General features: G+C 42.7%; 4 protein-coding genes and 1 non-coding gene across 7 annotated transcripts; 3 read left to right on the forward strand and 2 right to left on the reverse strand.

Annotated features, from left to right (window-relative positions):
- Window positions 1-7,258: 7,258 nt before the first annotated feature.
- LOC123088138 (pentatricopeptide repeat-containing protein At1g76280) lies at window positions 7,259-15,596 on the reverse strand. Its single transcript, XM_044510303.1, has 13 exons — window positions 15,120-15,596; window positions 14,556-14,749; window positions 14,352-14,459; window positions 13,109-13,285; window positions 12,284-12,704; window positions 12,020-12,186; window positions 10,979-11,074; window positions 10,511-10,690; window positions 9,950-10,177; window positions 8,841-8,984; window positions 8,512-8,700; window positions 8,266-8,385; window positions 7,259-8,185 (listed from the first exon to the last, which is right to left on the reverse strand). The coding sequence occupies exons 1-13, from the start codon at window positions 15,310-15,312 to the stop codon at window positions 7,778-7,780; spliced, it is 2,625 nt and encodes an 874-aa protein (XP_044366238.1). The 5' UTR covers window positions 15,313-15,596; the 3' UTR covers window positions 7,259-7,777.
- Window positions 15,597-19,443: 3,847 nt separating this feature from the next.
- On the forward strand, window positions 19,444-22,290 carry LOC123088139 (uncharacterized protein SYNPCC7002_A1590). The gene is made up of 6 exons (XM_044510304.1): window positions 19,444-19,735; window positions 19,843-20,033; window positions 20,145-20,190; window positions 20,833-20,915; window positions 21,009-21,125; window positions 22,022-22,290. The coding sequence occupies exons 1-6, from the start codon at window positions 19,543-19,545 to the stop codon at window positions 22,091-22,093; spliced, it is 702 nt and encodes a 233-aa protein (XP_044366239.1). The 5' UTR covers window positions 19,444-19,542; the 3' UTR covers window positions 22,094-22,290.
- Window positions 22,291-23,015: 725 nt separating this feature from the next.
- On the forward strand, window positions 23,016-44,117 carry LOC123088140 (protein SHOOT GRAVITROPISM 6). 3 transcript variants are annotated; one of them, XM_044510306.1, is made up of 51 exons: window positions 23,243-23,300; window positions 23,383-23,473; window positions 23,566-23,620; window positions 23,749-23,880; window positions 24,771-24,842; window positions 25,545-25,635; window positions 25,718-25,813; window positions 25,942-26,020; window positions 26,113-26,176; window positions 27,142-27,245; window positions 27,333-27,438; window positions 27,777-27,863; window positions 28,886-28,963; window positions 29,085-29,152; window positions 29,230-29,329; window positions 29,456-29,608; window positions 29,694-29,783; window positions 29,917-29,982; window positions 30,143-30,241; window positions 30,339-30,413; window positions 30,959-31,018; window positions 31,410-31,499; window positions 31,723-31,844; window positions 32,045-32,174; window positions 32,247-32,326; window positions 32,728-32,863; window positions 33,270-33,351; window positions 34,629-34,774; window positions 34,872-34,952; window positions 35,059-35,159; window positions 35,309-35,544; window positions 35,635-35,744; window positions 36,046-36,174; window positions 36,256-36,327; window positions 36,408-36,541; window positions 37,308-37,380; window positions 37,477-37,608; window positions 38,680-38,852; window positions 38,960-39,082; window positions 39,176-39,236; window positions 39,310-39,405; window positions 40,940-41,040; window positions 41,616-41,721; window positions 41,811-41,924; window positions 42,019-42,093; window positions 42,528-42,626; window positions 42,809-42,880; window positions 42,967-43,052; window positions 43,136-43,229; window positions 43,384-43,491; window positions 43,577-44,117. In XM_044510306.1, exons 1-51 carry the CDS (start codon window positions 23,258-23,260, stop codon window positions 43,814-43,816), a joined length of 5,211 nt encoding a protein of 1,736 aa, XP_044366241.1. In that variant the 5' UTR covers window positions 23,243-23,257; the 3' UTR covers window positions 43,817-44,117. The 3 variants fall into 3 exon arrangements, with proteins under 3 accessions (XP_044366240.1, XP_044366241.1, XP_044366243.1); XM_044510305.1 differs by having other exon boundaries at window positions 23,016-23,473; XM_044510308.1 differs by lacking the exons at window positions 23,243-23,300; window positions 23,383-23,473 and having other exon boundaries at window positions 25,379-25,635.
- A 12,846-nt stretch (window positions 44,118-56,963) lies between these two features.
- LOC123083124 (receptor kinase-like protein Xa21) lies at window positions 56,964-60,321 on the forward strand. Its single transcript, XM_044505253.1, has 2 exons — window positions 56,964-59,698; window positions 59,903-60,321. The coding sequence occupies exons 1-2, from the start codon at window positions 56,971-56,973 to the stop codon at window positions 60,268-60,270; spliced, it is 3,096 nt and encodes a 1,031-aa protein (XP_044361188.1). The 5' UTR covers window positions 56,964-56,970; the 3' UTR covers window positions 60,271-60,321.
- A 715-nt stretch (window positions 60,322-61,036) lies between these two features.
- Window positions 61,037-61,107, reverse strand: TRNAG-GCC (transfer RNA glycine (anticodon GCC)). The gene has a single exon. It is a non-coding gene; the product is annotated as a tRNA-Gly (tRNA).
- Between the last annotated feature and the right edge of the window lie 10,060 nt (window positions 61,108-71,167).

Below are 71,167 nucleotides of genomic sequence, written 5' to 3' on the forward strand. Positions count from 1 at the left end.
AACGTGAGCGCGCCGAGACGGATCTCGCGGCCCTCCACCAAAACTCCGCACGAAACCATGATCAAAGGGGATCGGAAAAATCGCAACTTCTCCAATCAGGCGCTAAGACTGCTGCCCCACGGTGGGCGCCAACTGTCGTGGTTCTAACTCTGACAGTGATGTAGGGGGGTGAATATGGAGAGGCTAGATCTTGGCTATTGGGAAGTTGTTACACGCGAGGTTTACGAGTTCAGGCCCTTCTCAGAGGAAGTAATAGCCCTACGTCTCGGAGCCCGGAGGCGGTCGACTGGATTATGCGTGTATGGATTACAGGGGTGCGAACCCTTCACACTGAGGAGGGGGTGGCTTATATAGAGTTCGCCGGACCCCTCCTGCCCTCAGTAATGCAGGGTTTAAGGTACATTTAAGTTGGGCGTTACTGGTAACGCCCCTAATAAAGTGCTATAATGATCATAAAGACTACTTAACAGCCGACCGTTTGCCTGTGGAGTGACTTTAGGTCTCCTGGCAGTCGAGTGGTTGGCTTCATAGTCGAGTGATAGCTTCTTGGTCGAGTGTCTTGAACCCGTCGAGTGGGATACCTTCAAGTCGATTGAAAGGTGACTTCTTCTAGGGGTGTCCTAGGGTAGGACTCTTTGGTCAGGTTCGTGTCCCTACCCTAGGTACATGTCTTCATCACTCATCCCACACACGTACACCTGTTCCATTCCACAGTTGTAAGAGTTCTTCAACTAATGGCCTTAGGTACACATCAATGTCGTTGCCGGATTGCTTAGGGCCTTGGATGAGCACTGGCATCATAATGAACTTCCGCTTCATGCACAACCAAGGAGGAAGGTTATACAAACATAGAGTCACAGGCCAGGTGCTATGGTTGCTGCTCTGCTCCCCAAAAGGATTAATGCCATCTGCGCTTAGACCAAACCATATGCTCCTTGCGTCATCTGCAAACTCCTTCCCGTACTTTCTTTCGATTTTTCTCCACTGCGACCCGTCAGTGGGTACTCTCAACTTTCTGTCTTTTTTACGGTCTTCTCTGTGCCATCGCATCGCCTTGGCATGCTCTTTGTTTTGGAACAAACGTTTCAACCGTGGTATTATAGGAGCATACCACATCACCTTGGCAGGAATCTTCTTCCTGGGGCGCTCGTCCTCGACATCACCAGGGTCATCGCGGCTGATCTTATAGCGCAATGCACCACATACCGGGCAAGCGTTCAAATCCTCGTACTCACCGCGGTAGAGGATGCAATCATTAGGGCATACATGTATCTTCTGCACCTCTAACCCTAGAGGCCAGACAACCTTCTTTGCTTCGTACATACTCTCGGGCAATTCGTTGTCCTTTGGAAGCATATCCTTTATCATTACCAGCAACTTTCCAAATCCCTTATCAGATACACCATTCTCTGCCTTCCATTGCAGCAATTCCAGTATGGTGCCCAGCTTTTTCTTGTCACCTACGCAATTGGGGTACAACAATTTTTTGTGATCCTCTAACATGCGCTGCAACTTCTTCTTCTCCAAATCACTTGCGCAGTTTCTCTTTGCATCAGCAATGGCCCAACCTAGATCATCAACGGGCTCATCTGATGCCTCTTCTTCAGCTTCTTCCCGCATTGCCGGCTCAGCTTCTTCCCGCATTACCGGCTCAGCTTCTTCCCCCATTGTTGTATCATCGTATTCAGGGAACCCATGGCCAAGATAGTTGTCGTCGTCCTCTTCTTCTTCATTGTCTTCCATCATAACCCCTCTTTCTCCGTGCTTGGTCCAAACATTATAGTGGGGCACGAAACCGGACTTAAACAGGTGGACGTGAATGATTCTTGACTTAGAGTAATTTTGATCATTCTTACAGCCAGCACATGGACAAGGCATAAAACCATCCGCCCGCTTGTTTGCCTCAGCCGCAAGCAGAAAAGTATGCACGCCCTCAACAAACTGGGGAGAGCATCGGTCATCGTACATCCATTGTCGGCTCATCTTCATTACACAACACCGAATAGACCAAATTAATACAAGTTCATACATAAAGTTCATACAACACTTAAATGCAACAAACAAATAACTCTCTAGCTAAAGCATTTAAATGCAACAACAAATGCGATCAAGATCGCAACTAAGGCAACAATGGATCCAACAGCATAATGATACCAAGCCTCACTATCGATGGCATATTTTCTAATCTTTCTAATCTTCAAGCGCATTTTCTCCATCTTGATCTTGTGATCATCGACGACATCGGCAACATGCAACTCCAATTCCATCTTCTCCCCCTCAATTCTTTTCAATTTTTCTTTCAAGTACTCGTTTTCTCTTTCAACTAAATTTAATCTCTCGACAATAGGGTCGGTTGGAATTTCTGGTTCACATACCTCCTAGAAAAAATTTCTATGTCAACTTGATGGGCATAATTTGTCATAAACACGAAATGCAACTAGTTTTAAAAGAGAATATATATACCACATCCGAATCATAACAAGGACGAGGACCGACGGGGACGGATATCAAAACCATGGCACTATATGTATAACAAACAACATACGGGTAAGATAATTATACGAGTAACTATATATCCAAATCACACAAACATCAATTTTTATATAAAATTTCATGAACAAGAGGCTCACCATAAGGTGGTGCCGGCGACGGGACGGTGCGGGCGATCGACGGTGGTTATGACGGAGATTTAGAAGGCACTAAGTAAACCACACCTACATATGCAAACTAAGTGTTATTTTTGACCTCAAATTGCATATAAATCAAATACTAGCACATATATATATATATCCTCCCAAATTACTAAACTCACAAATTAATCACTATATAAAGCATTAGAAGAGCTAATCTAGCAATGAGAGATGAAAGGACAAAGTTGCTAACCTTTGTGATCATTTGAATGGATGGGGGCCTTCAAATCTTGACAAATTTTGGGCAAAATGTGTGATGAGCTCGAGAGTAAGAGGGGAAGAACAGAGAGAGGAGAGGGGAAAGGGGAAGAACAGAGCGAGCCCGTGCTCTCGGGTGGACGAAGGGTTTATGTAGGACGACCTTTAGCACCGGTTCGTGCCAAGAACCGGTACTAAAGGGGCTGGAGGGGTCCCAGTCTGACAACATCCTGCCACCACTCTCATTAGTATCGGTTCGTGGCACGAACCGGTGCTAAAGGTTCGCCACGAACCGGTACTAATGAAAGCGGCCCGGCTAGCCGTTGGAACCGGCACTAATGTATACATTAGTGCCGGCTCAAATACAAACCGGCACTAATGTGCTTCACGTTTGACCCTTTTTCTACTAGTGGAAGAAGTTGTTGGCATGTGCATGTACTACTTGTATACTTTAGATAATCGATGAGTTTCGTGGTGATCCCTTCTTTATTATACTACTACTAAGGCCTCCTTTGGTTTAGAGGAATTTCATAGGAATTCTAGAGGATAGGATTCTTATAGGATTTTTTCGTTTAGAGCTCTTTGGTTCATAGGAATGGATTCCTATTCCTACATAGGATTGGTTTCTATCCTCCACATTTCATAGAAAAATAAAAAAGAGCCTAGACTCAATGAAAAAATTCCTTTGGTGTCAACCAAATGATATCTTGTTTCCTATTCCTACTCATAGGATTTGAGATACATGTCATCTCATTTCCTACAAGATTCTTATTCCTATGATAATCCTATCCTATGAACCAAAAGAGGCCTAAAATAGATATTGTACTGTGTTGTGTTTTGCTTTGTGTATTGATCGCATCCTTTCGTATGAGAATGTAGGGCACAAAGGGAATCAAATACTTAAATGTTTATGTTGCGTCTCCCGCAAAAAAATGTTTATGTTGCGTCCCCCGCAAAAGAAAAATGTTTATGTTGCGAAACTGGTTTTATGGCCAATCTAACGATACTATTCCACCTAGCCCACCTAACTGCTTCATGTCCGGGGTGAAGACTTTTGTTTTGACCTTGATTTGTTGGGCGCAGCAGCGGCGAACTTGCGTTGTTATTTTGTTGAAGACGTTGTTTTCCTACCGATGTGCTGGCCTTCAACGGTTGATCTCGATAATTAGGATGAAAATACTTGTCTTGGCCCTTCTTTGGCTGGATGTGACGGCGGTGTCGTGAGGACGTTTATTTCTTTTGAAAGCGTTGCTGCAAAAGAAATTAACTTAGTTATAGATGTTAATTTCATCTTGTTTGTCGTTGTTATCTATTGTATGTACTTTATATCAGACTTTATTAAATATGATTGTGTGCATTGCAATGGTGCAGATGCCAGGGATTTCAATCTCCTTTTCAAAGAAAAGAAATTAACTACTCCCTCCGTCCCATAATATTAGATCGTTTTATAAACTGTTTTATAGCTTACAGAACAATCTTATATTTTGAGACGGGGGGAGTGGCTTTACTACAGAGAAGTTTGTTTAACCCTTCTAAAGCGTCATCTGTTTTGGAACTGAGTGAGCGTATGATATGCATGTAGCAGCCGGCAGACGTATGCATGCCAAATGACATGTAGTACTAGTTAATTAGTAGTAGTAGTAGTATAAGGTTAGATTGCGCGACATCAATCATTCAACACAGACCGACTATACGAGGTACTGATAGTAGTTTATTGTCGAAGGGCCATAGGCCGTTCTTGGTACGGATAGTAGTTTAGTTAGTTCATCTATGGATTCTGCTTCTTCCTGGACGGGGCATGCTGTGCGCATGCATGGCTGCATGTTTGAGCTGCATTTAACACGCGAGTTCGATGCCAGAGGCTTAATTAACTAGTCTTGCGATTATTATTGTTTGATTAGTAAAACGTTTCAGGCTAGGCTTTACGTACCGGATGACGCAAGGAAGGAAGAAGGAAACAACTCAGGGAAATACTCCAGCTTAGCTCTAGGTCAGACAAACACACGCACAGAGGAAGCCGGCAGGCAGGCAGGCAGGCAGGCAGGCAGGTGTGTTTGATTAGGTTTTATCCTTTACAACGAAATGATGTTTCGTTGGTAGGCAGCTACACACACCACAACCTGATTTGCCTCAAGAATTTGCTCCCGAGAACCTCACTCCGGAATTACTTGTTGTCAAACGAAAGATCTACTAATAGAGTGTAACTTACGCTTCGCTGCTCGACTTTTTTATGTGTTCAACTAACTGCTTTTTTAAAAAAGGTGGCAAAACATTCTCATCAATTAATTGAGAAGAAGAGAGTTGTCAAGTTAATTTACGAAAAATCAGGCAAAAATCGATACAAATAACCCAAAGCGAACTACTCACAAAGAATGAAACACCGTAATCGTCCAAAGGACACTTCAAACACACAACAACCACAATCCTCGACACTTGCACAACTCAACGGAACTCCTGACAAGCACACTTACAATGACAAGAACTGGGCACCCTCCATCATAAAATCATGGACGCCTTTCCGATGGCGCTACTCTTCTTACTTTTGTTCCTTTTTTCATTTCTCCTTGCTTGGTTTCTTCTTAAAGGGGCAACCACTTGTCTTGCCAGCTGGGGGTTGATCAGCCACCCATTTGTCAACGAAATCATAAAACTCATTGAATTTCTTGGTGTAGCTATCGTCAACCAAGACGCTCGTAGGAGCAGGCACCAACACACTGGTCGCATCGACGTCCTCGACCAGAGGGACCACCGACACGACATCATCGACTATAGGAACCATGTCACAATGGACTCAGGCACCTCCACTTGCTCACATGACGGAGGCGAAACATGTCCCTCACACGACTTCACCGATGAGTCCACCTCCAACTGCTCCAAAGACAAGGGCGAAGCAGGACTCGGGCATAGCTTCCGTAGCTCGGGCATGATCTGAAGCACCGGAGCCTCGAGCACAACGTTCTACTCACCCTCAGTGGTAGGCATCACAGGGGACAAGGTCGACTGTGACGATGAATTGTTCTCAGCACGAGGGGAGAAACATGCATATAAGCATATAGCTCTCGCCCTTCTTCCATAGAGCCAACACCCTTCACATGAGAAGGGCACAACGTTGGAGTAGTTTGCGACAAAGCCGGCACAAGGGATAGTCTGCTTAGAACAGTTTCCGCCCACTCCAGAAAGCTCCCAACCCGCGCCAGCCAATCCTGCAGCAGAGTTGTCTGACCAGCTAGAGCGGACTGCAACATCATATAGGGCGGAGTTGCCGAGCCAACAGAAGCCGAGACGATAGACGCCCAAGACCCATGGCGAAGAAGTGCAGGTTGTACAAAGATTCCAGGAACTGTTTTCACAAACAGAAGAAGAATGACGGGGTTGGGGATGGCACCGGGATGTCGGAGGAATAGGGGCGGTACGCTGCATGGAGAATGGAGGAGAAGCATCGGTGTGCTGCTCCAGGGTGCTACTCCAGGTCCACCTCCCTGGCGTCAATGGGTGCCATATCGTGACCTCGAGGCAGCGGTTCACCGTGGACACAATTTGCATGGGGATTGGCCATGGCGGCGAGACGGCAGAGTTATGTGGGCGTGGTGCGGGAATTTTTTTTTGGGAGGTTGTGGGGATTATTTCAATTTTAATTAGATTCAGTGCATCATTATCATTAGGACAGGTGGCTATTATTTTAATTAATCAGATTTGTCATTATCATTACCATTAAAACTAGGAAAGCATAAATCCACCCTTGATAAGGAATTACCAACGTGTCCTCGAGCCATAATCTGACCAATCAGTGCTAACCATTGGATGAACCTAACATTGTGTAGAACAATGTACCATACAAAATCTCTAAATCTATGTTTGTGCAACTAACAACATACTCCCTCCCCTTAACACAGTATAAGACTTTTTTTTTGAAAAGCTATGATAACCACGTTCAATAGATAAATACCCCAAAAGATCATTTCCTTGGTGTAGAAACAAAGAGATTGTTTATCAACTTGGTTCTAAAACGATGGGTGTTATTTTATTTATTTATTTATTTTGCGAAAACGATGGGTGTTAATTACTGACTACCTTGATGAAAAAGAGCCAGCAAGTATAAATGAAGAGCAGACCTCAAGGTGTTCTAAAACAGAGGACACGGGCGGCCAGTGCGGGGGAGCGAGACGGCAGGGACGACCCCAGGCTCCCCCCCCCCCCCCCCCCCCACAAAGGAACATAGGGAGCACATTTGTACTGTAGCATACCCAACAATTCTACTTCTTTCACAAGAAATGACTTACGGCTCGGCATGAATGATTTGTTCACTCTGAATAGCAGCGGCATGGATTTACAAAATGGGAAGAAAACGAAACAAAAACACAGATGATCAATGGCGGCACGCATCATCACGTTTAGTTTATTCACTGAGAGCAAGCAGAGTAAAAAAGTTAGTAAGACAGTTCTCTTATCCAGTACTTGTACAGACTTAATGCATGGACATCCCTTAAAAAACACCCTTTTTTTCGCCTCAAACAAGAGAGAAGTACTTTAGAGCTTCAGAGTTTTAAATGCCCTTCGCTACCATGTCATTCTGTGATGCCTTACAATCCCACAAGTCACTGTATACATACATTCATACAAACATACATATGGTTCTGAGGAGAAAATTAATAATGAAACAAATAATGTATTGAGTGGAGGTGAGCCATGTGGTTTTAATCTTCGTCACCATCAACTCTCATTCAAAACCAGTGATCCTTGACAGCTGCTATTGGCTTCAAGAGCATGTCAAAACCCGGCGAAGGATGGGGGGGGGGGGGGGGGGGGTGCTGGATTGCATCACCAGCAATTGGCCGGCCTCAAGAGCGTGCCAAAGCCACGCAACAGACCGGTGATTACCGGCACAGATTTCATGACACGGGTCTCTTGTTAGCATCGTAAGAGGATGCCAGTCTCCTCGCCCAAAGATTGTCCTCGGGAGACCAGGATATGGTGGAACCCATCGTCACGCACCACCTCAGGTTCAGTAAGGCTGCGGCGCTGCATTCTTCAGTTGCTTTGAATGTCCTAATGATCTTCAATTCAGCATCTGGATCTTCGCTGAGGATTAGATCCTCTAAAGCTGCTCCTTTCTCCTTGAGAATGCTCGCGTCCAAGGATATCATTCTCATACTGAGGACTTGCAATGCCTCGAGTGCGGTGTTGTACAGTTCTTGGTCCACGTAGGCACAAAATGTGTACCAAAGTGTTGATTCATCGGGTCGAATCATTGCTCTGTGAATACACTCAACAATGTATTCAACAACATGAATATTACCCTGTCAAGAATGACCAAACATGAGTTCCACTTGGGCATCATTTCGGGGTGACGAGTTGAAAAATTATATCATAGACATACTTTTGCATTCGCTTCTGAGAGTATTGTGTTGAAAATCTCAATGTCAGGTTGAATTCCTTCAGTTATGCACAAGTCCAGCAGATCCAGTGCCCCCTCAAAATCCTCTTTTGCTAATACAACCTTCCATGGAAAAACATGACATCAGACTCAAGCAAATGGGGCCCAGAAATTCAAATTAACTAAAGGAAAGAATTAGCAGTGCATTACACGGTGAGTAGTAACGGCACTGCAATTAACTAGCCTTACCTTCAGGAGAGATGTGAAAGTCACAACCGTAGGACAGCAGCCATCTCGGAACATCAAGGACAACAAAGCGCCAGCTGATTTGACACACGGCAACAATTTGCAGCACTCTATCATGATGCTATAAATGGCAGTATTGGTTGGGAGACCCCATGATCTCATGATCTTGAAGGTTCTTATTGCCTTAGGTGTCTGCAAACCAGAAAGAGGTTTGTCGAATTCAACAACTTTCAAGAATTCAACAAAGCATAAAAAATTGCTTGCAAGAAAAACTGAACCCAGTTCGTCATTTAATATAACAAAATAAATGGTAAAAGGACGTAGATCCTTACTTCCTTTGCTTTAACCAAAGCATGCAGCACAATGCCGTAGAGATCACTCTTCTGATAAGGATCCATGTTCCATAAAACATTCTCAGCAACATTCAAGTACCTCAGCATTTCATCTATCATTCCCTCGGCTCCAAAGGCTCGTATCTGAAATAATATGATGTAAATTAAAATACCAAGACTTTCGATGCATGCTATCATTGTAAGAAGTATCGAAGATCATAATGAGACGTGACAAGTGATCTTAGCAATCTAAACAAGAACTTTGACAATTATCATGGTGATATTTCAAGCCAGTGAGGTCTTGGGCGTGACTGACCAAATGGTATGCTAGTTTGAGCATATTATACAAACCATGGTTCATATTCCCATTAGATCATTATTAACACACAAGCAATGTTGTGAATCCCATTCATTGCGAAGTGCTTCCTACTCTCCTAGACTAGGGTAGCGCACTCATATTAGCAAGTGAAGTCCAACCTCACATCACATGCAAATGACTGAGACATCCTATTCAGATAGATTAAAACTTGGCTTCCCTTTTTTAAGCATTATAAATCTAACGGATTAGGCACTGTAACTCAGATAAGATACTGGGAATGCTGGTGCGACAGGATAACATATGCTGACGTGTGCTAGTTTGAACAGATCTTACAGGCCATGGTACAGACTTAATGAAGCAACTCCTTTCATGGACAGTAATCGTCAACAAACAACAAAGAACAACAAATTTCGACCAGCCTAGAGCAATGTGACAAAGCCATAAAACGTCATTGTTTCTAAACAGAATGGTTACACACCTAAGTGTTGCATCCTTAACCCCTACTGGCGCCAGGTGCCAACTCTCTTGATAGACCAATTTTTCATATGAAAAGGGAAAGGAAACAAGAAAATGTGAACTCCCTGTTTCCCAATGACCATAAGCAGAGGTCCTGTAGCCAGCATATTAAAAAATTCATTACCACCCACAGAAGTCATTTACTAGGAGTTCTACAAAAAACGGGCATGTTTTTCTTGCAACAATATTTCAAGTGATACACCTCTTCACACTGAACTGTAGACGGAAAAAAGATGGAAGTCTATATATATACGAAGTAGTGAAGTAAACATACCAAGTTCTTCATAGACACAAAACTATGTCGAATCTCATGGTTTAACATGTCCATCTCAATTATGCTTATCCTTTTGGAAACATCAGCATGTGATAGCATATTTCCTTCTTCATAAGGAACATTGACATTGCCAAACAGAGAAAACATAATTTCATAGGTCCAGATATGTGGCTTCAAATCCAAGCGCCTCATTTTCGCTAGTATGCGGAGAGCTCTTTCTGGTTCATTCTACAAAAATAATAAGAGGGGATTTAGTCCTAATTTCTATACAATCAGGAAACTCAGGTGCACTGACAACTAAAGAAAAACTATTGTTGGCAGTTCAAATTTCTATACAATCAGCAAACTCAGGTGCACTGACAACTAAAGAAAAATTATTATCGTTGGTATGACAAAGAGCACCAACGATTTTGAGACAGGAAAAGACTAAGATTATTGATAAACCATACATTAGCCTACAAGTACCCTTAGCGTGAATGGCCAAGCTGAAATTAAGATGACAGGAGGTAGGGACACAAATATGGCATGATAGACAATCTCTTTCCAAAGGCAATACATTACCATAATGTCACAACCAGAAAGCAAAGCATTAAAAGCATGTATATGCTCCGGTTGTATATCTGAAATTCTTCCCAAGAAATGCTCAGCCAGATCCAACTGTAAGCTTTTGCTATGATCAACGGAAAGCGCAACGAGTGTACTGTCGTAAGGCCTGATACCTCTTCTATCCATCACTTCGATCTGGAATGCACGAGAATATAAATATAGTAGCATTAGTAGATTCAATGGAGAGTAATTAAATAGTGATTAGCAGTCGCAATAGAACAGGTACAGTTCAGGTTTACATAGGAGTTTTTATGCAGAGTAAGTAAACAGTAATTAACATTACAATTACAATAGCTTCTAAAAAATTCAGACAGTAGAGCATAACTATATTCAGGGTTTTACAAAATAATTAGTGTGCACAATCATATTTAACAAGATATCCTTTCATGTAACTGGATATGTCATAAACTTTTGATAGCATACCACTTTGATGGCATGTGCAACTCCTTTCCCGGCTATCACACACTTGATAAAACCATCATATGTAAATCTTGATGGCCGCAGTCCAATCTTGTGCATCTGAGAAGAAAGAATAACATTGAGCATAAACATCAAACTTCACTGGTGTGAAACATGAAATTTCCGCACTTCCCACCACTTTTCCACTAATAGAAGCAGAAAATCAGTAAATAATTAAAATACTAGAATAGTTGCTGATAAGCAACTCCACATGTCAGTTACTAACTTTAAATGAATTTAATTCTTCAACCGAGTTCATGCTCTGTTTTTGAAGAGCGGCGTTTTGATTCTCGGGTGTTTCTACACCCAGGTGAACAGAAAAGTCAAAAAAATAGGAAACAAATTTCAAAGATGAGAAACTCTTGTAGGTGCTTGCAAATTTTTACGCTGAGATGACATCCGAGGAGCTCGGTACAAAAAACCGAGCTCCAAAATGTCCAAAGCTGCAACAAAATTCGAGCTCCAGCATTTTTTGTTACCGACCGCCTCGGATGTCATCTCAGCACGGAAATTTGCAAGCACCTAGAAGAGTTTCTCATACATTTTTTATAACAATTTCAGAATTTTTAAAATTTTTGGTTGGAATTCTTTTTGAATTTACTGTTCACACTGGGTGCATGCAAGTTCGGGGTCAGCTTTGGATTTCCACTGTTTTTGTGACTATCTTAAGAAGAAAGTAAACCGAAAGCAAAAGATTACAGAAAGAAAGTATCAGTCCAATTGATATGACCGATGAAACAGGTACAAAGATGAAATCAATCATATAAGCCACTGGAAAGTTACCACAGTGATGTTCAACCAAGATTGATATGACCTAGATGAAACAGGTACAACAGATGAAATAAATCACACAGGCCACTGGAAAAGTTACCACACCACAGTGATGTTCAACCATCTAGAAGATTGATATATTAAGAGAACTGCTTAGAGGTAAAGAGTTTAGCAAACAGAAAAACGACAAGCCATAGTATATATTAAGACAACAAAAGACCACATACTAGTTACCTCTAGAAATAATTGCTCAGACAACTGGCAGTTGTCAAGGTACACGCATGCATGTATGATATCATTGAAAGCCCATCGCAAAACATTCTTCACTGCAGTGGGTGCAGAACTCAATGTCTTTGGCATCCTCCCATTGTCTGGTTCAGAATTGTCACCAAGATTGTCACCTGGAACAAGACTGAAAGTAAATAAGTTCTATAACTATCATTAAACTAAGTTTACAAGTATACTGCAGGGCTTATGTAGTTGGAATGCAGAACAGACCATCAGAAATAAATGACACATAACCCTTCAATTGCTCATGTTTTGATGATTGAGTTTCCACCCGTAACAGCTCCGGCTGAGCATCAATCAAGCATTCTCCAGTTCCCATCTTCCCTTGAGATGATGATGTCAGATCATAGTCCGATACAAGTTTGAGATCTTCTACTTCATGCAAAGCAGGTACAGGAATGTCTAATCTTGTTGATTGGCATCTCCTTTTAGAAGATACCCTCAAATGGTCAGTGCGTTCTCCGGCAAGGACTACCATATGCTGCAAGATACGATATGCAGATTGAAGGTCACCTAGTGTAGAGAAAGCCTTCACAAATTTCCTCTGAGTCACAATGCTTGGACTGTAATACCTAGTGCAGTCCTTCCATAAATCATGAACTGCAGACAAATTTCTCTGCAAAACTACAACCTGAAAAGATATATCAATCAAGTAAGCAAGCTGACATATCCCAAGAAACGTGTGAAAATGTGACATACAACATTACATGAAAAGGAATGTCTCAATAGACGCCCTAAAAATGAAATACAGAAAAGGAAAAAGCATGTGACTATTTCATAACAGAAGTAAAAGAAACTAAAACCAACATGCAAAAAAGGACAGAAATTAAGTGATGGACCAGAAGGGAATACAAATTATAAATGTACGCAAGCAGATGTTGATTCAGAAAATAAGGACCAAATAGTCCACATAGTCTGCCCATAGTTGCAGCCACAACAGGTAAGTTCTGGTACACTAGTACTTCCTTCTCCAGATATGAAACTGAACTTCTGAAGATCATAAACAGGCAATATTGAACAGCTGTTCATACAAACCTCCAGAAGCTCACAGAATGTTATTTCAGACTTCCCAAGAAGATGGTTTTCCATTATCTCTAGACAGCTCTCAGCATCATTCAGATTTGTGCTACAGGCACTCAAAAAGATGTTGAAAATCGGCAAAGCAGCGTATGAGCATTCTTTTTCCCCTAGAAGAGTGAGCAATTTAAGTGCCTACATCAGAAAGATGGTTGTCAACAACTTGAAGACTGCAAGGAGCTAACATGATGTCCTGCAAAAACTGATATGCTATAAGGCATTATTCAATACGCAGGTAAACGAGCAGAAGTGCAAGAAGAACTGCAGAGAGCACCAAAGATTAACAAAACAACATATTTTTTCATCAAAATGGTTCATTAAAGAGTATAACAGCTTACGTGCAGAAGGTACAACTTACCGTCTGATTCCCTCTCCTACAACTATACTACTCTCTCCGTCCCAAAAAAAGTGTCTCAACTTTGTACGACTTTGGTACAAAGTTGTACTAAAGTTGAGACTTGTTTTGAGAGGGAGGGAGTATATACAAACAATGAAAGGTCCACTTTGGCCCTGCTTTCCGTCTTAAATCTTCAAAGCCGTCTAAAAGTGGGCCCTCAACTTCTAAGTTATACCATCTACCTGACCCCCTTGCGGCATTTTGGAGCACTTTTAGATGACATGGATGCACTGTCAGATCGGTTAAGACCACCAGCTGGTCATATGAAAACAACGATTCCGGACCGACTCAGTGAGCGCGAAGGTTTACTTCTAGATGGTTTTGAAGTTTCAGAGTGGAAAGCAAATGACCGCCAAAGTTCAAGGTCTGTAAGTGAAGTTTTTTCTCTACAACCAATGGCTGCAGAGCCTATCATGAGCGAGCATGAAAATATTTGTGGGAATGCCCATGCACAGACTTCACCTGAAAGAAATAACCGGTGCATCATTTTGCCATTTTGGTTAAGGCATGAAATAGTATAACCTTTCATCAAGTACCCTTAAAAAAGGCCTTGCCTAGTATTGAAGCTTCATTTTGTACAAAAGGATGAATACATCGGTATTGCATTTTGACTAGCTGGGAGCACTAAGAAATGGAAAGTTGGACAGCTTACACAGAGGAAACAGTGAATTGGATGGTTCAAGTGTATATTACTACTACTGATGCTCTATTTGAAGCAGTTTCAAAAGGGTATTTATATGATTGAACTCCCACACAAGTTACAAAGGCAAAAACTTCATTCGTTATATAAGAAATATCGCGTACCTCCTTCGAATTCCCTCCTTGGCTGAGTGCTCGAGTGACAGATCTGTAATGGCTTTTACTAATATCTATGGACTTCACGTTCATGAGCTCCAGTGTCTCCATAACAAACTATGCATATTGGCAAACATCCAAAATGAGTACTAATCAAAATGACTATATCAAACTCCATGCTCTAGGTAAAATATGCATCTACAGTAGATTTACCAACGGATCAGGTGCTTCTGCACAGTACTCCAGTATATAAGAAAAATCTTCTGAAGTTAACGCTTCTTTGGTTTGTTGAAGATTCGAGAGCATAATGGATGCTCGCTGCCGATCACCTTTACGAAGAGCATTTACGATATCGGTTTGCATGAATCTCGAAGCCATACTAGTCTTCCACGTAAAATCATGATGCTCTGAAGTCACCCAAAACATTGGTTAGTGGTTACACACTGACACAAGGAACTACCTGCCTTACAGTACGCAATTGCGCGTATAGTTCAAAATGGAGCGTTTCATAATCAATTTCAGCAAGCGTGGAGTGTCGAATTGATGTGCCGATATATTTTCAAGTGGAGGTAAACCAGAGTCTACTATCAGCTCACTGGCTTGAATTTGATCTGGTTTCAAATACAGGGGTTCGGCCAACTATTCTGTTGAGAGTAACAGCTTGCATTAGTACTAGTATAGGGTCAACTAGGACCAACCTCACGCAATGAACCTAGCAATATGTTGATAGATTTGATTACCAGTCTAGCACGCATCAAGCAAATCATGGATCCTTACCGAGAGAAGTGGAAATCATCCGAGCCCTGACGCCAGCCCAGAGGAGAGGCAGGCAGCGGTGGCGACTGGGAGGGAAGAACGGTTCGTCCCACGGAGGAAGGCATTGCTGGTTCTGGGAGCGAGACACGGACGGGGCTGCCGGCGGCGGGACGTGGGGCGCGGCGCGGCGGCCCGCCTGCCGGAGAGGCGACATGGGGACGTGATTCCGAGGCTCGATGCAGGGAGTGCTGAGGCCTGGACGTGGAGGAGGCGGAGGAGGGATAGGGCGCCGCACACGGAGACGTCGCCGGCGAGGCCGCGCCGGCGCGCACGGGCGTCACGGTGCACGGCCCCGCCCCAGCGCGGCGGACCCGACGACGGGAGAGGACGGTGAGGCGGAGCAGTGGGCTCGGAGGCCGTGCGCGGAGAAGATGAGCGGGAATGGTGGAGGACGTGCGGCGCTCCGGCGGCGCTGGGGGGATCGTGAGAGATGGGAGGAGCGAGAGAGTAGGCCTCGGTATGGGCAGCCCGGTCTGACGGCCCAAGCCCAAAGCCCGACAGTGGGGCGGGCTCGGCTCCAGATTTTGGCCTGAAAGACCGATCAAACCCAAAATACATTTTTTTTAACACAGAACTTTATTCATTTGAAATAAAGTACTCCCTCCGTCTCAAAAATAAGTGCCTGAACTTTGTACTCCCTCCGTAAATAAATATAAAAGCATTTAGTGATCGGTCACTAAATGCTCTTATATTTCTTTACACAGAAAGTACTAACTTAAGTACAAATTTATACTAAACTTGGGACACTTATTTTGGGACAGAGGGAGTACATTGTTTATGAGGTGAGTACAATACCAGTCAAAGGCTTTTCAAACTAGTCGAAAGTCAAAGAAAATCTAGCTAACTTAATAAGTTCATGGGCAACCTTATTCATTTCTCTATTGCAATGCTCAAGACTAGTAATGAATAAACCACAAGCCAAAAACACAATCGTCAAACACAGTACTCATCATACTCGTTGATCGTCCTCCATTGTTCATAGTTTGAATAACCTTTAAATTATCTGAATTGATAAGAAGGGCAACCAGCCTTTTAAGCAATGATAAGACCATATCTAAGCGCCAAAGCTTCAGCCTTTAGGACAACCATGCACCAATCAATGTTCAATTTCCTCATGCAATGAATTTGTCTTTATCGTCCCTCGAAATAGCACCGGTCGTGCCCCTAAGCATGTCATGATCAAAGGATGCATCTTCCTAAATATCACTATTTTGATCACTTGCAACCCGCCATGTATAACCATGATTCAGATAATTAACCCCCCTCCCACCCACCCATCGTAAATACTTTGCCAGGTAAAAGGGGAACCCTTCTTTAACTTTACATTCAGTAAATTACCATCAGGTAAATACTTAGCTCTCAACATGATGGCACATAAGGACTCGAGATTTTCGAGAAGACGACAAGCTTGTTTTGTCAACATTGTCAGGTTGAAACAATGAATATCACAAAAACCCGCCCCACTGATTTTTAGATAGACACATTTTTCACCAAGCCATCCGCTTATGATTGTCCTCGTCTCCCCACCGAAAATGTGACATCTCATTAGTGATTCCTTGTAAATATTTTAGGAATTTTAAAGACGAACATCACATATGTGGGGATCGCTTGTACAATAGATTTTTAGGAGAATTTCCTTCCCTCCTGCAGATAATAGTTTTTCTTTTCATCCACTTATCTTCATGATAATATGATCTATCAGATACTAACAATAGGGTTTGAATGTAATACATGTATGATGATGCGTTTTATATATCCTAATATAATCACAAAAAATTCAACAATAAAATGTTATTATCTATTTTGGGGCTAGGTTGAGGCTTTTAAAATCTCGGCCCAAGGAATGCCCAAGCCAACAGGAGAGGGGGCGGTGGGGATAAAGTGCTCGTGGTAGATCTTCAAGGCGATCTCCAAACCTTCCCAGAAATCTGACCGTATGGAAGATGCACATTCTTCAAGAGTAACAAGCCTTTGGTGAACTATATATGATCAGTTTCTTCAATGATGCTCAAACACTTATATGTTTAGGCTTTGTTGTCTTTCCTCACTTAAGATTCACTCAAATTCTTTGAGAGGAGGGGTTGCTCAGACAATACTTTTCTCGGTTCTCATGGAGCAACCACCAACTTATGAGGGTAGGGGGCTATTGACAGCGGGGGTCGCAACCTGAGGGGCTGAATGAGTTTTGGACGGGACACACACACCCAATGTGTTGTTGTCAACTGTCACAATGATTGGAAATTTTTGAACTATCAAATTCTCCAACATATGTTAATCTTACAGCATGTTACCTAACTCCTGGACGAAGAAATCAGACACAGATATACAAAAGAATCACCCTCAACGCGTAATCTTGAAGACTTTGCCCGAAAGGAGATTTCAAGTCTTAAACTCTGAAGAGCTAGGTTCGATTGACCACAACTGAAGACTTATTGTAGTAACACGTGGACCCCTTAACAGTACGTTTTGCCCTATTGGCTCAAAGAAGAACAAAAGGAACTAGTAAAGAGCTATATCTTCATGCTTCAGTTCTTTAGCTAGTTCTTCAATAAGTGCACTAAACACTTCAATGTTTCCTTGACATTTTTAGGGGTCATACACCATCGGTTAAACCAAATTCCCAGGGACTTACGTGTGTATAATCACAAACATATTTCCGTCTTTAACCATTTGGTCATAAATCAACCAAAACATACGAGATGCACCCACACTTCTTCTTCATGCTCCGCATCGGTGGGGTGTCGTCCGTCCCGCTTGGTATATTGGTGTTCGGCGTGCGGGGGTCTCCTGACGTCTCATCATGAATCTCAGCGACATGCAACTCATGAGGTCGTGGGACGTTTGGAAGAGGAAGCCAACCTCCTTGAGTAGAGAATGTTATGTGCGATGAAAGTTTAGAATCTGCTAAACTAGTTTATAGTGCCCCCCACTAAAACTTGTTTTTTCTCCTGTTCTACAAAAGGTTGAGTTTTACTCGCCCTAAAATTTGTCACGCTGACCAAACACAGTTTTAGGTGATTATACTATTGAACAGTTTCTTGCATGCACTATTAAACATGTTTAGCAAAACAGATGTAGTCAAATATTAGTGACCCGATAGTTGTTACCAGTTCGTCTTAATGGGGTATGTTACAGTTTTCGTCAATTTTCTGTTAATTTATTAGGCAATTCATTTCTTAACTAGTAGGCAGGCAAAAGTTTTGCCTTGTTTTCTGAAAATATCTTTGGCCCTGTTTGGATCCATAGGGTAGAATTAGTTTGAGCTAGTTTGGGCTCAAATAGCCCTAAAGTATCCAAACATGAGGGCTAGTATGAGCTAGTTGCATCAAATCCTCCTCAAAAAACTATCCCACCCAAGAGGTGCTAATTGGAGCTTTTTCGATAAAGGGCGCTTTTATTATCTCAAAAGGTGCTAATTGGAGCTAGTTCTCCTAATGCATTTATTGACAATCTAACCCTATCATCCATACACTTCTTTGGCTAGAGTTAGAGGGTGTTTATTTTCAGAGACTTTTTAATGTAGGGACTAGAAAAAATCCCTCTTAGAGACTTTTAAACCAAACAGGAGGGACTACTAGGGACTAAAAGTTGCTTTTTGAGACTAAATGAGGAAGACTCCCAAGGAGAGTCTTTTTTAGACATTTCCAACAATGCCCCTTTTATGCACCCATTGCCCCGCCGTCCCATGACATTGTTTGGTTGTTATTTTTCTATATACTAGGGGTAACATGGTCTTTTACATGTCATTTAATAACCTTCAGTGAGGGACTAGAGACTTTTTAGTACCTGAAAACAAACAGGGAGGGACTAGAGACTTTTTAGTATGATCCAAACAAGGCCTTAGTTTAGGGTTAATCATGAGGTAGAAACTAACTCTAACCTCTAGCTAAGTTAAAGTATCCAAACAGGGCCTTTGTCCTTTTGCCGGATAATAATCAGATAATAATGTGATTTAGACAGGAAGTAGAGACGGCGAAGCAAGGCCGTGTGTGTGTGTGTGTGTGTGTGAGGCTTGGAGCTTCCGCGAGCCGAGCACCTCGGAGTCGGAGACTGCCGCATGTGGACACAGGAGGTACGTACGTGCTGGAAGATGAGTCAATATTCATTTCATCATCAACATCAACAGGGAAGAAAAAAAAGAAGGAAACGATGGTTACAGTTTCCGCGGCCCCACATTCCAGCAGAAGAGATTCCTCTCGTGGCCCACCCGATGGTAGGGCCGACCCGACCCAGACCCTACCCATCCCCAGCTGCATCTTATCCGTCCAATGCGAACGAGGAAGAAGATCCATCCAACACAAAATTCCCCGCCTCTCCCCACACCACACACGGCAAAGGCCCGGTGGTGCCCGCGGGGAAGCAGCCGAGCCGACCGACGCCCCCAATGGCCGCGTCCCTCCGCTCGCCGCCGCCCGTGCCCGCCGCCTCCGCCTTCCGCCGCTGCCGCGCCGCCGCCGTCGTCTGCGCCTCCTCATCCTCCTCGTCCTCCTCCTCGGCCGTGTCGTCCGCTCCCAAGGCGCGCTTCGTCGCCCGCCGCTCCGAGTCCACCTCCGTCCAGCAGCTCGCCCGCCCCCTCGGTAACGCCCACCCTCAGCCCCGACCAGGAGCCTCACCTCCCCCAGCGATCTCCTGGCTGACACGTCACTGTCTGTCTGTCTGTCTGTATGTCTGCATATGTATGCAGCGGAGTACATGGGCCTGCCGGCGAGCCAGTACTCGGTGCTGGACGCGGAGCGCATCGAGCGCGTCGACGAGTCCACCTTCCGCTGCTACGTCTACCGCTTCCGCTTCTTCGCGCTCGAGGTCTGCCCCGTCCTCCTCGTCCGCGTCGACGAGGAGCCCAACGGCTGCTGCATCCGCCTCCTCTCCTGCAAGGCAAGCATCCAGCATCCTGCAGTTACTAGCTAGCTACTCAGTGCTTCACTAATGGCGGAGGATGATGTGTCTGCAACTAGCGAGTGCTGAAAAATGTTTTTGGTTGTGCAGCTGGAGGGGTCGCCCCTTGTGGAGGCGCAGAATGACAAATTCTCGGGTGAGGTTGTCCGCCTCTTCATGTCTGTATCGTCTTCCATTGTTGGGCCAGATACCTGGCACATAGCTTAGCGTGCTAGACTAGACTGCCTGATACTAATTCAGTCACTGTCTCAATGGTACTGCACGTAATTTTGAATTACGACGATGGGATCAATTCCTCAAAGAAGCTTTGGAATTCATTTAATTATGATGATGCCAGATAGCATGGATTACACAAATCACGTGGATTGTGAGATGCAATTGCATTGTACTGGACGAGTAAACTACAAAGGGGTGACCAAAAGAAGCCCATCAATCATAGTGATGCATCCGACATTTTGGTTTCCTCTGCTTGCCACGGTTCATCCTTATTATTTGCTGTGGTCACTATTTTCTTGGGTTGTTTGCTCTTTGCATTTATCTAACTAAATAATTGGTACATTCAAAAAAAGGAAACTCAACAGTTTGTGTGCGCAATCCACACGGTAAAAAATAATTGGAGGGACTTTCTTCCGTCAGACTTAGTGGCACAACAGAGTTGCATGATTCATTCGATGTTAATTAATACACATGATTTCGTAGTTGTATTTAGCATTTCGAAAAATTAAATATTTAATTGTTGTCCCAGGAAATCATTGACATGATTTTCTGTCGGATGCAGCTTCCATGGTAAATAGGGTTTTCTGCAACAGCAGTTCAGAGGGTTCGACGCTTCAACAGCTTACATCGGATGCTACAATCGAGGTAATTCAGTCTCTGGCTCTCAGCTGGCTTCATCTAAACATCACTGGAAGTTCTTGGGCTGAACCATAACCATATCTGTATGATAATTTTCAGGTTGCAATTGACATTCCCTTTCCATTTCAAGCACTACCAGTTGAAGCTATCGAATCAAGTGGCAGGCAAGTGCTTGAGCAGTTACTCCGAGTCATGCTTCCACGATTTCTGAAGCAGGTCAGTAAAATACTGCTTTGCCTTTTCCCTATGACAACCTTTTGTTTAGTCCATTTTTTATCAGCTCAGCTTGCAATTTTAATTTCTTCGATGCACTGTGTTTGAGGGAAAAAAAAATCTTCAATGTACTGACTCGTTTTTTCCCATTGCAACCTCATATAATTTTGTTATGGAGTAAACTCAAGGATGTGTTCTACTTCTATGCAAGTAATAAAGTAGCGCGCCAAGTTCAGAAGATTTTTTTTCTCTGGAAATCAAAGTCTCCTTCATTTCATTACTCATATATGAAGTCATGAACTAGATCTATGTTGATTAGTTATATTTCAAAAACACACAGAATACTCGCGCACAGTTGCATAAATAGAAAAAAAGTACAAGGATTCATGCTCACAGCCTGGCGATACAGCGTGGCTTACCGTAGCGTCAGAGAGCGGTAATGTTCGAGCCTGTGCCAACTAACTTGGAGCACGGCTCTGAGGCCTCACGCTCCCACCGCACCCCAGTAACTCGCTCCAGCTGGGTGCTGCATACAAGGGCAGAACATCAGGTTGGTTAGTTACCATTGAGCAGGCATCCGCATGCTTATTGGTTATCACTTATCAACGCTTGTTTCTTGATGAAACCGTGGCCACTGTTATCACATTTTGTTCTGCTACATTCATCGATATCTGAACTGTCACGCATGGTCTAGTTTACTTTACTTGCGTTTTGTTCAATCATCACTCTCATGTTTAAACTAGATGACCCCTAAAAGTTCATATATGAATTAGTTTATGCTGATTAATGCCAGCTGGAAGTGTCTCGAGTCGAACCATTCGTTGCCTGCAACACCTCTTGTATTTGTGTTGATACTTGGCCCAGCACTACCTGCTGATTTTTGTTGCTGTTTCTTTCAGCTTGATAAAGACTACCGAGCTTGGGCCTCGGGCGATTCTTCACGGAAACCGCTTGGCACTGGGGAAATATGAAGCTGACCATAGGCGTAATGATAGTTTTTCTTGTTTAATCTAGTTAATGTGCTCGTACATGATCCACTTCCTCATGATAGTCTATCCTTGGGAACTCTCGTGGTTGTATATTGTCATCCCACAGTCATTTGATCGACCCATGCGTTTTCAAAAGGAGGTTCAAACCCCTAGCCTCTGCATCATTGTGATGCACACAACTTGTGATCCATGCGCTTCTTTCTGGTATGTGTCTTTTGTTTTTCGCAGCCACAGGCCGCAGTGCCTTGCTGTAATTTGCTGCAAGATCATGAGCATCTGACCAGTCTTTCTTCATATGTACGGTGCCAATGTGTGGATGCAAGCACAGAGCGGTGCGGGGGGCTGTGATGTCGGCAGCAACACGTGCGTGTCGCCGGACCGGTTTTCACAGTGCGAATATTTCACGCGGAGGAGATGTTAGACGGGCTATCTGGTTGCAATTTTCAGGTTCAGAGTTACGGAGCAAGTAGCTGGCAGGTCGATGTGCACCGGACGACCAGCAGGTGGGCAGTTCAGTGGAAGGAATGATGAGAGATCAGATAAATTTTGGCCCTAATCGCCCAAATCGTCAGCTAAACTATTTGCTGATGCTCGAAGCAAAGAAAGAGCCAGCACAACAAGGTTGTCCTGGTGATAAACTATGTGCGCCCAACTTGCAACTCGTCACTCGTCAGCGACGTTCGAATTTCCAAAAAAAAATCCAACCTCCTGACGTAGGAGCAGAGTCCCGATCCCACTTCACAACGAGTAGATTTGTCATCTCAAAGTTACCACAGATGCTGATGGAGACGGTGGAATTTTAGCTGAAAGATGCTACCGTAGGGTGAAGATTCAGATGAAACTGTTGAGGCCAGAGCGGCCGAGAGGAAGACGACGGACGGGCGCAGCATGATAGACCGGCACGTTCCGTTGCCGATGGATGGGTCGAGATCAAACGGCCCCGTCCAAATCCAACTGTGGTTCAATCCCTCCGCTTCTCCTCGTCAGTTTCCCTCGGCCCCCTTCGGCGGCACCCGGATGGAGACGGAGACGGAGTGACCTCACCACCCCCCATCGTGTCACGCCACCCGGGACTCGAACCTCTCTGAGCTGTCCCCGCCCGCCTCCCCTCTCCCCTCCTCGCCGCGCCGCGCCGCGGATCTCCTCATGGCGTCCTCCTCCTCCGCCGCGGCGTCCGCGGCCGCGCTCGGTGAGCCCACGCCCCCCTCCCCCGCCACGTCCGTCTCCGATTCCGCCGCAGCACCCTCTCTCTGACTCTCCTCATTCCGCAGAGGCCGTGCAGGTCCTCGTCGCCTCGCTCGCCGACGACTCCCCGCGCGCCCGCGACTCCGCCCTCGCCGCGCTCCGCGAGATCGCGCCGCTGTAAGTGACCCAGCGATTTCCGCCGCCTATTGGCTCTGGCTGGCGGATGATTAGTTACTAACCCGTCGCTCGTTGCTTGTTGCCGGGTGCAGGAACCCGCTGCTCGTCCTCGACTGCTGCGCCACCGTCTCCCGGGGCGGCCACCGGGTAAGCTCCCCTCCCCTCCCCCGCGCCTCTGCGCCTAAAAGCATCCTCTTCATTTTGGGCGCGCGTTTCCGTTTCGCTTCGGCTTTGGGTGTGAATTGCTTCTGTCTGGTTGATGTGGACTGCTGCAGCGCTTTGGCAACATGGCCGGGGTTTTCCTCGTCATGGCCTCCGCCGTCAGGGCTCTCGACCGCCGGGATGCCGAGCGCGAGTTCCTCCGGAAAATCGCCAAGATTGCCACCGCAGAGATTGTTAGCTCAAAGGTATTGTCGAACGATTTCAGTCCGCGTCCTTGTTTTTTTTCCTTCCAGCTCAATATGGAACTGTGAGATGAGAATGAGGCAGTACTTTTTTGCGGCTTCACACGCCTTCATTTCTGGCACCCCGTTACATAACTGGAGAGGATTTTGTGGCGTTGGCTGAACAGTTGACATAAATGTTCTTGCCATACATAGGGATGTCACAAGTTTTACACACTAGGCATCCTATTCTGCTGTGACTGTCACACTGGGTTACAATTATTTTCATGAACTGACCCTGCTTGAGTATAAGATGCCATGGAACATTTTGACCATCACATACTTCACTTATCGCACCATCAAGTTAAAAGGTTTCCCACTGCCTCCTCAGAAGCTGGAGTGATTTGTTCATTGCCGTTCAATGAGTTGTTGCATACTTCAACTGCATGTTACAGTCTGAATTCTTTGAAACTTAATATTTATGTATTTTTCAAGTTTCAGTGCTCGGTACTTTATTATCACTCCTACATCTATTGTGTGCGTACCATTCTTCTGTAACACCTATTGGTTCTTAATTTCAGATTGATGTAATAGGTGTAGCTAGCTTTCTTAACTCAAGTAATTTTGGCATCCACCAAGCATCTCAACTCCAGGCATTTATTTATTTGCAGAAACGGCCCTGATTTTCTGCAGCCAAGAATCATGGCCCGTTTTTCAAGTTTATTCTTCTCTTTTTGCCATGGCTTTGAACATTCATAATGCTATCTGTTTACAATAGGTGCTATTCTAGTGCTCTGCAATGGCAAGGATGCATCATGTTTCTTTTTACAGCTTTTGATTTGTTTTCTAGTTTTTCTGTTTTGTCTGCCTTTGTTTATCTGTTGGTTGATCTAGTGGTGTTCTTTGGTGAACAGGACTTCAATGTTGATTGGCAAAGAGCGGCAGCTACTCTTCTTGTTGCCATTGGGTCACATGACCCAGATTTGGTATACCTTTTGCACAACCATTATACTTTCTGTTCGTGGATAAACTTGTTATAGATGTCAACTACTAGGAGTAAGGCTACTTCAATAAGGTCGAATTTGTTAGGTATGAAAAAATGGGGTCATGGTCACTGCGTAACTAAAAGGGCCAAACCCCAAAAGTGCATCTGAGAAAACAATAGTGGATACTGTCATGATGCAACACTTTTTCAGTGCCATCTCTTGCATTTTTACATCCTCTGGTTGCTACTGAGTAAATTTCCCCTAAAAAAATTCATTTCTCTTGGAGAGTTATTGATTGAAGGATTCTGTAACTGCAAGCATGACTTAATTATTGTTTCGGAGTTTGCATTCTAGCACCAATTATTTTGGGTGCACACTCAAGTCTGTTGCAAGTTTCAATACCAAACTTTTGTATTTGGCAATTCTTCACTAATCTTTATTTTCCGAAGATACCCAGCTGAGTTTCATGTTAATTCAGGAATAGTGTTCTATTAATGCTGTGGGTTAACATTAGCTTTGGTAAACTTATATGTCAGAAGTCATTTGCTCTTCCCAAAGTCTACATTGCTGGATACCCACTTCTCTCTTGGATGACTGCCTAAGGAGAACTTGTATTTTGAAGGATATGACCATCATCAGTCGACTGTTCGTTTTGTGCCTTTCTGCTAGTATTCTCATAAGTACCAACCTAACACGTTGTAGATGATGGAGGAGATATTTCTTTACTTCTCTGGCCCAACTTCTGCTTTGCCAGCCATGTTACAGATACTTGCAGACTTTGCATCTGCTGAAGGTTAAACACATTCTTTTTATTTTAATTTCCACCTGAATTGGTTGGACTGCTGAATTTGCAACTTGTTCTTGCTTATTTGAAGCCCTGCAGTTCACTCCACGATTGAAGGATGTACTTTTGCGCGTTTTACCTATCCTAGGAAGTGTACGAGATGGCCAACGACCTGTATTTGCTAATGGTACTTCCTTTTGCAATTTCCTTCAGTTATCAGTCTATGCTCTCATTTGTACTAATATATTTCCAGAAATTTCTGAAAATATATACGTTCTTGCTTCTGAATTAATTGATACCATGTTTCCTTTGCAGCATTAAAGTGTTGGTGCCAGGCTGCATGGGTGTATATAGGAGACGCCTCTTCAGGGCTTCCTTTTGATGATGATGTTATGTAAGTTTCAATTTGACATAGATCATTTTCTGTTTATTTTTATTAGATGTAATGGAAGCTGGTTTGCCATCTGCGCAATATTCCATTGTCAGGTCCTTCATGAATTCAGTATTTGAATTACTTCTAAAAGTATGGACGGGCTCCCGTGATCTGAAGGTACACAGTTGATTGTTTGTTGATAATTACACCCGTTTCAATAGTAATAGTGTATCGACTGATAGGAGCGTGTTCATCAGTAGAAAAGTTACCTAAGTACAAAAATAACTTTGGTACATGTTACTGGAAATGCCTACCTGCCAATAAAACTGATACTCCCTCTGTAAACTAATATAAGAGCGTTTAGATCACTACTTTAGTATTCTAAACGCTCTTATATTAGTACGGAGGGAGTACATACTAACATTTTCTGTAATGGCTCAATATATTCTGATCCACCATTATCAAGGCTATTGGGCTAATAATGGTGCATTTTGTAAGCACCACAATGCACTGAGATCGAATGGTCACACCGAATAGCGTGTCAAGTCATGCTATGACAGTTTTGGTAACACGTGCTTATGTATCAAGCGAGAACTTCCCTTGCAGAGAGATTATCTTTTTGGGAAGTGTGAAAAAGCAAGTCCCGTTGCACTGATGGAAAAAGAGTTATTTACAAGCCCATAGAAGGGTCACACCTGACTTTACTTCACCCCAGCCTCTAATACCTAGGTGCCGCCAGAAGTAGTGCAGCATGCATGGGGTGACCTGCCGATCAAATCCACGTGAGTGCCGGGAGGGGGGGGGGTGTCTTATCATCAATTACTTCTAGGGGGACAGTCAACAAATTGTGCCCATAGGCGCAGATCAGATGGTTGCTGTGCATTCCTGTCAATCAAATGGTTAGCATTGCGAGTTAATTTTCTCCTATATCATTGTCATCAAGTTTTTTTGGAGTCCCTTGCACAATGGACCTTTTCCTCTCTCTAGAACATTGCAAATTTGCTACAGTGTTGGGGGATCTTAGTGGCTTACAGAAATAAAATCTGTAGTAACGAAGTAATACACATTTTATTAGCACACTTAATGTTTTCAATCAAATTAATTGCTAAGTGGCACCCATGTGTGGTCAATATTTCCATCAGGTCCGTTTGTCTTCTGTGGAGGCTTTGGGAGAAATGGTTGGCCTGGTCACTAGGTCACAGTTAAAATCAGCTCTGCCAAGGATTATACCAACAATGTTGGACCTGTATGTTTTTATTATTCTCATATATTTACTGAAGACTTCACACAATTCTCTCAGATATTTATTTGTTTTGAACTTCTACCTATGTAGATGTAAGAAAGATCAAGAAGTGGCTTTTACCGCGGCTCACAGTCTTCATAACCTTCTTAATGCATCATTACTGTCAGAAAGTGGCCCCCCTTTACTTGAGTTTGAGGTAAATTAAGAATATTCTTAAAACGTTATATTTTATTCAATTAATTAATACATCGACATTCTGTAAGTTTCTTATTGGAATTATGGTTAGTTGATAACTAATACGTGTCCTGCAAAATTTGTCCGACATTTCATTGCAGCATCTCATGTTTTTTTCTGCATGAACCATGATCGATGAGGAAACCCAGCATGATAATTTGGCAACTTCTCTAGGACATTATGTGATGAATTGACATCATATATACATAAAAAATGCATGCATTATTGCTGTTTTAACACCTTATATATATGTGATGTCAAAGCATGATAACTCGCAATTTGTTACTTCTTGTGTTGCAGGAGCTAGCTGTTGTCTTGATTACTCTTCTTCCTTTAGTATCTGTCAACATCAGCAAAGATGAACGCTATATTTCAAAGGGATTGAAGGTGCCTCCTATCTCAAAATCTTTTATTTGTGATCATTTTGGTTGCATTGAGAGATCTGTTAATTCTGCACACTCTAGTGGATTATTCCAGATCCATACCGCCACATTGCGCTCGGTAAATAGAAGTGATGACGGAACCACTGAGGGAGTCGACTGGACTCTGGAGAGTGATCTAAAGACATGTTATGCTAGCAGCATATAACATGGTTTTGTGGTTGAACCTTAGATTGGAGCCTGATAGGCAGTTGTGGAATCAGAATTTTCAGCTTAAGCTTATATCTTGGCTGATATGTCTCTTAAGGAAAGAACCTAAGAAAATGTTTCCATCTTTGAAATTGTGAATACAGAGCAACATCATCGTGGGAAAATGTCTTCAGGGGTGTAAATGATGTGAAAAGTAACTCACATAGAGATATATTTTGAATTCTTGTTAGATTAGAACTTGTTAGTCCCTGTTTATAGTTTCTATTATTTCAGCATTATTGTAGGACATTTGTGCAGTTTTTCTTTTGACATATGTACATATATTTATTCAGTAGTGTTGTCCCTAGTGTTAATAAGACTAGAGTCTAGGTCACTGGATCTAGACGAGGTCTGATACTGCAAACTTGAGTTTTAACAAAAATGTTGTTCTTATTCCTTATTAAGCCACTATGCCACACTAAAACAAACATGCACCAGTTTATATGGGCACCATATTATCCTCATTTGAGCACAAACTGTGATTGGTGCCATCTGCATCGTGTATCTTTCATCAAACAATTCACAAAGGTGTCTGAATATTGGAGTTTATGATACCTAGTATTTTCCTGCAAGTTCCTCGTGCTGTTTATTACCTCTGAAGCAAAGTTGTTTTTCAGTGTTCATTGCTTTATACTCCCTCTGTCCCATAATATAAGACGTTTTTGCAAGCTAACATAGCTAGCAAAAACGTCTTATTTTGTGGTATGGAGGGAGTAGTTTATACTAGATGAATGGTTAAGAATAGTTACTACACATGTGCTTATATTTACATGCTTGTAGACATACAATGAACTCCAGCACTGTTTCTTGGTAACTGGATTAGCATATCCTGAGGATCTGTGCATGTTCCTCCTGAGTGTAAGTACGAAGTTACACTTTTCCTACTTCCTACACATTCCAAAAAACTCAAAGTTTCATTGTGAATATTCACATAATTGGCTTATATAGTCCACTGTTGTTGCCTTCTATTGCCTTATAGAAATGTAGGTCAAAAGATGAAGCATCAATTGTTGGGGCACTTGGAACAATAAAACATCTATTGCCCAGGTTCTATTCCCTTCGCCCGCCACCCCCTTCTCTGCTTTTGGAATTATTTGTGACAAGTTCTGTAACCTATCATACAGGTTGTTGGAATCATGGCATACTAAGCAAACATTGTTGGTTGAAATAGTCAAATCACTTCTAGAGGAGCAGAGCTTGGGTATTCGAATGGCACTAGCTGAGGTATTCCATATTAACTTTTTTCAGACTTTGTTAATTTTTTTTGCCTGTATAGATAATACTGATATCTGTTTTTTTTGGTATACATCCAGTTATTCATTGTCTTAATACCAGTTCAATCATGTACAGCTAATTGTCGTTATGGCTTCACATTGCTACTTGAGTGGGCATTCTGCTGAGCTCGCGGTTGAGTTTTTGGTGGGGCATAGTGCTATAACCGATGATGATCTAAATGATATCAACACTCTGAAAAATGAGTACTTCCAGGACAAAAGATTTGAGGTTTAACTAATTTCAGACTATGCACAGTTTACTAACTGGATGCCAATTTCTTGAGGATGATTTATCTTATATTTTCACTTATCAGATGAAAATAAGTCTTGCTGGTCTATCTGAACTAAGAGCTGTATGTGAAAAGGGTCTACTTTTACTAGCAATTACCATTCCTGAAATGGAGGTACAGTGGAAACTTGATGTTCTTTAATCTTTTACATTGTGCCCATCTAATTAGGAAATCAGCTTGTGGAGCTAGGATAACAAATATCTTTATGGTGTTGTGAGTAATGCATTTTACATTTTATTATTTCCAGCTTGTTCTATGGCCATTTCTCTTGCAGCTGATTATCCCAAAGAAGTATACAGGTGCAGTAGCTACGGTGAGCGCTCTTAAGTTATTCTCTACACCCTTGATATTTGTCAAAGCAACGGACCTTAGTTGGTTATATTTGTTACGTGTTTTAACCGAAGTTTGGTCCTTTAATCAGTTTCGTAATATTAGTATATTGTGTACTGATTACAATGGAGATATATCTGCAGGTCTGCAAATGCATAACTGAATTGTGTAGGCATAAATTGTCGCAGACAAATGCACTATATACTGAGTTTAATGCCTCAAACGAAATGCCCAGTCCCGAGGTAGTTTGTTTACGTTTACTTGATACCAGATGTCCAGATGACATTTTAGTTTATCATCCATAGTTACTTATTTCTCATAGCTGTATCGGTTATGCAGGATCTGTTTGCTCGTTTGCTGGTGCTTCTGCATAATCCACTTTCTAGGGGGCAACTCGCTACCCAGATCCTGACGGTTTGTCTTCAAACTAATTAAATCTTCATTGTTGGTTCTTGTATCTGATTGATGTCCATCCATTTATTCCATGTATGGTCTAGCTTTCACAGACATGTGAATACTTCTCCTCTTAGTGATCCTGTGTCGTATTGAGGTTCTTCTATCCTTTGATGGTGAATTATCATATGCTTTATGTTGCAATGGATTAGTTATACATGGAAAATTAGTTCTTGACACACTAGTTCTCTTTCTTGTCGACTGGGATAACTTTTATCGTCCCTGACCAATAGGCTGCCTGATACTGTTTGCTTCCATTCAGTATCTGGATTATATAGTCCGCAGCAGTGGATACCTTATTTTCATCGCAACTCTAGTACTGTACTGTTGCCTTGTAAGTCTTTAACTTTGTTTGCCCTCATATAATGTAATTCAAGTTGTCACTCATTAAGAAGTGCGCTCTCTGGGGCCTCTGGTTATAATTCTTTTGATGTATTTAATATAGAAAAACCTCAAAGATTGTTCACTGCGGTCATCATTGTCCACATTACTTTTGCTTTTTGTAGGTGCTGTGCTACTTGGGTCAACTTTTCCCAAGAAACCTTTCTTTATTTTGGGAAGATGAGGTATAGCCCCTTCATCTAGTGTTCTTAGCAGTTGAAGAGTGCATTCCCATTCCAGTTTTTTGTTAGTTAATCATGTTTGCATTTGTTTGGTTCTTAATGGAGAAGTAATTTTGTAGGAGTAGGAGTAAGTCATATTATCCACTCATCTTTCCGCAGTATCGATGTTTTTCTTAATTTGTATGTTAATCGACATTTTAAGAACGGCCATTGCCCATCCTGGCTGTGTCTTGGATTAGTGTGATGCTTGCCCCTTGAATGGTTTCTTTGTACAATTCACTGAGCTATGTAACTTTTTTGGCGATTTACTTAACAGCAATAGGACTAATAGTCAAATTTCATCTTGTCATGTTGTTAAAGTGGCTTACAAAATGCATATTTTGGCAAGTATTAGGTCCCTAAGATGAAAGCTTACATCAGTGATCCTGAAGATCTTAAGCAAGATAGCACCTACCAGGAAATATGGGATAACATGATAATCAATGTAAGTATATTGCTCTTGTCGTCTGAAGATTATAATCATGTCATAAAGCAAGTGGAATTATGGTGATTATTGTCACTGTCGGCAAATTTGTGCTAACTAGTTGTGTGAAAAACAGATGCTGGTAACAGATTAATTGCTTGTTTGTACCTTGTAGACTTTTTCTTTTGCAAGGCTTCAAATCATGCTTGCTTCTCTCAAAAGCTTATTTTGCTATGTCTTCCAGTTTTTAGCTGAATCCTTGGATGTTGTGAATGATAATGTGTGGGTCATATCCTTGGGCGATGCATTTGCTAGACAATATGATCTCTATGCTACATCTGATGGGCATTCAGCTTTGTTGCACAGGTAAGTTTATGTTAACTCTGCTGTACCTTCCATTGATCTGTAGTTATTGGCATTTCTCGGGATGTGGTCACTAATGCTTTTACTAGGTACATTCCTATTGAGATGGACTAGATGTTTTTGGCTCGGATGCACAAAATATATTGTGAACATGCCCATGCACTTAATGTACTGGAAGTGATTTTCTAATATTTTATCTGCAGATGTTTAGGAATGCTTCTTCAGAAGGTTGATGATAGGATTTATGTCCGTGAAAAGATTGATTTGATGTGTAGACATTCAAGTATGTCTATCCCTGTTAATCGCCTTGGACTTGCCCAAGGCATTGGTTTGGTAAGTTGGAATTAATGAAATCTTTTCATTTAGGACTTCCTTTTGGAGCTTTTGTACTGAATACACTTACAGGTTGCAGCTTCTCATTTGGACACAGTTTTGGAGAAGCTGAAGAACATATTAGAAAATGCAGGGCAAAGTGCTCTCCAGAGGTATTTATGTCCTTTTTGGTAGGAGCACCCTATTTTATATTGCTAATCTTACTGTGAATCATGCCGAGATAGCAACCCATAAGCTAAGTTGGAAGTAATTAGATTATGCTTTAGTTCACATATACACCTATATGGCCAGTTTTGTGCCCTTAGCAACCGATTTGTTTCCCCTTCTAAATTAACCACCTATAACGATTTACCGATATTTTTGGTAGGTACTTCATTTTGGTTTACTTGAACAATAGTTTTCTTCCATTTCCTCTTTTTATCATAATTTATTTGATGAAAGAGAAATTGAGATAATGAATGGCACTGTTGTTTTAGTGTCTTAGTTCATGTTTCCAGCCCATGTATGTAGTTGGCCCATTCTATTAATAAATATGTGGTGTTGAATTCTGCAGGTTCCTCTCATTTTTCTCGTTTAGAGAAAAAGTGGAGGATGTTGATGATACGTACGCAGCTCTGGCTTTGATGTATGGTTATGCTGCAAGATATGCCCCATCAACAGTAATTGAAGCCAGAATCAACGCACTTGTGGTATGTATCCAATTTATGAACTGAGCTGTCTTTATTTCTGCTATATAAAGATGACCAGTCTGATAAATGATACCTTTTTGGCTAAGTGCAACACATTTTCATAATATTACGCAATTTCGTACATCCACACTTACTCTGACAGTGCTCAGATACCATGGTTTTGTGTGTGTGTGTGTGTGGGGGGGGGGGGGGGGAGGGGGGGGGTGTAATTGTCCAAGTACTTGCCCCAAACGGGCTCATGTGGACATAGGTGCACCAGATGCACTTCCCTGATCCTGCATCAGATTATGTTTGAGGACACATTAATCACATCACAATAGATATTTTCTTTATTTCTTAGTCTGTGGCCAGCAAATCTGATATGCATTTTGATCTCCTGCCTTTACTCTACTTACCCTGTACTCAGGGGACCGATATGCTTGGAAGATTCCTTCATGTTCAACATCCTACTGCAAAGCAAGCTGTCATTACTGCAATTGACCTTTTAGGTACTTTCCTTTATAAGAAGGCTGCATGTCTTCTCTTGTTTTTGTAGTCATGCCTAGAATTTACTTCTGAAATGTACTCCGTTCCTCTGCTTTAGCACAATTGATATTTGCTATTTTCTTGCAGCAGTTGACTTGTTAGCCTCAACACCTGATTTTGTGTTTTACATTCGTTTATGCATATCATGTTTGTATTTCGTATCTATTTTAGGAAGACTTGTGGTAAGCTGCCGTGTCACAGATTCTGAAAAATCTTAGTTACCAACTGACCTTGGTGAAATCGGCTGAGATCCCATCGAGCTAGCATAATTCATATAAATGCCAGATTTCACTTAATTCTTGTACTTAAAACACTATCGCACGGTATTGCTGAACAAAGCAAAAACAATTATGACTTGAGAATGAGCTTAAAACCTCACCCAGACAGAATGTATTGGCAGTACAGCTGTTTCCTTATGGAAATGGCTTTTGGTACACTGATTCAGTTAAGGTGGTTTCGACATCATCATGAACACAACAAGTTCAGATACTCCGTAAAGCTACAGTGCCAAACGGATCCGTCCTCCCCGCATCATAGACCCATGTCTCATATTTTACATTCGCTACTCGAGAATTGTTGTTGGCTTGTAACGATTTCTTATCTCTATCTCCTCTTTAACAAGTACTCCCTCCGTTTCTAAATATAAGTCTTTCTAGAGATTTCAATATGGATTACATACGTATGTATATAGACATAGTTTAGAGTGTAGATTCACTTATTTTGCTCCGTATATAGTCCATATTGGAATCTCTAGAAAGACTTATATTTAGGAACGAAGGGAGTAGTTCATAATGGAAATGGAATATTTCTATTAGTCTGGCATCTGTACAATGTTATTGTCTACTACATGCATGGCTCCAACGATGAACTGAATTCCAACTATAGAACTATGACCTAAATGAACAAAATGTTGCATTGAATCGTACCAGTCTATATTGGGGCTTATTATTCATGTTTGTACTTGCTGTTTTATTTTCCAATTACTTCTTCAATTGAGAGAATAAAGAAAGTGTTAATTGTGGTTTCTAGGAGATTCTTAAAAATGATTGTTCGAGAATTTGATGTCTTATGTTAGTTAAGGAAGGCTTAGTTTGCTTAGTTGACCTCGATATTTTGAATGCATCTAACATGACTAATTAGTTCTGTGTATTTAACCCAACAGTTAAAATTTCTAAGTTTCAGCTTACATTATACACGTTTTGGGGTCTATTTATCTTACATGATTATTGTTAATTTCTAGGCCGGGCTGTTATTAGTGCTGCTGAAATAGGAATTTCGTTCCCACTGCAACGAAGAGATCAATTGCTGGAGTATGTGCTAACTCTAATGGGAAGGGATCAAAGTGATGATCTCGTTGATTTCAGCATTGAGCTTCTGCAAACACAAGTATGAACTCAAGTTATACCGACTTATTCACTATCATATGTATACTAGCCGCTTGAGTTTGATGGATTTATTCATGCAAATCTTCTTATGTATGCAGACTGTTGCTTTGAGTGCTTGTACTACTCTGGTTTCAATAGAGCCAAGGTTACCTATGGAAACAAGAAATCGTGTCATGAAGGTCTGCTTTGCAGTGGCGAACGTCACAGAACTATGGCAATATGATTTTAGTTTCAGTTACTTGCATAACACATATGATTTTGAGTTGTTTTATGTTCCATTTTCAGGCAACCTTAGGTTTTTTTGCTTTGCCAACTGAGCCCTCAAACATTGTTGAGAGCCTGATAACAAACCTCATTATTCTGTTAGGTGCCATTCTGCTAACTAGGTAATGCTTTAAGCTCACTTTTTAATAAGTAAATCTCATTTTTCAGATAAGTTTTGACTGTCATGCTTCAATTTCTTCTGTTCTGTTCTGTTCCTTCTACCACTTGCTTGCGCTTTTTCTTATTGTGTTATGACCATTTTGTTTATCAGCGGTGAAGATGGCCGAAGCAGAGCAGAGCAGCTGTTGCATATTCTTAGACAACTCGATCCATATGTTTCAGCATCTGCAGAACACCAGAGAAGAAGGGGATGTGTTGCTGTACATGAGGTGTTAGTAAAGTTCCGCAATCTTTGTTCTGGTGGATTTGGTGCATCGGGCTCCTATCCAACTTTGAGCCTAAAGCACATTGATCAGGGAGGGCCTAGGGGCTCGTCAAGTTTGCCATGTATGTTGGAATTTTTTTCTTGGATTGTTACTGCAATTGTATGATTGTGATCTCCCAGTAGGTCAAGACTTCTTTTTTATTTTGTACCAGCTGCATTTGTGTTGCCGAATCGAGATTCATTAAGCTTGGGCGAGAGAATAATGGCATATCTACCTCGTTGTGCTGATACAGATGATGAAGTTAGGAAAGTTGCGATTCAGGTTTGTGTGGAAAGTAGCCGGTTTGCGTTCCTTTACCTGCCACAGCTCATTTCGTCTGTGCAATGTGCCATTTTCTAGGCCTTCTGGTTGCAGTGTGCCACACAAGAAAATTGAGAGACTAGTTCCCTAATAATCTGGATTGTGCAGCACAACATAGTTACATGGTTCTGTTGAAAACAGCCATGTTTTGCAGAAGATAACACAAAGATCTACGCCATAAACCTTAACAGTTAAAATTTCTCTTTATACACAGAAATTGAGCTCATAAATTTATCTTTATTATGTGCTCTTCCTGCTGCAGATCATTGCACTTTTCTTCAATATATCACTGTCACTTCCAAAGCAGAAGACATCTGCTAATGACATCGATCTAGAATCTTCATACGGTGCTTTGTCCTCCCTAGAGGACATAGTCTCCATCATCAGAAGGGTGAGTGGCTGTATTAATTTACCATTCATTAAATCTTCTTCTGAGCAAATGTCAAAATCCATCTTTCTCTTTCCTTTGAAGGCATCTGTTGATCAGATCGAAGTATTTCATAGAGTTGTCTCCTCTGTGTGTATTCTACTATCTAAGGATGAGGTAAACATTATTAGCTGAAATTTGATTGTAATTGAAGAATGTCATTATGGTTATTGACAGATTTTCTCTGTACTTTATAGCTGGTTGTCTTGCTACACTCTTGCACATTAGCGGCATGTGATAAAGTGAAGCAATCAGCAGATGGTTCCATTCAAGCTATTATAGTATTTATTATCAGAAGAGGCAAGGATCTACGTGAAGCTGATGTACTGAGGTTAGTTTATAGAAGTGGGAATTAGCTCAGAAGCACCCTAAGTGTCGTAGTTAGGGTGTGAATCGTGTATGCTTGAAAACAACAATATGCCAGTGGAAAATACCAAAATGTCCACCATCTCTGTTGAAGATATACAGGGTGTGAATTGCATGGCAACTTCAGGATGCGATGACGTCATGTTGGCCTCAGTTGGGCTGTGGACGTTGTCTCTGGAGATGCCTCACTAGTCACCGTATTGGAAAAATCCCAACTAAAAAGAACATCACATAAGGATAGTTTGGTTAGTTTTGAAAAAGTAACATGCATACGGTCATTACCGAGCAAGCAGAGTGCAACTGTCATCCAGCAATGACCATCTACTACAATCTAATTTAGGATATCACAACTGCCCAGCTTTCGAGCCATCTCAGGCCATGAGCGTTTTCGGCCGTTGGATCATCAGTTCTGCGTGGTTTTGACCGTTTGATCTCCTCTCATTCCCGCCTGGGCTACACCCCACGCTTCGCGTACAGGGCTGATGCTCCCATATCAAATTCGTCCAACTCTTGTTTTGTTAATTATACACCTTTGAAGAGTGTTACTGGCCTGATTTTTCTCAAAAAGAAGCACAGTGCATTACCTCTTTTTATGTTACCTTTTGATTCAAATATTGTTAATTATAGACCCAAAGTGGTCGGACCCTTCCCTGGACCCTGCGCAAGCGGGAGCTACATGCACCAGGTTGCCCTTTTTTTTTATTGCTAAGATCTCACTTGTGATGTTACAGGACAACACAATCTCTGCTCTCATCAGCTATTGCTCTTACCGACAAGCACTCGCGCCAAGAAGTTCTCAATGCAGTATCCATTATCATTTTCTTGTGTCTGTCAGTTTCAATATTAATATTCATTTCAAGGATTATTCCCACAATCAGTTATTACCTTTGACTTAGATAGATATCATGCTTAGCAGAAAATACCAACCACATTGTGGTCTTTGATGAAGTTCTATTTGTGGCTGGGCGAGATATTTGTACAAAGGACATAACAAGAATTCGTGGCGGTTGGGCTATACAAGATGTTTTTTATGTGAGTATTTGGGCCAAGCCTGGGCATATGTATTATGAGTTTTCAACGACTTGTATCCTCGTTGCATTCAGTTATACAGTACTACCTCCGTCCTGGTTTATTGGTCCTCTTTATAATTTGTGCCAAACTTTGACCAAATATTTAACTAACAAAATGTTAATGCATGTCGCCAAAATTTTTATCATTGGATTCGTATTTGAACATAGTTTTCAATGATGTAATATTTTGTGACATCCATGAACATTTTGTTAGTTAAATTTATGGTCAAAATTTGGCACAGAATACAATGTGGATCAATAAACTAGGACGGAGGTAGTATATTGGTAGGCACATGTATTTGATACTAGTATTTGGGCTGAGCCTGGGCATCTGTATTATGCAAGTTTTCAACGACTTGTATTTTAATTGCATTCAGCTATACAGTATATTAATAGGCACATGTATGTGTTACTCCTTCGTATCATACAAATGGGGTGTGCATTCATCATAGACCATAACCCTGCCCAGCATAATCATGTGATCTTATTTAAATGTATATTAATATGTTAATGACTTCTACTCCCTCCGTCCCATAATATTATGGGACGGAGGGAGTACTATTCATACATTTATAGACTGTTATAATCAGGACTTGCAAGGCACATTATATTTTTTGAACTTTTTTTTTTCATATTGATAAGTTCCTAGGAAATTGATAGGTATACATTGCACTTTTTCCCTTCTAAGAAACGTGTGCTCTATCGGCCCTGATTTGAGACATTTCATATGTGATAGGAAAGAAATTTAATAAAATATTATCTAAAAAATTCTAGAAAGACTACCGCGAGCCGAATTGTATATTGTTCATTTAGTTGAAAAGGTTGTAATTCGATGAGTGACGTTTCTTCTGCAGTTCCATTCTTTATATTTGCCTTGTTCATATAGTAATGACATGCATAAATATTTTACTTGGACTAGTTTGTATGATAATAATTCCAGATTAAATAGCAACTGCAATTATGCAGCGATTGGGTAGGTGAATTCTACAGATACACTTCTTATTATGTGTTTGATGGTTTTCCCTGGTATCAGGTTTTCTCCCAGCATAAGGTGCTGGCTACTCTTTTTCTGGAGTACATTTTATCTATACTTCACAAAGAACCTGTTGCAACAAATGATTCAGAAAAAGGGGAAATTAACTCAGAGTCATCAGCTGATGACTGTATTCTACAAGCAACTATGTTCGCTCTCAATGCGTTCTTGAGGTATGGTTCTCCATTTGATGACTGACTGTTGATGTTGACTAATGGTGGACAACTGGATACCTTTCATCTGCTGATCTCATGTACTTGAAAATATCAAAACTTCACAGAGGTGGTGGGAAGGTCGGGAAACAAGCAGTTGAGCAAAGCTACCCTTCTGTCCTTTCTGCACTTATACTGAAGCTGGGAGGTCTTCACGGTCTTGCTGAATTAGGCCGCAATGAGCTTCTACGGTGAAAATTAGACTGACTTTCTGAAATCTTAATTTTATATATGAAGGCTATTGTGAAATGATTACCAGAAAGTTGTTACGTCATGTTTTGCAGATCATTGTTAATTGCATTCCAGTCATTCTGTGATTGTGTTGGCGATGTCGAGATGGGAAAGGTGCTTTTCTTAATGGCTATTGCCTGTCAACTGTCTAGCAATTATTGACTGTAAAATCTTTGTCATTTCATAGATATTAGCTCGAGATGGCGAACGAACCGAGAAGGAGAAGTGGATTGATCTTGTGCAAGAGGTTGCATGCAGTTCCTCAGTAAAGAGGCCCAATGAGGTAACTTCTAATGAACTTGCAGCTTCTCTTAGTCCCTGGCTAGACCAGCTTCCCTACCCCCCCCCCCCCTCTCTTCCGCATGGCTCCTCTATTGTATGTATGTCTTTCTTTAATAAAGTTATTGTCGGGGCTTCCTCTACAGTTTTCAGTTTGATAAAGAAGTAACTTCTAGAGTGTTTTGTGTGTTTGAGTCTTTCCGAGTTAATATATTAGTGAATTTTTGGTGACAAGAACATATGTTGACAGTAGCTGAATCCTCATATTCAAAACTACAAATAAAATACATTTTCTTTCATCTATGTTTATGCGTTGGAAGTCATCAACAACTTGACCTTTGAAGTCATAGCTGCCAGATACTCTAGCAAGCGTGTACATATGTATTATTCCTTACAAAACCATTTAGGAATAGCCACCATGTTTAATTTCTTTGCAGCCTTGGGAAGTTGTCCTTGAACCACATGTTAAATTGATTGATCTTTAGCACTTGAACCAGTTTCACAAGAAAACAAGACATGTTCACAGTACGTTATCTTTTGCACCTGTAGTGCGTGTATGGGTTTTGTTGAATTGTATATGTGGATTGCCTAGCCCTTTCCATTAGTTTGGACTTTTGGTTGCGTTGGCTAGTGTATGAAGCTTAACATGGTATCAGGCCTAAGGTCTTGAGTTCAAGTCCCAGCTTTCTTAATTTATTGACAAAATGCTGCTGCCCCCCTCTGTGTCCACGTATAGGCCTCTTGAGCCATACCTCGCGTCTATTCACGTGTTGACTTTCCGCGTCACATGTGAGAGGGGGTGTTGAAGTGTATATGTGGATTGACTAGCCGCCCTTTCCATCAGTTCGGACTTTTGGTTGCGTTGGCTATTGCATGAAGCTTAACATGGTATCTATTCACGTGTTGACTTCCCAAGTCACGCATGAGAGGGGGTATTGAAGTGTATATGTGGATTGCCAAGCCCTTTCCATCACTTCGGACTTTTGGTTGTGTTGGCTAGTGCATGAAGCTTGTTAGGTTTCACCATGTAGCCTATCTACTCTAGGGTCATCCAGTGAGTACCACTAAATTCTAAATACCTTATTGCAATATTTAAAATGACATACAATTCTCAGTTTCAATATTAAATTGCAGCCTCCAAGAGCCTAAACTGTTAGGAACTTTTCATTTTTTCATGATAACAGGAATGGTATGTTAGAGTTAAAATAAAGATGATACTTCTTTGAATGTGAAATTTGCCTGTCTCAGCTCTCCTGAAGTTCTTGTGAGAAAACATAGAGCTTGTGTTTCAATATATTAAAAAGATAGAAAAGGTTAACAAGCCAAAAGAAAGGCCAAGGGCCAAAGCCAAACAACAGGGGGCGCTACAGCTCTTCTGAAACTCTTATAAGCTTTCATTGAAAGCTGGGTATTTATTGTCATAATTGCAACTGACTTTTCTTAAATGCAATCAGAAAATTAGTCACTGTTCTATGGTTTGGATGCATACATTGCGTGGTGAAATCACTATACCAAAATAACTGGGTAATATACCACAGGTTCTGCCAACCTGCGTTATCTTGAGCAAATCTCTTGACAGGAATCAGAGGGCTGAAAGGGAGGCTGCTGCTGCTGCACTATCAGAATTTATTCGCCACAGGTAATTAATACCATTCCTCTTCATATAAGTCCTAAGATGTTCACTGTACCTCCAGAAAATGAAGGGAGAATCAAAATGATTAGTTTATGGTTGCTTAGACAGAATCGGAGTTCAATCTCCCATGGGATTAGTTTCTGAATGGTTAGCAGCGGTTACCACTTACCACTTAGAGGTCCTCACTACTAAGGCCAGCACCAACTGGTATATTGGTCTGTTTTAAAATAATAAAATAGCAGTAGTTCAAGAAGTGCAAATTGCAGAAGTTGAGAAAGCACTAACTGGAAAGTCTGGTGTTTCCTTGAAAACATGAAAGAGCCTGACTATGCATACAATTTTACAACAAGACATCCACCATAGTCAATACATATTCTCAAGGAAATCATGCCTGTCACTAAAAAGTGTTTAAATAGTATTTCATGCATTATGTATGCTGTAAATTTGTTGTAGTATTGTTGGCAAATATGTTCATGATTTTTACTGTGGTTTACAGGTACAACTCACGCGTATATTTCACTATTATTCCTTGCACAATTGAACTTGCCAATAACCTAATCCAGTTCTTTTTTGTTCTGCAGTGAAAAAGAACCTGCATTGCTTGAACAAATGGTTGAGGAATTGTGTCAACATGTAACCGACGACTCACCGACTGTCAGGAGTCTCTGCTTGCGAGGACTTGTACAGGTCATCAATCTAAACAGAGCAACTTCTAAGGATACATGTCTCATTGTTTGGCAATTGACTAACATAGATTGTGTGGCCACCTCTGTCAGATACCCGAGAGCCACATACTTAATTACATCCAGCAAGTCCTAGGAGTAATATTAGCATTACTTGAAGATGCCACCGAATCTGTTCAACTCACTGCTGTCCAGTGCCTGTTAACCGTGAGTTCTATAACTTGTTACACGATACAGATCTCCTTAAATGCCACTTATATTTAATTTGACAGAACATACAAACATCACACACTGCTTCCAGGTTCTTAATGTGTCAGAACAAGATGCAGTGGACCCCATTTTAATAAGTCTCTTAGTAAGGCTAAGGAATCTCCAGGTAACCATTTGGAACAAGCTTACCTTCATGTACTACCATTTTTAGTGACATGATGTGGGCATTTGTTTAAATTTATGATGGTTACTACTTACTATGAACCTGTTAAATTCATCGCAATATCAGTTATAAGTTAACAGATATTTTATCTATTGGTTGATGATAAAAACATCATGTGGAATCTATTGTGCACATGGAATCTAGAACAAGTATAATGTCTGCACAAAATGTGAATGCCTCTATGATGAAAAGAAACTTGACATCTTATGTGCCACTTGGGAACCTGCTTATGTCTCTTTTGGTGCTTTCCTGTTATCTTACGAGGTTGTTTTAGATCCATCTCCCTTTTCACTCAGGTGGCCTGTTTCTGTATTTTATTATATGATGACTGTAAACAACCTAGGGCCGTGACCTATTGTGTAACTTATCTGCTACAGATCTCCATGAATACAAAAATGAGGTCCAATGCCTTTGCAGCTTATGGTGCTCTAAGTGCCTATGGTGCTGGTTCACAGCATCATGCTTTTCTTGAGCAGGTAACACCCATTGCTTTAACAGTACATCTAGCAGGGAGCTGTTATCATGAAGGCCTTCTTATAGGATGCTGTTGTAGTGGTCATAGGAAGTGACATTGTCAACTTATGGGTTGTTAAGGCAATTGTAAGGATCTTTTCCCTTGTGCTTCTCAAGCTACCAATTTCTTTGCTGCCTGCTGCAGATACATGCCACTCTTCCGCGTTTGATCCTCCATCTTCATGATAATGACCTTAGCGTTCGCCTTGCCTGTCGGGTATGCAGTCGTTGCTTTGTTTTCCCTTACTAAGCATTTCCTTTAACTTGCATACCTTGATATTTGTGATTTTTTTTTTGAAACAGAACACATTCCAGCTCCTAGCGCCTTTGATGGAAGTAGATGGCTTGTCTTCACTCCTTAACAAGCAATATTTCACATCTGATCGGCGGTTTGTGTTGAACCTTCCTAGCTATTTCTGTTTTGTTTTTCATTTTATTTAGAAGTGACATTTTTAATATGGTGTGCCCTCAGATCTGATTACGAGGACTTCATTAGGGACTTAACAAGACAACTTTGTCGACTATCTCCCGTCAGAGTTGACAGCTACCTAGAATCTGCTATCCAGGTACCCTTTTCTTCTAGAGCATGCAGGAGAGCTTCATGTAGAGAGGGAGGGAGGGAGGGAGCCTTTTGTTTGTTTGTTTCAACCAGCATGATGACCAAGCTATGTGATCAATATAGCATCCTGAGTTCCTGACACATCTTTTTTCTTGATTTAGGCATTTGATGCACCTTGGCCGGTCATTCAAGCAAATGCAGTTTGCTTGGTTAGTTGCATGCTATCCTTTTTGGATGATCAACGCTTCCTTGCTCCTTACTTCTCCCAGGTATCTACACTCCATTTTGGTACTTTACTTATTATAAACATATCACGGGGAGCTGCTAACAGTCTTTAACACTTATTGTGTCAAGGTGTTCGCTATGTTGGTTGGCAGAATCAGCCAATCACCAGAGGCCGTTGTTCGAGCAGCAGCATCTTCTGCATTGGGCCTCCTGATAAAGAGGTCTAACATGCTCAAGTCATTGAGTTCACGGTTTGATCGAACAGATCCGTCACAGAGTTCTCAACATGGAGAGCCTCACGCTAAAACATCGTCTGAGCTTCAAGAAGAGGCTGCAGCAAAGCCAAATGGTGCGCAAGGAGAGCAATAGAAGTAATTGAAGCTGATCTCTCTTGGATGTAAATCTGTTGTACATGTAGAGTTTAATGTTCATGCTGCCTGCCTGTACATTTTGTGCCTCCTTCAACAATAGAGCATAGAGAGATAATTCTGTAGCCATGTCCATAGGTTTTTAGTGCGACTGTACAGCATACTGCTGTGGCAGAATTCGCTGTGTTCTGCAAGCATGTACTCCGTATTATAATGAAGATACGCCTTGTAAGAATTCCTTGTGGAAATGTGGAAGCTGTTTTTTTTTTCGCTGAATAAATGTGGAAGCTGGATTTGCCGTCTATCCAGAATTCTTCAGTGCTGCAAGTTCACTTTATTCCAAAAAAAAGTTAACTTTTAAGCTTGATGCATTTTAAAGCTTTATCAGTCGGTAGGTAGCTCGGATCTTCTACTCCATTCGTATCTACCTAAACTGTTACTGGGGATCAATGGTGAGACTCCCTTTGTTGTAACTATTGTCAGAGTTGAAATATTTTCCTGTGAAGATTCTGTATGCCAAGGCATGCGCTCCATCCACCAGAATCAGATGATGCTCTCAAATTGACGGTTTGCGCCCTCCAATATTCACCAAGCTGATTTGCTCATGGTAGGGTAGGCTGATCTGACCAGCATGCATATTTATAACTCCGGACGAGTCCCTGGTTGAGAAAGTCAAGTTAGATTCGGTGCAAACAAAGCACAGCGCCATGATTTTGTAAAACAAACGAAGGAAGGGCATGGGCATGGCAATCTTTGCAAGTGCTGTGCTTTCTCGGTCTTTTCCGCACTCACGCCACACATGCCAATTTGCAATATACTAGTCCTACTACTGTAGTGGAGCATCCACACCGAATGGGCCATCGAGTCACCCATTCACACTTGACGACGACCTGACCGAGACCAGCAGGTCGTGACCTTCATTTATTAGCTTGTAGATCCATTTGTTTTGATATGGTGATGTTATTCATAGTATGAGTAACATGTTACTCGATTCATCTTTCTCTCATTAAATCATTGCCACATAAGCAAATTTGCTGAGTTGGACCTTATATTACTGCTGAAGTTACTCCCACTGTGGATAGTCTTATATGTATGACACTAGTCTAAGTTACTCTCCCCCTCCCCTTTATGACTAGCCTTATAGAGGGTACCAAACTTGCCAAAGACTAGTCATAGTGGAGAGTAACTTACGCGCTATCTTAGGCTATGTTACTATCTTCATACTGGGTAGTAACATATGTGTGGTGTCAGCATTTTGCGGTTTGCACGGATCTCTTTGTCGGCGGGTACAGTGGACGTTGGGGCGGCGACTCCGGGTAGTTTCTGTTTGTGCGCCGAGATGGCGATCTCGGGAACAATGCGAGTGGCAGCTCTATGAGGTGGGGCTCTTTCTCGACATTGGTTGGGTGGCATCCTTGTCCCACTTGGGCAGTGGGGGTGTCGGCTCGGTCGATGCGCCCCAGAGGGGGCGGTCTGACTTTATGTCGGGGTGGCGGCCCCGGATGTGGTGCGGCGTTCGTGGTCTGCGAGCGGTTGCCCTGAGCAGCGTGGGCTGCGGGTAGCTGGGCTGTGCGGAGTTGCTGCTCGAGGGGAGCGGCGGCCCCGGAAGGCGGTGCCGGTGGAGTGCGTTGGGCGCAACGGAGCAGTGCATGTCGGGGCGGCGGCCCCGAGAGGATCTCTGTGGCGACCAAGCATCTGTGGCAACGGTGATGATGGGAGCGATGTCGGCGACGCGACAATAGTTGCGGTAGTCGGCTCTTTTCGGCGTGTTCGCGGTATTGCCTCGGTTTGTTTGTTGCCATGGAGTCGAAGCTGCGGTGGCAGGGCCCTGTGGTATACGATGAGTGACTGCAAGTGGTGTTGGGGAACGTAGCAGAAATTCAAAATTTTCCTACGTGTCACCAAGATCTATCTATGGAGAAACCAGCTACGAGTAGAAGGAGAGTGCATCTACATACCCCTGTAGATCGCTAAGCGGAAGCGTTCAAGTGAACGGGGTTGATGAAGTCGTACTCGTCGTGATTCAAATCACCGATGATCAAGTGCCGAACGCACGGCACCTCCGCGTTCAACACACGTACATCCCGGTGACGTATCCCACGCCTTGATCCAGCAAGCAGAGAGGGAGAGGTTGAGGAAGACTCCATCCAGCAGCAGCACAACAGCGTGGTGGTGGTGGAGGAGCGTGGCAATCCTGCAGGGCTTCGCCAAGCACCACGGGAGAAGAGGAGTACTTGGGAGAGGGGGAGGGCTGCGCCAGAACTTCGTCTATAGCTCCCATGCGCCTCCCCACTATATATAGGGGTGGAGGGCTGGTTTCTTGCCCTCCAAGTCCATTGGGGCGTTGGCCAAGGTGGGAGGAAAGAAATCTCATTATTTCCTTCCCCACCGATTGTTATCCCCCCTTTTTAGGGATCTTGATCTTATCCCTTCGGGATATGATCTTATTCCTTCTAAGGGGGGATCTTGGTGCGCCTTGACCAGGGGTGTGGGGCCTTGCCCCCACTACCCACGTCCATGTGGGTCCCCCCATGCAGGTGGGCCCCACTCCGGAACCTTCTAGAACCTTCCCGGTACAATACCGAAAAATCCCGAACATTTTCCGGTGGCCAAAATAGGACTTCCCATATATAAATCTTTACCTCCGGACCATTCCGGAACTCCTCGTGACGTCCGGGATCTCATCCGGGACTCCGAACAACATTCGGTAACCACATACAAACTTCCTTTATAACCCTAGCATCATCGAACCTTAAGTGTGTAGACCCTACGGGTTCGGGAGACATGTAGACATGACCGAGACGTTCTCTGGTCAATAACCAACAGCGGGATCTGGATACCCATGATGGCTCCCACATGTTCCACGATGATCTCATTGGATGAACCACGATGTCAAGGACTTAATCAATCCCGTATTCAATTCCCTTTGTCTATCGGTATGTTACTTGCCCGAGATTCGATCGTCGGTATCCAATACCTTGTTCAATCTCGTTACTGGCAAGTCACTTTACTCGTTCCGTAACACATCATCCCGTGGTCAACTCCTTGGTCACATTGCGCATATGATGATGTCCTACCGAGTGGGCCCAGAGATACCTCTCCGTTTACACGGAGTGACAAATCCCAGTCTCGATCCGCATAAAACAATAGATACTTTCGGAGATACCTGTAGTGCACCTTTATAGTCACCCAGTTACGTTGTGACGTTTGATACACCCAAAGCACTCCTACGGTATCCAGGAGTTACACGCTCTCATGGTCGAAGGAAGAGATACTTGACATTGGCAAAGCTCTAGCAAATGAACTACACGATCTTTTGTGCTAGTCTTAGGATTGGGTCTTGTCCATCACATCATTCTCCTAATGATGTGATCCCGTTATCAACGACATCCAATGTCCATAGCCAGGAAACCATGACTATCTGTTGATCACAACGAGCTAGTCAACTAGAGGCTCACTAGGGACATATTGTGGTCTATGTATTCACACGTGTATTACGATTTCTGGATAATACAGTTATAGCATGAATAAAAGACAATTATCATGAACAAGGAAATATAATAATAATACTTTTATTATTGCCTCTAGGGCATATTTCCAACAGTCTCCCACTTGCACTAGAGTCAATAATCTAGTTCACATCGCCATGTGATTAACACTCACAGGTCACATCGCCATGTGATTAATACCCAAGAGTTTACTAGAGTCAGTAGTCTAGTTCACATCACTATGTGATTAACACTCAATGAGTTTTATGTTTGATCATGTTGCTTGTGAGAGAGGTTTTAGTCAACGGGTCTGAACCTTTCAGATCCGTGTGTGCTTTACAAATCTCTATGTCATCTCCTAGATGCAGCTACCACGCTCTATTTGGAGCTATTCCAAACAACTGTTCTACTTGGAGCTATTCTAAATTATTGCTTCATTATATGTATCCGGTCTCTCTACTCAGAGCTATCCGGATAGGTGTCAAGCTTGCATCGTCGTAACCTTTACGACGAACTCTTTTACCACCTCCATAATCGAGAAAATTCCTTAGTACACTAGTTACTGAGGATAACTTTGACCGCTGTCCTGTGAGCCATTCTTGGATCACTCTTGTACCCCTTGACTGACTCATGGCAAGGCACACTTCAGGTGCGGTACACAGCATAGCATACTGAAGAGCCTACGTCTTAAGCATAGGGGACGACCTTCGTCCTTTCTCTCTATTCTGCCGTGGTCGAGCTTTAAGTCTTAAATTCGTACCTTACAACTCAGGCAAGAACTCCTTCTTTGACTGGTCCATCTTGAACACCTTCAAGATCATGTCAAGGTATGTGCTCATTTGAAAGTATTATTAAGCATTTTGATCTATCCTTATAGATCTTGATGCTCAATGTTCAAGTAGCTTAATCCAGGCTTTCCATTGAAAAACACTTTCAAAATAACCCTATATGCTTTCCAGAAATTCTACGTCATTTCTGATCAACAATATGTCAACAACATATACTCATCAGAAATTCTATAGTGCTCCCACTCACTTCTTTGGAAATACAAATTTCTCATAAACTTTGTACAAACCCAAAATTTTTGATCATCATCAAAGCATACATTCCAACTCCGAGATGCTCACTCCAGTCCTTAGAAGGATTGCTGGAGCTTTGCATACTTATTAGCATCTTTCGGGATTGACAAAACCTTCCGGTTGTATCACATACAACCTTTCCTCATTAAAATCGTCGAGGAAACAATGTTTTGACATCCTATGTGCAAGATTTCATAAATAATGCAGCAATCGCTAATATAATTCCAACAGACTCTTAGCATCGCTACGAGTGAGAAAATCTCATCGTAGTCAACTCCTTGAACTTGTCGGAAAACATCTTAACGACAAGTCGAGCTTTCTTAATGGTGACATTTACCATCATTGTCCGTCTTCCTTTTGAAATCCATCTGTACTCATTAGCCTTACGACCATCGAGCCGTTCTGCCAAAGTCTACACTTTGTTTTCATACATGGATCCTCTCTCGGATTTTATGGCCTCAAGCCATTTATCGGAATCCGGGCCCACCATCGCTTCTCCATAGCTCGTAGGTTCATTGTTGTCTAGCAACATGACCTTCAAGACAGGATTACGTACCACTCTGAAGTAGTATGCATCCTTGTCATCCTACGAGGTTTGGGAGTGACTTGATCCGAAGTTTCATGATCAATATCATAAGCTTCCACTTCAATTGGTGTAGGTGCCACAGGAACAACTCCCTGTGCCCTATCACACACTAGTTGAAGAGACGGTTCAATAACCTCATCAAGTCTCCACCATCCTCCCACTCAATTCTTTCAAGAGAAACTTTTCCTCGAGAAAGGACCCGATTCTAGAAACAATCCATATTGCTTTCGGATCTGAATTAGGAGGTATACCCAACTGTTTTGGGTTTCCTATGAAGATGCATTTTATCCGCTTTGGGTTCGAGCTTATCAACCTGAAACTTTTTCATATAAGCGTCGCAGCCCCAAACTTTTAAGAAACGACAACTTAGGTTTCTCTAAACCATAATTCATACGGTGTCATCTCATCGGAATTACGTGGTGCCCTATTTAAAGTGAATGTGGTTGTCTCTAATGCCTAACCCATGAACGATAGTGGTAATTCGATAAGAGACATCATGGTACGCACCATATCCAATAGGGTGCAACTATGATGTTCGGACACACCATCACATTATGGTGTTCCAGGCGGTATTAATTGAGAAACAATTTCCACAATGTCTTAATTGTGTGCCAAAACTCGTAACTCGGATATTCATCTCTATGATCATATCATAGACATTTTATCCTCTTGTCACAATGATCTGCTACTTCACTCTGAAATTACTTGAACCATTCAATAATTCAGACTTGTGTTTCATCAAGTAAATATACTCAACATTTACTCGAATCATCTGTGAAGTAAGAACATAATGATATTCACTGCATGCCTCAGCACTCATTCGACTGCACACATCAAAATGTGTTACTTCCAACAAGTTGCTATCTTGTTCCATCTTACTGAAAATGAGGCTTTTCAGTCATCTTGCCCATGTGGTATGATTTGCATATCTCAAGTGATTCAAAATCAAGTGAGTCCGAACGATCCATTTGCATGGAGTTTCTTCATGCATATACACCAATAGACATGGTTCGCATGTCTCAAACTTTTCAAAAACGAGTGAGTCCAAAGATCCATCAACATGGAGCTTCTTCATGCGTTTTACACCAATATGACTTACATGGCAGTGCCACAAGTAAGTGGTACTATCATTACTATCTTATATCTTTTGGCATGAAAATGTGTATCACTACGATCGAGATTCAATAAACCATTCAGGTTTAATACTAATCTTGATGGTAGAGGGAGCGTGCGATGTTTGATTATATCAAACTTGGAAACACTTCCAACACATATCGTCAGCTCTCCTTTAGCTAGTCTCCGTTTATTCCGTAGCCTTTTATTTCGAGTTACTAACACTTAGCAACCGAACCGATATCTAATACCCTGGTGCTACTAGGAGTACTAGTAAAGTACACATTAACATAATGTATATCCAATATACTTCTATCGACCTTGCCAGCCTTCTCATCTACCAAGTATCTAGGGTAATGCTGCTCCAGTGGTTGTTCCCCTTATTACAGAAGCACTTAGTCTCGGGTTTGGGTTCAACCTTGGGTTTCTTCACTAGAGCAGCAGCTGAATTGCCGTTTCATGAAGTATCCCTTTGTTCCCTTGCCCTTCTTGAAACTAGTGGTTTCACCAACCATCAACAATTGATGCTCCTTCTTGATTTCTACTTTCGCGGTGTCAAACATCATGAATATTTCAAGGATCATCATATCTATCCCTGATATGTTATAGTTAATCACGAAGCTCTAGCAGCTTGGTGGCAATGACTTTGGGGAAACATCACTATCTCATCTCGAGGATCAACTCCCACTCGATCCAAGTGATTGTTGTGCTCAGACAATCTGAGCACAAGCTCAACGATTGAGCTTTTCTCCCTTAGTTTGCAGGCTAAGAAAATCGTCGGAGGTCTTATACCTCTTGACGTGGGCACGAGCCTGAAATCCCAATTTCAGCCCTCGAAACATCTCATATGTTCCGCGACATTTCGAAAACGTCTTTGGTGCCTCTACTTAAACCATTTAATTGAACTATCACGTAGTTATCAAAACGTGTATGTCCGATGTTCGCAACATCGACAAAACGACGTTGGGGTTCAGCACACTAAGCGGTGCATTAAGGACATAAGCTTTCTACTGATCGCATAATCGCTACTATCAACTTTCAACTATATTTTCTCTAGGAACATATCTAAACAGTGGAACTAAAGCGCGAGCTTACGACATAATTTGCAAAAGGTCTTTTGACTATGTTCAGGATAATTAAGTTCATCTTATGAACTCCCACTTAGATAGACATCCCTCTGGTCATCTAAGTGATCACATGATCCGAGTCAACTAGGCCGTGTCCGATCATCACGTGAGACGGACTAGTCATCATCGGTGAACATCTTCATGTTGATCGTATCTACTATACGACTCATGCTCGACCTTTCGGTCTCCGTGTTCCGAGGCCATCTCTGTACATGCTAGGCTCGTCAAGTTAACCCTAAGTGTTTTCGCTGTGTAAAACTGTCTTACACCCGTTGTATGTGAACGTAAGAATTCATCACACCCGATCATCACGTGGTGCTTAGAAGCGACGAACTGTAGCAACGGTGCACAGTTAGGAGAGAACACTTCTTGAAATTTTGTAAGGGATCATCTTATTTACTACCGTCGTCCTAAGCAAACAAGATGCATAAACATGATAAACATCACATGCAATCAAATAGTGACATGATATGGCCAATATCATTTTGCTCCTTTTGATCTTCATCTTCTGGGCTCCATGATCATCATCGTCACCGGCACGACACCATGATCTTCATCATCATGATCTCCATCATCGTGTCTTCATGAAGTTGTCACGCCAACGACTACTTCTACTTCTATGACTAACGCGTTTAGCAATAAAGTAAAGTAGTTTACATGGCGTTCTTCAATGACACGCAGGTCATACAATAAATAAAGACAACTCCTATGGCTCCTGCCGGTTGTCATACTCATCGACATGCAAGTCGTGAATCCTATTACAAGAACATGATCAATCTCATACATCACATATCATTCATCACATTCTTCTTGGCCATATCACATCACATAGCATACCCTGCAAAAACAAGTTAGACGTCCTCTAATTGTTGTTGCATGTTTTACGTGGCTGCTATGGGTTTCTAGCAAGAACGTTTCTTACCTACGCAATACCACAACGTGATATGCCAATTGCTATTTACCCTTCATAAGGACCCTTTTCATCGAATCCGTTCCGACTAAAGTGGGAGAGACTGGCACCCGCTAGCCACCTTATGCACCAAGTGCATGTCAATCGGTGGAACCTGTCTCACGTAAGAGTACATGTAAGGTCGGTCCGGGCCGCTTCATCCCACAATACCGTCGAAACAAGATTGGACTAGTAACGGTAAGCATATTGAACAAAATCAACGCCCACAACTACTTTGTGTTCTACTCGTGCAAAGAATCTACGCAATAGACCTAGCTCATGATGCCACTGTTGGGGAACGTAGCAGAAATTCAAAATTTTCCTACGTGTCACCAAGATCTATCTATGGAGAGACCAGCAACGAGTAGAAAGAGAATGCATCTACATACCCTTGTAGATCGCTAAGCGGAAGCGTTCAAGTGAACGGGGTTGATGGAGTCGTACTCGTCGTGATTCAAATCACCGATGATCAAGTGCCGAACGCACGGCACCTCCGCGTTCAACACACATACAGCCCGGTGACGTCTCCCAAGCCTTGATCCAGCAAGGAGAGAGGGAGAGGTTGAGGAAGACTCCATCCAGCAGCAGCACAACGGCGTGGTGGTGGTGGAGGAGCGTGGCAATCCTGCAGGGCTTCGCCAAGCACCGCGGGAGAGGAGGAGTACTTGTGAGAGGGGGAGGGCTGCGCCAGAACTTCGTGTATAGCTCCCATGCGCCTCTCCACTATATATAGGGGTGGAGGGGCTGGTTTCTTGCCCTCCAAGTCCATTGGGGCGTTGGCCAAGGTGGGAGGAAAGAAATCTCATTATTTCCTTCCCCACCGATTGTTATCCCCCCTTTTTAGGGATCTTGATCTTATCCCTTCGGGATATGATCTTATTCCTTCTAAGGGGGGATCTTGGTGCGCCTTGACCAGGGGTGTGGGGCCTTGCCCCCACTACCCACGTCCATGTGGGTCCCCCCATGCAGGTGGGCCCCACTCCAGAACCTTCTAGAACCTTCCCGGTACAATACCGAAAAATCCCGAACATTTTCCGGTGGCCAAAATAGGACTTCCCATATATAAATCTTTACCTCCGGACCATTCCGGAACTCCTCGTGACGTCCGGGATCTCATCCGGGACTCCGAACAACATTCGGTAACCACATACAAACTTCCTTTATAACCCTAGCATCATCGAACCTTAAGTGTGTAGACCCTACGGGTTCGGGAGACATGTAGACATGACCGAGACGTTCTCCGGTCAATAACCAACAGCGGGATCTGGATACCCATGATGGCTCCCACATGTTCCACGATGATCTCATCGGATGAACCACGATGTCAAGGACTTAATCAATCCCGTATTCAATTCCCTTTGTCTATCGGTATGTTACTTGCCCGAGATTCGATCGTCGGTATCCAATACCTTGTTCAATCTCGTTACTGGCAAGTCACTTTACTCGTTCCGTAACACATCATCCCGTGGTCAACTCCTTGGTCACATTGCGCATATGATGATGTCCTACCGAGTGGGCCCAGAGATACCTCTCCGTTTACACGGAGTGACAAATCCCAGTCTCGATCCGCATAAAACAATAGATACTTTCGGAGATACCTGTAGTGCACCTTTATAGTCACCCAGTTACGTTGTGACGTTTGATACACCCAAAGCACTCCTACGGTATCCAGGAGTTACACGCTCTCATGGTCGAAGGAAGAGATACTTGACATTGGCAAAGCTCTAGCAAATGAACTACACGATCTTTTGTGCTAGTCTTAGGATTGGGTCTTGTCCATCACATCATTCTCCTAATGATGTGATCCCGTTATCAACGACATCCAATGTCCATAGCCAGGAAACCATGACTATCTGTTGATCACAACGAGCTAGTCAACTAGAGGCTCACTAGGGACATATTGTGGTCTATGTATTCACACGTGTATTACGATTTCTGGATAATACAGTTATAACATGAATAAAAGACAATTATCATAAACAAGGAAATATAATAATAATACTTTTATTATTGCCTCTAGGGCATATTTCCAACAGTCTCCCACTTGCACTAGAGTCAATAATCTAGTTCACATCGCCATGTGATTAACACTCACAGGTCACATCGCCATGTGATTAATACCCAAGAGTTTACTAGAGTCAGTAGTCTAGTTCACATCACTATGTGATTAACACTCAATGAGTTTTATGTTTGATCATGTTGCTTGTGAGAGAGGTTTTAGTCAACGGGTCTGAACCTTTCAGATCCGTGTGTGATTTACAAATCTCTATGTCATCTCCTAGATGCAGCTACCACGCTCTATTTGGAGCTATTCCAAACAACTGTTCTACTTGGAGCTATTCTAAATTATTGCTCCATTATATGTATCCGGTCTCTCTACTCAGAGCTATCCGGATAGGTGTCAAGCTTGCATCGTCGTAACCTTTACGACGAACTCTTTTACCACCTCCATAATCGAGAAAATTCCTTAGTACACTAGTTACTGAGAATAACTTTGACCGCTGTCCTGTGAGCCATTCTTGGATCACTCTTGTACCCCTTGACTGACTCATGGCAAGGCACACTTCAGGTGCGGTACACAGCATAGCATACTGAAGAGCCTACGTCTTAAGCATAGGGGACGACCTTCATCCTTTCTCTCTATTCTGCCATGGTCGAGCTTTAAGTCTTAAATTCGTACCTTACAACTCAGGCAAGAGCTCCTTCTTTGACTGGTCCATCTTGAACACCTTCAAGATCATGTCAAGGTATGTGCTCATTTGAAAGTATTATTAAGCATTTTGATCTATCCTTATAGATCTTGATGCTCAATGTTCAAGTAGCTTAATCCAGGCTTTCCATTGAAAAACACTTTCAAAATAACCCTATATGCTTTTCAGAAATTCTACGTCATTTCTGATCAACAATATGTCAACAACATATACTCATTAGAAATTCTATAGTGCTCCCACTCACTTCTTTGAAAATACAAGTTTCTCATAAACTTTGTATAAACCCAAATTTTTTGATCATCATCAAAGCATACATTCCAACTTCGAGATGCTCACTCCAGTCCTTAGAAGGATTGCTGGAGCTTTGCATACTTATTAGCATCTTTCGGGATTGACAAAACCTTCCGGTTGTATCACATACAACCTTTCCTCATTAAAATCGTCGAGGAAACAATGTTTTGACATCCTATCTGCAAGATTTCATAAATAATGCAGCAATCGCTAATATAATTCCAACAGACTCTTAGCATCGCTACGAGTGAGAAAATCTCATCGTAGTCAACTCCTTGAACTTGTCGGAAAACATCTTAACGACAAGTCGAGCTTTCTTAATGGTGACATTGACCATCATTGTCCGTCTTCCTTTTGAAATCCATCTGTACTCATTAGCCACATCAGCATCTAACATGGCGGCCCATGTAGTAATCAGCCATCTAATTTTCCGCCACATCAGCATCTAACATGGCGGCCCATGTAGTAATCAGCCATCTAATTTTTTTAGCCCATTAAATTTCAACCAAGCCCATGAGTGGCAGCCCATATAGTAATAATCAACCTGATTAGAATTTACGTCCGTTAATTTCAGCTAAGGCCCACTACTATCGATCTAGAGAGTCAGCCCATCTCTCATTTGTCGTCCATGGAAATTTTAATCTAATAAGAATTTGACAAAAAAATATACTCACGATCATTATAAAAATGAAAATTACATAAACACACCCAAAAATACACATGTACGAGACAAAAAAAAGACGCAAAAGGGGTCTGGTCAGTCGAAGAAAATGTTGACCGCCTTGAGGCATAAACATAACCTAATTTGCTGAGTTGGACCCGATATTACTCTTGAAATTACTCCCACAACGGCCAGTCGAAGAAAATGTTGACTGCCTTGGGGCGTGGATCAGCGAGCCCAACCCTATTCGCTCTCAGCAATAAATCCGCCATTGCTCCCCCACCTTTGAACTTCACCATCCTTTGTTGTACCCTACCCTACCCTACCCTTCCCCAACCTCGCACCGCCTCTCTCTCTCTCTCTCTCTCTCTCACAGGCGAAGGGATGTGAAACTGGCTTCAATGCGGCACAATGGTCGAAGTAGTTTTCTTGGTCATCACGCCTACATTGAAGTGGTGCCACCCGGTTGACCGATCGCGTCGCTCTGGCTAGCATCTGACATAAAAGGCCGCTGTTGTGGACCGTCTTTGTTTGTGTATTCATTTGAGAAAAAAATTGGCATCTTATGAAAAAATAGCACTAATTAATCTAAGGATGTGACGGTACCGCGCAATTTTCTGCTTAAGTCCAGTAAGCATACGCATGCATCCACACGGAAGGTCCACTTGACGACGACCGGTATATAGGTAGACTGTGGACTTTTTTTTAAACACAGTACAGACGCAAGCATTCATATACAAATGCATACACTCACCCCTATGAGCGTATACACGCACACCCTACCTCTATGAACATTTCTGAAAGACTGAGCCGACATATCATTTTGAAATTTACAAAGCCACCATAAACACCTCGTCGTCGATGAAAACATTTCCTTTCACCGAATGCGCATCGCCGAAAATCCTGAAATAAATTCATGAATAAATACAAGCATCAGGACTTGAATCCTGATGAAATGGGAATACTACGGTCTTTCTAACCATAGTCTCTCTAACCATAGGTTGGTTCCCCGTAGACCGTGGACCTGCTACTGGCACTACTAGCTCTAAGTTAAATGCGCGTACCGGCGTACGTCTATATATACGTGCAAAGCAAAGCGAATCTTTCTCTTAACTTGTCGCCAGCCATGTTTCTTCACATGGCAGGAACCATGGTGAGGTTGGTGCTGCTCTTCACGTTCTTGTGCCCCAGCTCCCATGCTGACCAGCTGGCGTCACCACCTTCTTCTTCGGCTCCGGCGGCCACCGACGAGCTCGCGCTCCTCGCCTTCAAGTCCATGCTGCTGTCTGACGGTGGTTCGCCGGTACTGGCATCATGGAACACGTCGAGCCACTTCTGCCGCTGGCCGGGCGTGGCATGCAGCCGCGAGAAGCAGGTCGTCGCGCTGCGCCTGGGCTCCTCCAACCTGTCCGGCCGCATCTCGCCGCACCTGGGCAACCTGTCCGCCCTCGCGGAGCTGGACCTCGGCGGCAACCGGCTCGCCGGTGAGATACCGCCGGAGCTCGGCCGTCTCAGCCGTCTCCGCTCCCTCGACCTGAGCGCCAACTCCCTCGGAGGAACCATCCCGGCGGTCGTCGCCGCAGGGTGCACCAACCTCACCTCGCTCGTCCTGGGCAGGAACAGCCTCCGAGGTACGATCCCCGCCCTCATCGGCACCGCCTTGAGAAAGCTCACCATGCTGGACCTCCACCGGAACAACCTCACGGGGCACATCCCTCCGTCGCTGGCGGAGCTGCGCTCCATGCAGGTCCTGTCTCTGTGCTACAACGACCTGTCCGGCGAGATCCCGGCCGCGCTGGGCAACCTCACCGGCCTCCAGGAGCTCTACCTCCATTACAACCGCCTCTCGGGAGCCATCCCTCCGTCTCTCGGGCAGCCGCGCAACATGTCGTACTTCAACGTGGAGTACAACCAGTTAATCGGGGCGATGCCCGCCTCCATTTGGAACCTCTCTTCTCTCGTCGTCTTCTCCGTCATGTACAACATGCTAAGCGGCGCCATGCCCCCCGGCGCGTTCGCCGCCATGCCCCGCCTCCACCAGATACTCATCAACAACAACCAGCTCCATGGCCCTTTCCCGGTGTCCATAGCAAATGCTTCCAACATTTCGCTGGTTCAGCTCGACGGCAACCTTTTCACCGGCATCGTTCCCAGCGACATCGGCAGGCTAGGGAATCTCAATTTTCTGCTTATCCAGAACAATCTGTTTGAAGCTAATGAGCCAAGAGATTGGGAGTTCATAACCCATCTGGCAAATTGCTCCCAGTTACAAGAGCTAGGATTGGCTGGTAATAAGTTTGGAGGTGTTCTTCCTGCTGGCTCACTCTCCAACCTATCCACTTCACTCTATGACCTCGAACTTGGGGCCAACAAGATCACAGGAAGCATTCCAGAGGATATTAGTAACCTCGTAAACTTACGCAATCTCGACATGTCCCACAACTTCTTCACCGGAAGTCTCCCCTCTTCCTTGGGAAGGCTTCAAAATTTGGCCCGTCTCTATGTCATTGGAAACAATTTGACCGGGCCGGTCCCGTCGACCATAGGAAATCTTACCGGACTATCTGATCTGCGGCTCGACATGAACGCGTTCAGTGGTAGAATACCAAGCACACTCGGAAACCTGGCAAAGCTGTATTCACTAGGTCTTTCAGCAAATAGCTTCACTGGTCCAATACCCAGCACATTATTCAGCATCCAAACACTCTCCATAGTACTTGATGTGTCACACAATGATCTAGAGGGACCGATACCACAAGAAATCGGGAATCTGAAAAATCTCGCGGAACTGCATTTAGAATCAAACAGATTATCTGGTGAAATTCCAGCCACCATTGGTGAATGTCGACTTCTACAGATTCTGTACCTGCAAAGCAATTCCTTGAGCGGTAGCATCCCATCAACCCTGAATCAACTGATGGGTCTTGAAACCCTTGACATGTCAAGCAACAACTTGTCAGGCCAGATACCCAAGTTCCTTGGCAATATCAGCATGCTCCAGTATCTGAACCTGTCCCTTAACCGGTTTGTCGGAGACGTGCCGACTTTTGGTGTCTTCGCAAATGCTACCGCAATCTCAATCCAAGGCAGCGTTGAACTTTGTGGTGGTATACCTACTCTGCATCTGCCTCCTTGTTCTTCTCAACTACCAAAGAGGAAGCATAAACATTTTGTGGTTCCTATTGTTCTCTCTCTCATTGCAACGCTTGTCGTGCTTGCAACGCTCTACAAGCTTGGCGTTTGGCACAAGAAAAACAGAACAAAACCCCCTTCATCCACATCCATGCAGAGCCACCCAATGATATCTTATTCGCAGCTGGTAAAGGCAACGGATGGTTTTTCGACAACCAACTTGTTGGGTTCTGGATCATTTGGGGTCGTGTACAAGGGAGGGTTAGATGGCCAAGAGGGTGAAAGAGAAAATATTGTTGCTGTGAAGGTATTGAAGCTTCAAACTCCCAGGGCACTCAGGAGTTTCGCCGCCGAATGCGAAGCGCTAAGAAACATGCGGCACCGGAATCTTGTCAAGATAGTTACGGTCTGCTCGAGCATCGATACTAGAGGGTGCGATTTCAAAGCGATTGTGTATGAGTTCATGCCCAATGGCACCCTAGATGGGTGGCTACATCTTGAGACAAGTGAGCAAACAGAGCGGGAGCAGCTTGATGTGGCTTGTGCGCTGGACTATCTTCACTGCCATGGCCCCGCACCTGTTGTACACTGTGATGTTAAGTCAAGTAATGTGCTCCTGGATGCTGATATGGTGGCCCATGTGGGAGACTTTGGGCTTGCAAGGATTCTTGTTGAGGGAAACTCATCTCTCCAGCAGTCAACGAGCTCGATGGGACTTGCTGGAACAATTGGTTATGCAGCCCCAGGTTAGACTAACAATTTTTCATTTTCCATATTTATTTACAAGCATAATTTTCTTGTTCCTTAGTGTTTGATATGCAGATGGAACTATTTCTGAACTTCCTATGATTTACTATTTGGTTGTGTCCATACCATCAATACTTAATTACTATCTATGCACTTTGTAATTAAGATGTCTGATTATTTTCCACGTCCAATATATGCAACAGAATATGGGGCTGGAAACATGGTGTCAACAAACGGAGACATTTACAGTTACGGGATTCTTGTTCTAGAAACTGTAACTGGGAAGAGGCCCACAGACACTATATTCAGACAAGGGCTGAGGCTCCGTGAATACGTTGAGAAAGCTCTGGGTCATAGCATGATGGATGTTATCGACAAGCGGCTCGAAGATGAGCTCCGGACCGCGGATGATTTTTCAAGGAAGAAAAAGATGGACTGTCTGACATCGCTGCTCAGGCTGGGAATGTGGTGCTGTGATGAAACACCGTCCAGCAGAATGCTAACTGGAGACATCGTCAGGCAATTGGAGGCCATCAAAGAATCCCTTTCACAGACAACACACAACTTGTGATCGATACAGCAGGCAAATCATAACAGTTTTCTTTTCTTCAGAGACCAACATATATAGACCTTCTTTGGTTCATAGGATTGAAAAATCATAGGAATAGGAAAGTCGTAGGAAATGAGATGACATGCATCTCAAATCCTATGCATAGGAATAGAAAAGGAGATGCCCTTTGATTCACACCATAGGATTTTTTCCATTGAGTCTAGGCTAATGTTTATTTTCCTATGAAATGTGGAGGATAGGAAGAATTCCTTCATAGGAATAGGATTTCATTCCTACAAACCAAAGAGCTCTGAAGAAATTTTTCCTATAGAAATCCTATCTTATGAAAATCCTACAAAATTCCTCCAAACCAAAGGAGGCCATAACCTGTGCTAAATTTGAAGTGGCAGTATTGATAGTATGTAAAGCTACAGCTGTGTTACTGAGAGCTTGGTGCTTGTATGATATTCCATCTGAACTCTTATCACTTGTCGGAGTTGCATCAAAGCTGCAGGAAATTAAAGACAGGGTAGCAACTTCAAGCATGTTATAGACCCTAGCAACGGGCAATGCTGTAAGAGATTCCCTTGTATTCCCATCTTGGTATGCTGAAGCAAAAACAACTGTGCATCAGCAGCACAAGGTGTAAGCCATCATCTTATATATAGTAAAGACAGAAGAAACAACCCTAGTTGTGCATCAGCAGCACAAAGTGTAAGACATCATCTTATATATAGTTAAAGACAGAAGAAACAACCCTAGTTTTGCTTGACTGGCGAACAAAAAGTGCACCAGCCGGGAATCGAACCCGGGTCTGTACCGTGGCAGGGTACTATTCTACCACTAGACCACTGGTGCTTCATGTTAAATTGTTTAAGGAGTTCGATATTAGCAAGCCTCTAATTTTAATTTTTAGTTCAATCTGCTGTTTTTTTTGCGAGATAATCTGCTGGTTTTATTGATTTATAATTATGGGAATATAATCTGCTGGTCATGTTTGTCTACCTTGAACTACGGAAGCTGCAAATCAAGCTAGGTTGGGCGAGCCTCCGATGTCTGCTGGCAAGCCGGAGCAAATATGGGACGAAGCTATCGAGGGATGGAGACCGGATGCATGCGTGGTGTCCCCGTACGCACGTGGGATCAGCATGTATTTAGAAGAATGTTAATTCTGCAATTAAAAATTATTGAATGGGTATACAAAAATGTTTGCCATGTATATGAAAAATGTACACCGCATGTAAAAAGTAGACATGAAAAACACATATTTAAGAAAAATCATGTATTTGAAAAATGCTATCCGTATATAAAAACAATGTTTCAAATGTGTACATAAAATTTTATAGTGTGTATGAAAAATAGGAATATAGAAAACATATGCATGATAAAATATTAATCATATGTTTAAAAATGTTAAACATGTGTAAAAGAAGTGTTCCTTATGCATACAAAAATGTATAATTTATATTAAAAAGTAGACATCAAAACCATATGTTAGACAAAAATGTTGATCGCATGTTTAAAAAAAGTAAAACATGTACACAAACTATGTTTCAGATGTATATGAAAAATGCTTGATGTATTTATAAAATGTAAATGCATATAAAAAAGTGGTCCTGATGTATACAAAAAAATATAAAATGTTTATTTCCATTAAAGTAATGTTCACCGTGTTTTTATAACAATGCTGCCTATGTATTCAAAAAACTCTTTGAAACATGTATTTAAGAAAAAAATATACATCGTGTATTTAAAAATGTTCAACGTGTATCAACAAATGTTTCACATGCAAACTAAAAATGTACATTGTGTACTGAAAAATGTAGACATATGTTGAACAAATAAGTACCAATGAAACCCGACAAAGAAATGAAGAAAACCAATGAAAAGCGAGAAAAAAACAAATTAGTCCGAGAAAGGAAAAAGGAAACCAAAGAAACCGAATGAAAAAGGAAGGAAACAGTGATAGCCGAGAAACAAAAACAAAAACAAAAGAGAAATAAAAAACCTAAGAAAAAAAATGAAAACTGAGAAAGAAATAAGGGGTCCGAAGAAAATTGTAGGAAAAATGGGGAAAACAAGTAAAAACCAAGAAAGAAACAAAACAGGTGAAAAAACAAAAAGAAAACAAAAGGCTGAAGAAAATCATTTAGAAATAAAGAAAATTGAAGTAAAAACAAAAGAAAAATACCCGAAGGAAACCAAAACCAATAGCTAGCGCCCGAATGAACAATACCGACCAAGCGAGCCACAACGACCGAAGCACGATACTGATCAAGCCCATTAACCCGGACGCTGTTGAGGGGGTGGAGGGGAGGGGGGAGTTAACATCTTGCTATAAGTGAGCTATAGTTCTCATGTGATGGATGTGTCTATCCATCACAACACTCAAGTGTAAATGGAAATGAGAAGAACAATACTAAAGTTACCTCTTATCAAAATTGAGAATGTATCGAATATCACTCAATATGAAAGCAAATAGAGTGAATTTGGTACCTGATCTTATCACTCACACCTACAAAAAAACTAAAAAAAACTGTCCTAACTATTTCCTCTTTCTTTAGTCTAAGAAGCAAATCCTCCATTTCCCTGCCTTGTGACCAAACGAAGGTGGCTCCGTGAGGATAAGTTGCACAAAATTAAGCAAGTGTTAGTGGAGATATCAAAACTGTTGAAAAAGATGCACAAATTTGAAATGTGATGCAAATAGATCAATAGGTAGCTTTGAAACAAAACACACACAAACAAACAGATAGATAGGGTCATACAATCAAGAAGTGAGCAAATATGATTGATTGAGGCCAAGAGTGTTGCACAATGCAAGAGAGACACTAGCTTGATTGCTTTAGTGGGCGAGATACAAACTTGTGCACCAACCTATGTTGGATTTCGTAGTAATTTCAAAAAATTTCCTACGCACACGCAAGATCATGGTGATGCATAGCAACGAGAGGGGAGAGTGTGATCTACGTACCCTTGTAGATCGACAACGGAAGCGTTTGGTTGATGTAGTCGTACGTCTCCACGGCCCGACCAATCAAGCACCGAAACTACGGCACCTCCGAGTTCTAGCACACGTTCAGCTCGATGACGATCCCCGGACTCCGATCCAGCAAAGTGTCGGGGAAGAGTTCCGTCAGCACGACGGCGTGGTGACAATCTTGATGCACTACCGTCGCAGGGCTTCGCCTAAGCACCGCTACAATATTATTGAGGACTATGGTGGAAGGGGGCACCGCACACGGCTAAGAATATGATCACGTGGATCAACTTTTGTGTCTAGGGGTCCCCCCTGCTCCCGTATATAAAGGAGCAAGGGGAGGAGGCCGGCCGGCCCTATAGGCGCGCCAAGGAGGAGTCCTCCTCCTAGTAGGAGTAGGACTCCTACTAGGAGGGGGAAGGAAGTGGGGAGGGAGAGGGAAAGGGGGGCGCCGCCCCCCCTCTCCTAGTCCAATTCGGACCAGGGGGGCAGGAGGCGCGCGGCCCACCTTTGGCTGCCCCTCTCTCTTTCCACTAAGGCCCATATGGCCCATTACTTCTCCCGGGGGGTTCCGGTAACCCTCCGGCTCTCCGGTTTTCTCCGAAATCACCCGGAACACTTCCGGTGTCCGAATATAGCCGTCCAATATATCAATCTTTATGTCTCGGCCATTTCGAGACTCCTCGTCATGTCCGTGATCACATCCGGGACTCCGAACTAACTTCGGTACATCAAAACTCATAAACTCATAATATAACTGTCATCGAAACCTTAAGCGTGCGGACCCTACGAGTTCGAGAACAATGTAGACATGACCGAGACACGTCTCCGGTCAATAACCAATTGCGGAACCTGGATGCTCATATTGGCTCCTACATATTCTACAAAGATCTTTATCGGTCAGACCGCATAACAACATACGTTGTTCCCTTTGTCATCGGTATGTTACTTGCCCGAGATTCGATCGTCGGTATCTCAATACCTAGTTCAATCTCGTTACCGGCAAGTCTCTTTACTCGTTCGGTAATACATCATCTTGCAACTAACTCATTAGTTGCAATGCTTGCAAGGCTTATGTGATGTGCATTACCGAGAGGGCCCAGAGATACCTCTCCGACAATCGGAGTGACAAATCCTAATCTCGAAATACGCGAACCCAACATGTACCTTTGGAGACACCTGTAGAGCACCTTTATAATCACCCATTTACGTTGTGACGTTTGGTAGCACACAAAGTGTTCCTCCGGCAAAGGGGAGTTGCATAATCTCATAGTCATAGGAACATGTATAAGTCATGAAGAAAGCAATAGCAACATACTAAACGATCGGGTGCTAAGCTAATGGAATGGGTCATGTCAATCAGATCATTCACCTAATGATGTGATCCCGTTAATCAAATAACAACTCTTTGTTCATGGTTAGGAAACATAACCATCTTTGATTAACGAGCTAGTCAAGTAGAGGCATACTAGTGACACTCTGTTTGTCTATGTATTCACACATGTATTATGTTTCCAGTTAATACAATTCTAGCATGAATAATAAACATTTATCATGATATAAGGAAATAAACAATAACTTTATTATTGCCTCTAGGGCATATTTCCTTCAGTCTCCCACTTGCACTGGAGTCAATAATCTAGATTACACAATAATGATTCTAACACCCATGGAGCTTTGGTGTTGATCATGTTTTGCTCGTGGAAGAGGCTTAGTCAATGGGTCTGCAACATTCAGATCCGTATGTATCTTGCAAATCTCTATGTCTCCCACCTGGACTAGATCCCGGATGGAATTGAAGCGTCTCTTGATGTGCTTGATTCTCTTGTGAAATCTGGATTCCTTTGCCAAGGCAATTGCACCGGTATTTTTACAAAAGATTTTCATTGGATCCGATGCACTAGGTATGACACCTAGATCGGATATGAACTCCTTCATCCAGACTCCTTCATTTGCTGCTTCCGAAGCAGCTATGTACTCCGCTTCACATGTAGATCCCGCTACAATGCTTTGTTTAGAACTGCACCAACTAACAGCTCCACCGTTTAATGTAAACACGTATCCGGTTTGCGATTTAGAATCGTCCGGACCAGTGTCAAAGCTTGCATCAACGTAACCTTTTACGATGAGATCTTTGTCACCTCCATATATGAGAAACATATCCTTAGTCCTTTTCAGGTATTTCAGGATGTTCTTGACCGCTGTCCAGTGATCCACTCCTGGATCACTTTGGTACCTCCCTGCTAGGCTTATAGCAAGGCACACATCAGGTCTGGTACACAGCATTGCATACATGATAGAGCCTATGACTGAAGCATAGGGAACATCTTTCATTTTCTCTCTATCTTCTGCAGTGGTCGGGCATTGAGTCTTACTCAACTTCACACCTTGTAACACAGGCAAGAACCCTTTCTTTGCTTGATCCATTTTGAACTTCTTCAAAACTTTGTCAAGGTATGTGCTTTGTGAAAGTCCAATTAAGCGTTTTGATCTATCTCTATAGATCTTAATACCTAATATGTAAGCAGCTTCACCGAGGTCTTTCATTGAAAAACTCTTATTCAAGTATCCCTTTATGCTATCCAGAAATTCTATATCATTTCTAATTAGTAATATGTCATCCACATATAATATCAGAAATGTTACAGAGCTCCCACTCACTTTCTTATAAATACAGGCTTCTCCAAAAGTCTGTATAAAACCAAATGCTTTGATCACACTATCAAAGTGTTTATTCCAACTCCGAGAGGCTTGCACCAGTCTATAAATGGATCGCTGGAGCTTGCACACTTTGTTAGCTCCCTTTGGATCGACAAAACCTTCTGGTTGCATCATATACAACTCTTCTTCCAGAAATCCATTCAGGAATGCAGTTTTGACATCCATCTGCCAAATTTCATAATCATAAAATGCGGCAATTGCTAACATGATTCGGACAGACTTAAGCATCGCTACAGGTGAGAAGGTCTCATCGTAGTCAATCCCTTGAACTTGCCGAAAACCTTTTGCGACAAGTCGAGCTTTGTAGACAGTAATATTACCGTCAGCGTTAGTATTTTTCTTGAAGATCCATTTATTCTCAGTTGCTTGCCGATCATCGGGCAAGTCAACCAAAGTCCATACTTTGTTCTCATACATGGATCCCATCTCAGATTTCATGGCTTCAAGCCATTTTGCGGAATTTGGGCTCACCATCGCTTCTTCATAGTTCGTAGGTTCATCATGATCTAGTAGCATGACTTCTAGAACAGGATTACCGTACCACTCTGGTGCGGATCTCACTCTGGTTGATCTACGAGGTTTAGTAGTATCTTGTCCTGAAGTTTCATGATTATCATCATTAGCTTCCTCACTAACTGGTGTAGGTGTCACTGAAACAGTTTTCTGTGATGCACTACTTTTCAATAAGGGAGCAGGTACAGTTACCTCGTCAAGTTCTACTTTCCTCCCACTCACTTCTTTCGAGAGAAACTCCTTCTTCAGAAAGTTTCCGAATTTAGCAACAAAAGTCTTGCCTTCGGATCTGTGATAGAAGGTGTATCCAATAGTTTCCTTTGGATATCCTATGAAGACACATTTCTCCGATTTGGGTTCGAGCTTATCAGGTTGAAGATTTTTCACATAAGCATCTCAGCCCCAAACTTTCAGAAACGACAACTTTGGTTTCTTGCCAAACCACAGTTCATAAGGCGTCGTCTCAACGGATTTTGATGGTGCCCTATTTAACGTGAATGCGGCCGTCTCTAGAGCGTATCCCCAAAACGATAGCGGTAAATCAGTAAGAGACATCATAGATCGCACCATATCTAGTAAAGTACGATTACGACGTTCGGACACACCATTACGCTGTGGTGTTTCGGGTGGCGTGAGTTGCGAAACTATTCCATAATTTTTCAAATGTACACCAAACTCGTAACTCAAATATTCTCCTCCACGATCAGATCATAGAAACTTTATTTTCTTGTTACGATGATTTTCAACTTTACTCTGAAATTCTTTGAACTTTTCAAACGTTCCAGACTTATGTTTCATTAAGTAGATATACCCATATCTACTTAAGTCATCTGTGAAGGTGAGAAAATAACAATATCCGCCACGAGCCTCAATATTCATCGGACCACATACATCTGTATGTATGATTTCTAACAAATCTGTTGCTCTCTCTATAGTACCGGAGAACGGTGTTTTAGTCATCTTGCCCATGAGGCACGGTTCGCAAGTACCAAGTGATTCATAATCAAGTGGTTCCAAAAGTCCATCAGTATGGAGTTTCTTCATGCGCTTTACACCGATATGACCTAAACGGCAGTGCCACAAATAAGTTGCACTATCATTATCAACTCTACATCTTTTGGTTTCAACACTATGAATATGTGTGTTACTACTATCGAGATTCAATAAAAATAGACCACTCTTTAAGGGTGCATGGCCATAAAAGATATTACTCATATAAATAGAACAACCATTATTCTCAGATTTAAATAAATAATCGTCTCACATCAAACAAGATCCAGATATAATGTTCATGCTTAACGCTAGCACCAAATAACAATTATTTAGGTCTAATATTAATCCCGAAGGTAGATGTAGAGGTAGCGTGCCGACTGCGATCACATCGACTTTGGAACCGTTTCCCACGCGCATCGTCACCTCGTCCTTAGCCAATCTTCGCTTAATCCGTAGTCCCTGTTTCGAGTTGCAAATATTAGCAACAGAACCAGTATCAAATACCCAGGTGCTACTGCGAGCATTAGTAAGGTACACATCAATAACATGTATATCACATATACCTTTGTTCACCTTGCCATCCTTCTTATCCGCCAAATACTTGGGGCAGTTCCGCTTCCAGTGACCAGTCTACTTGCAGTAGAAGCACTCAGTTTCAGGCTTAGGTCCGGGTTTGGGTTTCTTCTCTTGAGTAGCAACTTTCTTGCCGTTCTTTTTGAAGTTCCCCTTCTTCTTCCCTTTGCCCTTTTTCTTGAAACTAGTGGTCTTGTTGACCATCAACACTTGATGCTCCTTTTTGATTTCTACCTCCGCAGCTTTCAGCATTGCGAAGAGCTCGGGAATAGTCTTATTCATCCCTTGCATATTATAGTTCATCACGAAGCTCTTGTAGCTTGGTGGCAGTGATTGGAGAATTCTGTCAATGACGCAATCATCTGGAAGATTAACTCCCAATTGAATCAAGTGATTATTATACCCAGACATTTTGAGTATATGCTCACTGACAGAACTGTTCTCCTCCATCTTGCAGCTATAGAACTTATTGGAGACTTCATATCTCTCAATCCGGGCATTTGCTTAAAATATTAACTTCAACTCCTGGAACATCTCATATGCTCCATGACGTTTAAAACGTCGTTGAAGTCCCGATTCTAAGCCGTAAAGCATGGCACACTGAACTATCGAGTAGTCATCAGCTTTGCTCTACCAGACGTTCATAACATCTGGTGTTGCTCCAGCAGCAGGCCTGGCACCCAGCGGTGCTTCCAGGACGTAATTCTTCTGTGCAGCAATGAGGATAATCCTCTAGTTACGGACCCAGTCCGTGTAATTGCTACCATCATCTTTCAACTTTGCTTTCTCAAGGAACGCATTAAAATTCAACGGAACAACAACATGAGCCATCTATCTACAATCAAGCATAAACAAGCAAGATACTATCAGGTACTAAGTTTCATGATAAATTTAGGTTCAATTAATTTACTTAAAGAACTCCCACTTAGATAGACATCCCTCTAATCCTCTAAGTGATTACGTGATCCAAATCAACTAAACCATGTCCGATCATCACGTGAGATGGAGTAGTTTCATTGGTGAACATCACTATGTTGATCATATCTACTATATGATTCACGCTCGACCTTTCGGTCTTCGTGTTCCGAGGCCATATCTGTATATGCTTGGCTCGTCAAGTATAACTTGAGTATTCCGCGTGTGCAACTATTTTGCACCCGTTGTATTTGAACGTAGAGCCTATCACACCCGATCATCACGTGGTGTCTCAGCACGAAGAACTTTCGCAATGGTGCATACTCAGGGAGAACACTTCTTGATAATTAGTGAGAGATCATCTTATAATGCTACCGTCAATCAAAGCAAGATAAGATGCATAAAAGATAAACATCACATGCAATCAATATAAGTGATATGATATGGCCATCATCATCTTGTGCTTGTGATCTCCATCTTTGAAGCACCGTCGTGATCACCATCGTCACTGGCGCGACACCTTGATCTCCATCGTAGCATCGTTGTCGTCTCGCCAATCTTATGCTTCAACGACTATCGCTACCGCTTAGTGATAAAGTAAAGCATTACAGCGTGATTGCATTGCATACAATAAAGCGACAACCATATGGCTCCTGCCAGTTGCCGATAACTCGGTTACAAAACATGATCATCTCATACAATAAAATTTTAGCATCATGTCTTGACCATATCACATCACAACATGCCCTGCAAAAACAAGTTAGACGTCCTCTACTTTGTTGTTGCAAGTTTTACGTGGCTGCTACGGGCTTAAGCAAGAACCAATCTTACCTACGCATCAAAACCACAACGATAGTTTGTCAAGTTGGTGCTGTTTTAACCTTCGCAAGGACCGGGCGTAGCCACACTCGGTTCAACTAAAGTTGGAGAAACTGTCACCCGCAAGACACCTATGTGCAAAGCACGTCGGGAGAACCGGTCTCGCGTAAGCGTACGCGTAATGTCGGTCCGGACTGCTTCGTCCAACAATACCGCCGAACCAAAGTATGACATGCTGGTAAGTAGTATGACTTATATCGCCCACAACTCACTTGTGTTCTACTCGTGCATATAACATCAACATATAAAACCTAGGCTCGGATGCCACTGTTGGGTTTTGATAGTAATTTCAAAAAAATTCCTACGCACACGCAAGATCATGGTGATGCATAGCAACAAGAGGGGAGAGTGTGATCTACGTACCCTTGTAGATCGACAACGGAAGCGTTTGGTTGATGTAGTCGTACGTCTCCACGGCCCGACCGATCAAGCACCGAAACTACGGCACCTCCGAGTTCTAGCACACGTTCAGCTCGATGACGATCCCCGGACTCCGATCCAGCAAAGTGTCGGGGAAGAGTTTCGTCAGCACGAAGGCGTGGTGACGATCTTGATGCACTACCGTCGCAGGGCTTCGCCTAAGCACCGCTACAATATTATTGAGGACTATGGTGGAAGGGGGCACCGCACACGGCTAAGAATATGATCACGTGGATCAACTTGTGTGTCTAGGGGTGCCCCCTGCCCCCGTATATAAAGGAGCAAGGGGAGGAGGCCGGCCGGCCCTATAGGCGCGCCAAGGAGGAGTCCTCCTCCTAGTAGGAGTAGGACTCCTACTAGGAGGGGGAAGGAAGTGGGGAGGGAGAGGGAAAGGGGGGCGCCGCCCCCCCTCTCCTAGTCCAATTCGGACCAGGGGGGAGGAGGCGCGCGGCCCACCTTTGGCTGCCCCTCTCTCTTTCCACTAAGGCCCATATGGCCCATTACTCCTCCCGGGGGGATTCCGGTAACCCTCCGGCTCTCCGGTTTTCTCCGAAATCACCCGGAACACTTCCGGTGTCCGAATATAGCCGTCCAATATATCAATCTTTATGTCTCGACCATTTCGAGACTCCTCGTCATGTCCGTGATCACATCCGGGACTCCGAACTAACTTCGGTACATCAAAACTCATAAACTCATAATATAACTGTCATCGAAACCTTAAGCGTGCAGACCCTACGGGTTCGAGAACAATGTAGACATGACCGAGACACGTCTCCAGTCAATAACCAATAGCGGAACCTGGATGCTCATATTGGCTCCTACATATTCTACGAAGATCTTTATCGGTCAGACCGCATAACAACATACGTTGTTCCCTTTGTCATCGGTATGTTACTTGCCCGAGATTCGATCGTCGGTATC

Source organism: Triticum aestivum, chromosome 4A (assembly GCF_018294505.1).
Source record: "Triticum aestivum cultivar Chinese Spring chromosome 4A, IWGSC CS RefSeq v2.1, whole genome shotgun sequence".
NCBI lineage: Eukaryota > Viridiplantae > Streptophyta > Magnoliopsida > Poales > Poaceae > Triticum > Triticum aestivum.

Excerpts from the sequence above, each read along its gene's own strand:
- LOC123083124 (XM_044505253.1), top strand. The coding sequence starts at position 56,971 with ATGGTGAGGTTGGTGCTGCTCTTCACGTTCTTGTGCCCCAGCTCCCAT. Across the intron at positions 59,699-59,902 it reads AATTGGTTATGCAGCCCCAG|AATATGGGGCTGGAAACATG; the intron begins GTTAGACTAACA and ends TATATGCAACAG.
- LOC123088139 (XM_044510304.1), top strand. The coding sequence starts at position 19,543 with ATGGCCGCGTCCCTCCGCTCGCCGCCGCCCGTGCCCGCCGCCTCCGCC. Across the intron at positions 20,191-20,832 it reads GCAGAATGACAAATTCTCGG|CTTCCATGGTAAATAGGGTT; the intron begins GTGAGGTTGTCC and ends TGTCGGATGCAG. Across the intron at positions 20,916-21,008 it reads CATCGGATGCTACAATCGAG|GTTGCAATTGACATTCCCTT; the intron begins GTAATTCAGTCT and ends GATAATTTTCAG.
- LOC123088140 (XM_044510305.1), top strand. The coding sequence starts at position 23,031 with ATGGGTCGAGATCAAACGGCCCCGTCCAAATCCAACTGTGGTTCAATC. Across the intron at positions 27,864-28,885 it reads ATATTTCAAAGGGATTGAAG|ACATACAATGAACTCCAGCA; the intron begins GTGCCTCCTATC and ends ACATGCTTGTAG. Across the intron at positions 43,230-43,383 it reads ACCTAGAATCTGCTATCCAG|GCATTTGATGCACCTTGGCC; the intron begins GTACCCTTTTCT and ends TTCTTGATTTAG.
- LOC123088138 (XM_044510303.1), bottom strand. The coding sequence starts at position 15,312 with ATGTCGCCTCTCCGGCAGGCGGGCCGCCGCGCCGCGCCCCACGTCCCG. Across the intron at positions 13,286-14,351 it reads AAGGAGGGAATTCGAAGGAG|GCACTTAAATTGCTCACTCT; the intron begins GTACGCGATATT and ends TTTCTGATGTAG. Across the intron at positions 10,178-10,510 it reads TTTCTGGTTGTGACATTATG|AATGAACCAGAAAGAGCTCT; the intron begins GTAATGTATTGC and ends TTATTTTTGTAG.